Source organism: Oncorhynchus kisutch, unplaced genomic scaffold, assembly GCF_002021735.2.
Source record: "Oncorhynchus kisutch isolate 150728-3 unplaced genomic scaffold, Okis_V2 Okis03b-Okis08b_hom, whole genome shotgun sequence".
Classification (NCBI taxonomy): Eukaryota; Metazoa; Chordata; class Actinopteri; order Salmoniformes; family Salmonidae; genus Oncorhynchus; species Oncorhynchus kisutch.
In genome coordinates this window covers 13,068,195-13,130,694 of record NW_022261980.1, presented here as the reverse complement: position 1 = coordinate 13,130,694, position 62,500 = coordinate 13,068,195, and the positions used below count along the sequence as shown (strand labels likewise).

Here is a 62,500-nt window from a genome sequence, read left to right as displayed (position 1 = left end):
TCTATACAAAATAATGTCCCGTATATACAATCAATACAGGTTTTTCCTTCTTCAGTTTTGACCCCCGGCGCCACAATCGTTTTTATTACTGCACACTTTTGAGTCGAGCCAATTCTATATCAACAAGTCTAAAGCAGCAGTGTGGTTATGATTGGCTCACGGGGACACACCCCTGTTATTTACCAATGAGAAATGATTTCATTAAACAAAGACCTGAGAAGCCCTGAGAAGCTATAAAAAAAATAGACATCTTAAATTTAAAAAAATATTCCACAAATTCTCAAAAGTTCCTTACAGAAGAATAAACCTTTAAAGCTTAAAAAACCTGTTTTAATGATCATTAGATCTATTCCAGCAACAAAATTATCAAACGCTTATTTTAAAACACCAACTGTGTCTTTATCATTTAACAAATTAACTTTCAGTGTCACTTATCTACTTAACTTCCTGTATCACGATGATCCTTCTGTAGTTTATTACACAGCTTCCTGTATCACGATGACCCTTCTGTAGTTTATTACACAGCTTCCTGTATCACGATGACCCTTCTGTAGTTTATTACACAGCTTCCTGTATCACGATGACCCTTCTGTAGTTTATTACACAGCTTCCTGTATCACGATGACCCTTCTGTAGTTTATTACACAGCTTCCTGTATCACGATGACCCTTCTGTAGTTTATTACACAGCTTCCTGTATCACGATGACCCTTCTGTAGTTTATTACACAGCTTCCTGTATCACGATGACCCTTCTGTAGTTTATTACACAGCTTCCTGTATCATGATGACCCTTCTGTAGTTTATTACACAGCTTCCTGTATCACGATGACGCTTCTGTAGTTTATTACACAGCTTCCTGTATCACCAAGACCCTTCTGTAGTTTATTACACAGCTTCCTGTATCACGATGACCCTTCTGTAGTTTATTACACAGCTTCCTGTATCACAATGACCCTTCTGTAGTTTATTACACAGCTTCCTGTATCACGATGACCCTTCTGTAGTTTATTACACAGCTTCCTGTATCACGATGACCCTTCTGTAGTTTATTACACAGCTTCCTGTATCACGATGACCCTTCTGTAGTTTATTACACAGCTTCCTGTATCACGAAGACTCTTCTGTAGTTTATTGCATGAAGCACCTTTATCTTACAGTCCTTCATTCTTATCCATTCTGCACCATTGAAGACATTCATCATAAAGCAAACCATGTCCTATCATCATGTCCCATAAGGACCCATGTCCTATCATCATGCCCCATAAGGATCCATGTCCTATCATCATGTCCCAATGAGGACCCATGTCCTATCATCATGTCCCAATGAGGACCCATGTCCTATCATCATGTCCCAATGAGGAACCATGTCCTATCATCGTTTCCCATAAGGATCCATGTCCTATCATCATGTCCCTATGAGGACCCATGTCCTATCATCATGTCCCATAAGGACCCATGTCCTATCATCATGTCCCAATGAGGAACCATGTCCTATCATCATGTCCCATAAGGATCCATGTCCTATCATCATGTCCCATAAGGACCCATGTCCTATCATCATGTCCCATGAGGACCCATGTCCTATCATCATGTCCCATAAGGATCCATATCCTATCATCATGTCCCAATGAGGAACCATGTCCTATCATCATGTCCCATAAGGACCCATGTCCTATCATCATGTCCCATAAGGATCCATGTCCTATCATCATATCCCATTAGGACCCATGTCCTATCATCATGTCCCAATGAGTACACATGTCCTATCATCATGTCCCAATGAGTACACATGTCCTATCATCATGTCCCAATGAGGACCCATGTCCTATCATCATGTCCCAATGAGGACCCATGTCCTATCATCATGTCCCAATGAGGACACACGTCCTATCATCATGTCCCAATGAGGATCCATGTCCTATCATCATGTCCCAATGAGGACCCATGTCATATCATCATGTCCCAATGAGGACCCATGTCCTATCATCATGTCCCAATGAGGACCCATGTCCTATCATCATGTCCCAATGAGGACACATGTCCTATCATCATGTCCCAATGAGGACACATGTCCTATCATCATGTCCCAATGAGGACACATGTCCTATCATCATGTCCCAATGAGGACCCATGTCCTATCATCATGTCCCAATGAGGACCCATGTCCTATACATTCCATTTGCTATTTAAATATTTTTTCAACCAACCTGCAAACTGAAAGTGCTTTTCAAACCAACTGTTCTTGTGTTGTCATTTCCAGTCGGGCCTATGCATCCTTCTGCTGCCTTCTATTGAAGCCACACCTTCTCCCCCTGTATGTCCAACTTCTGCAGCTGTGCCCCTCCCATAGCTCCACTATAGAGGTATAAACACTAGAGGGAAAACTTCATATCTTTTCCACTGACTTTAAAAAATGTTGCATGCAGTCACAGTGTTAAGTTCAAAGTTAGAGTTCTCACTCGAGTCTGGTGTATTAGCTATTAGCTAGGCCCTGCCTCTAACTAGGCTCCACCTCTAACTAGGCTCCACCTCTAGCTAGGCTCCACCTCTAACTAGCCTCCACCTCTAGCTAGGCTCCACCTCTAACTAGGCTCCACCTCTAAATAGGCTCCACCTCTAACTAGCCTCCACATCTAGCTAGCCTCCACATCTAGCTAGCCTCCACATCTAGCTAGGCTCCACCTCTAACTAAGCCCCACCTCTAGCTAGGCTCCACCTCTAGCTAGCCTCCACATCTAGCTAGCCTCCACATCTAGCTAGCCTCCACATCTAACTAGGCTCCACCTCTAACTAGGCTCCACCTCTAGCTAGCCTCCAAATCTAGCTAGGCTCCGCCTCTAGCTAGGCCCTGCCTCTAACTAGGCTCAACCTCTAGCTAGGCTCCACCTCTAGCTAGGCTCCACCTCTCTCACAGCTACACTGCTCTGTCATCCAATGTCCTTCCGTCGCTTCAATCCAGGAATGTACAAGCCCTATTTATTACCCACTGTCATCAGACACTCTACTCCTAACCTCACCCGGGGTGAACACTCCAAGACTAAGACACGAGCAACGCTTAAAAAAATACATCTTTCTATGGAGCAAGAAAGATGTAAATGAGCCGTCTGCATGCATCCAACATCATTGTCTTAAAAGCTCATGATCATAGTTAAAAATCCTAGTTTAAACACCATATTGAAGTAAATATCCTGGCATAGCCTACTGCACTGCAGCCCTTGATTGGAAGCTTATTTAACATACAAATCTCTAGCTATATGATAACTGAAATCAATCTATTGAGGTTTATTCATCTACTTAATGAGAAGATTGAGCAGCAATATTCTGGTGTGTGTGGAGTTCAAAGTCAGACATCAGTTGTTCTTGAGGAACCGAATCCCCTGGCAGTTTTATTAAAGTCCTTCCCTTCCCCGTCCTGATTTTTGCGGTTAATCAGCCCCCTCTGGAACACAGCTGACATCTTCCCCAGCGGCTTCTCTGCAGCCTCTTTAATCTTTCTGGCATCAAAGCGCGGACTGTAGAGGAGAAGCGGCAGACGGCTGGCAAAAGAGGGGACGACCTCCATCTCATTCTCTTTCTGCTGATTCACTTTCCGTGTCTTATTGGTCTGCTCTCTCTGGTCTTTCTTCTTGTCGGAACCATCGGGAGCTTTGCTAGCTTTGATCTGCTGCATGATTGCTTCCTTGGTAGAGAACATGTGGAAGAGCATGGCATCCCACATTTTCATTGCTCTGGGCGCCTCTGTCTCCTTCAGCACTTCTTTGCCCTTCTCAGAGTGGTCTTTGACTTTTGCTGAAGAAGCTTGACTAGATTTGGCCTGGTCAGTGTTCTTACTGTAGATGGCGCCATCCCTGCGGACAGATTCGGGCTCTGGCTCCGGGAACTGAGGTTCCTCTGGTTCAACGACCATGTGTTTTTTGAGGCGCGACCAGCCACTGAACATGGTCTTCATACTTTTAGGTTTCAGTGCATTCAGTGCAGCGTTAGCAAGGCTAGGTTTAGCGGTTGGAGCTTGGGGCTTGTCTACTTTGTCTACATTGTCAACAGTCGAAGATGCAGTTGATATCGTAGACTTCGTACAGGGTGTCTCTTGACGTCTGGCTGCTTTCCCCTGTGCACCTGATGCACTGACTTCCACATCTTCCATTGTGTCTGTCTCTGTCTGTCCAGTCTTTGGCTGAGATGGCGATGACATTCCTCTGTTTGTGGGCAGGGATTTTATAGAGGCTGAGGCCTGAGGCAGAGAGGCAGGATTGGAAGAGTCAATCACTTTGAAAACGGCAGGTAGTTTTATCACAGTGTCTACGGCAGTGGTTGGGGTTGGGGACGATATACGTTCTATAGCAGGCTTTGTGGAAGTGGTGTTAGTCAATTTAGGCTCTGGTGTCGGTTTTAGGGAGGCAATAGCTTCAATGTCATGCTTCGTCAAGGGTTTAGCTTCAGTAGAAGGGTTTAACCAAGGTCTAGTGGGACTAAAGCAACTTCTTGATGCCATAACCTTTGCAGCAGGTCTAGCTTCAACAGTAGGGCTGAAGCAGGATCTACTTTCTATAGTAGGTGTTGTTGAAGGTTGTACATTTATGGTAGGCTTGTTAGCTGGTTTAGGTTCTGGTGCAGGTTTTGTGAAGTCTCTAGTTTCCGTATTATTCTGTGTAAAGGGTTTAGCTTCAATAAAAGGGCTTAAGGTGGTTTCTCTTTCTATGGGCTTTGGGGAAGGTGGTACATATACTGTAGGCTTGTTAGCTGGTTTAGGCTCTGGGGATGATTTAGCAAAGACTCTGGTTTCCATATTGTGCTGTATAATGGGTATAGCTTCAACAGTAGGGCTGAAGCAGGGTCTAGTTTCTCTAGTAGGTTCTGTTGAAGGTTGTACATATACTGTAGGCATGTTAACTGGTTTAGGCTCTGGGGATGATTTAGCAAAGACTCTAGTTTCCATATTGTGCTGTATAATGGGTATAGCTTCAACAGTAGGGCTGAAGCAGGGTCTAGTTTCTGTAGTAGGTTCTGTTGAAGGTTGGACATTTACGGTAGGCTTATTTGTTGCATGGTTAGGTTCTGTAACAGATTTAGGTTCCATAGGTGTTGTTGACCATGGTCTGTTATGTCTACGTGGCGGTGTAGAAGGTAGGACTTTTATGGTAGGTTTGTTAGGAAGCACTGACACCGGTTTTGGGGAGGCGTTAGCCTCTATGACTGGCTTCATAAAGGGTTTAGCTTCAATAGTAGGGCTAAAAGAGTCTGCGGTAGGTTTTGTTGAAGGTTGTACATTTATGGTAGTTATATTAGCCCAGACAGGTTCAAGGGATTTTGGTGAGGCTTTAGCTTCTGCAACAGATTTTGTAAAGGGTTTAGTTTCTAAAGCAGGGGTTGAGGGAGGTATGGACTCTATTATGGGAGGTGTGGGAGGTTGTACAATTATTATAGGCCTGTTAGTATGTGGGACAGGTTTTGGAGAGGAACAATTGTTGTAAACAGGCTTTGTAAAATGCTTAGCTTGTAAAGTAGGGCTTATTGGGGATCTAATTTCTGTGGATGGCTGTGCACTTATGATAGTTGAGTTAGTACGTGTAGGCTCTAGGGATGGTTTCAGCCAAGCTCCATTTGCTACAATAGGGTTTGTAAATTGTTTACCTTCGTTCGTAGAGCTGGCTGAGAATCTCGTTTCAGTAGTGGACTTGGTGGAAGGTTTTTCATCAATGGTAGATTTTGTAGATTGTCTGCATTCAATTGCTTTGTGGGAGTTGGTTTCTACAAAATGCTTCCTGGTATGGTTTGCATGGTACTGCATGGTACTGGGCAGAATATTTTCTGGAGTAGACTTGCCAGGTTGTACAGGTTCTATTAAATGCTCGTTGGGGAGTTGGGCTTCTATGCTAGGCGTGCTAGAGAGTTGGGCTACTATGCTAGGTGGGCTGGGAAGTTGGGCTTCTATGCTAGGCGTGCTAGAGAGTTGGGCTACTATGCTAGGTGGGCTGGGAAGTTGGGCTACTATGATAGGTGAGCTGGGAAGTTGGGCTACTATGATAGGTGGGCTGGGAAGTTGTGCTATTTTGGTAGGTGGGCTAGGAAGTTTAGTTCCAGTGATAGGTGTGCATGAATGTTGGTTTTCTATAGTAGGTTTGGTGAGGACTTGGGTTCCTGTTTCAATGGTAGGTGTTTCAATAGTAGGTGAATGAGAGAGTTGAGTTCTTATGGTTGGCACACTAGGCTTGCTAGGTAGTTTGGTGTCTATGGTAGGCTTGCCTGGTAGTATAGTTGCTGTGGTAGGTTTGCTGGGGAGTTGGCTTCCTATATCAGGGTTGTTGGGGACTCCTATGACAGGTTTTCTGGGTAGTTTAGTGTCTGTGCTAATATTAGCCTTGACAGAAAGATGCATGACTGTGGGATCTGCCTCTGACTTTCCACTGTGTCGGGGAATATTTGCTACAGTTGAATTTTGTGAAACTTCAGCATTTGGAATGCTGAAAGGAAACAGCGACTTTGACACAACATTCCTACCTATCGGGAATGAAGGAGTTTCATTTAGCTGAAATGGAGCTGGTCTGGTTGTGTGTACCACACCTGCTTTATGTGCCAGTCTTGGAACCTCAGAATGAGAGGCCATTGGTGTGGGGACTTCACTGGTGGCTGGTGGAAGAGTTAACTGTCCGAGGGCCAATAGAAGTTCAGGTTTTGTTATGTCCACAATAGGTGTTATATCAGGTTGTATTGCATAAGCAGGTGCTTCAGATTTGTTAACATCTGATGTATTGGGTTTAAATATGGCTGCCTTATCTGTCGGTGTCTGAGAACAGCCAGTTGCAGCTAAAGGTGTTGAAAGTGAAGGTGCTGGAACAGTAGAATGCTGCCCTTGCAAGGTAGGTTTCTGTTGTTCTCTGTTGGGTGTGTTTGATCCTAAGGGGGATGTTTCAGGTTTAGAGATTAAAGGAGGACGAGGCCCATTTGGTAATCCATTAGTCTGTGCTGTGGATGGTGATGGTGTTGATTCATTAGCTTTAGGTCCAGAAGGACCATAGTATGTCCGGATCCCACCATAGGCAACATACTCAGCCGGAGTCAGTCCGTAATATGTTGACCGTGTTTTAGGTTTTTTGGATGTAGGGGTCTTTTGATGCTCTATCAATGGTGCCAAAACTTTACGTAAGCCAATTATAGGAGAGTCTGGGTATCTAGGGGTCAATGGAGATTGAGGTGATGAAATCATTCGCGTTAGCACAGTGTTTGGAGGTGGTTGTGCTGAGATCATTGGCACAGTGGGTCTGTTTGGTGGAGCTGAAATCGTTGGCGCTTTGTATCCATTTGAAGCTGTCTTTGGTATCCTTTTGGGGGACAATGGGGTCTGTAGCTTTTGATACTCAGGTCGGGTTCCATATTCAGTTGTTTCATCCATTTTATCTTTCTGCATATGAGGTTCTGTAAACTTGACCCTTGGCTTGGAAACTGCACTGTCGCGTGCAGCCATCTTTGATTCTAGAATCTCATTGGGAGTTCTCTCAGCCATAGATCTTTCAGTGGTGGTTGTGCTTCCACTAGTCTGGTTTCTATCCCCACTGGTTGGACCTTGTGAAAGTTCCACTGAGCCGGCACAGGCAGATCCAGCTGATTTTGGTTGTTCACTGGCTGTGGAGCGAGTTTGGGCTGCACTTGTAACAGGCATTGATGGGGGTGATTTGACTGTACTGTTAACTGGCATTGATGGGGGTGAATTGACTCTGCTGGCAACAGGAATTGCTAGGGGAGTTTGGGCTGTACTGGGAACAGTCATCGCCGGGGGAGATTTAACTCTACACATAACAGGCATGGGTGACTTTTGTCTCTGTGTGTTTATGACTGAGGCATGTACGTCTTGATAGGAGCTGAAGGCAGGAGATATAGTAGTCATACATCTGAGCATAGTAGTTGTATCCTGTATCTCCTTGTATCTGTGTGTCTCTTTGTTTACAACCAAAGCATGTACATCTTGATAGGAGCTGAATGCAGAAGATATCGTAGCCATAGACCGTTCCATGTTGGTTGTTATTCCATTAGTCTGAGTTGTACTTCTTTCAACACTGGTCAGACCTTGTAAATGTTTGTCAGCGTTAGATCCTATTGGTTTTAGTGCTTCTGCTGCAGCTGAGGGAATATTGCTTGTAGTGGTAACAGGCATTGAAGGAGGAGATTTAACTCTACTGTTAACAGGTATTGCTGAGGGTGTTTGGGCTGTACTGGTTATATGTATTCCTGAGGGAGATTTAACTCTACTGTTAACAGGTATTGCTGAGGGTGTTTGGGCTGTACTGGTTATATGTATTCCTGAGGGAGATTTAACTCTACTGTTAACAGGTATTGCTGAGGGTGTTTGGGCTGTACTGGTTATATGTATTCCTGAGGGAGATTTAACTCTACTGTTAACAGGTATTGCTGAGGGTGTTTGGGCTGTACTGGTAATAGCCATTGGTGACTTGATTCTCTGTGTGACGTGTACATCCTGACAGGAGCTGAACATAGAAGATAAATTAGCCATAGATCCTCCCATGGTAGTTGTAATTCCATTATTCTGGAATATGTCTGTATCTGAACGAGATCCAATTGGTTTCAGTTGTTCGGTTGCTGCTGAGAGAGCACTGGTAACAGTCATTGGTGACTTGTATTTCTCTGTCTCTGTGTTTACGACCGAGGCGTGCACATCCCGAGAGGAGAAGAATATTGGACTTGCAGCGAACAGGAGTGGATTGGCTTTCGATATCTCAAAAACAGGTGTCAGTCTTCCCATTGTGGGATGGTGTGAGGGTGTTTTCGATCTTCCAGAAGGGGTCTTTGCCACGGAAACTTTATATGGGATAGCCGGCTCACTTTGATGACAAGTCAGTGGTGATTTCTCCCTGTGTATCGTGGATAACGATGCTCCTTGATACAATATATTCACTCCTGTTATGTCTGGAAGTGCAGGCTTGGAGATTTCGTAAAACGTTGCCTTGGATGTGTAAATCATTGTTTGTGGGATGATGTCAGACGGTTTGACTTTACAGGAATCAGCTTGATTTATTTGCATGCTGACCGTCTTAGAAGCCGCTTTGCTCATAATGTGATCTTCAGAACCAAGGTTATTAGTGACCAAAGCTGGTGTGTGCTTTGGAACATCATCCTTTGGCTTACTGGGTGTCGTCACCTGATGGGTTGAGGTCAGAGGTTGTGTCTGAAGGGTTGGCACTGACATCAGTACTGGAGCAGGAAGTGGGACTGGACCTTGGACCTGAGCGGGTAATGGTGCCAGACCCGGACCCAGGCTCGGACCACTAGGTACTGGTGGGGAAAGAGTCATAACATGAGTTGATATCTTAGGGGAACATGGAGTTGGGGGAGTTGACTGTGGTACACTGGGGACTGAGTCTGGAGCTACTGTTGCCGTGGCCACCGACCCAGACGAAGGCGGAGGCGGAGGCGGAGGCGAGGGTGGCATCATGCTTTCTGTGTCGTCATCGTCAAACATAAACGACGAGCACTCAAAGAGGGGCGCCACCTGGTTCTCTGATGTCTGCATGGGAGCGGTGTAGTCCAGGGGGGGAAAGACCCCTGTCTGGCTGTAAGGATTGTTACCATATGGACCACTGGGGGGGAACGAGAACGGAGAGGGGGGGTGTGGATCATACAGAGGCCTAATGGGGAAACTGAAGTCCGGTGACCGGGGAGGAGTCGAGTGTGTGTCGCTGTGCTCGAGGTCCGAAGCTTCGTGTACGGGGGACAGACAGGAGCGGAAGGGGATGGGAGTCTGGGAGGGTCGGGCTTTCTTCTTGGCACTCTTCTTGATGAGTTTCTGCAGCCGGGCATTGGCCTTGTCTGGTTTGGGCAGCAGGGGAGGGGGAGGCTGGGAGGGGTCGGGAAGGTCCGGCTGGAGTCCATTGCTGTACCTGACTGCCATCAGCGTTTCATTTCAACCCCCTGAAAAGACAAAACATCAAGCAGAAAGAATTAAATGACAAAATGATATATTTATTTGAAATAAATCTACCAAAACTTTAACCGGGGTGGCAGGGTAGTCTAGTGGTTAGAGCGTTGGACTAGCAACCGGAAGGTTGCAAGTTCAAACCCCCGAGCTGACAAGGTACAAATCTGTCGTTCTGCCCCTGAACAGGCAGTTAACCCACTGTTCCTAGGCCGTCACTGAAATTAAGAATTTGTTCTTAACTGACTTGCCTAGTTAAAAAAAAAAATCCACGTCTTTACTTTTTTTGTGAGCTTCTATTAAGAGAAAATTCATTACAAACTGACAACATTTGAAACCAACAGAAGATGCCACGTACTAGTGTGTTACTGTAATGAATAGAAATGAATCATTGACATCCCTCTTCTCTTCCTGGTTTGTTTTTCAGCTGGACAATGCCTTGAGGAATTGTGAAGAACAGACGTTGGACTGTGATTATTTCGACGATCACTTCACATCATATTTATCATTCATTTCATTTAGCCGACATTTGTCTCTTAAAAACTATGTTTAGATCAACATGTCTGAAGCATATGCAGTATGTTATGTGTACCAGTTGATTTTCTCTATAGCAACACACTGCCAACCTGGTATAAAATGATTCACAAACGGTCAAAAATATACAATTATGCAAAAATATTCATGTTTGTACTCGTTTATTTTGGACAATCTTATCCATGATGTATTTTAGTGAATAATGTGTTTTCGTTTTACTATTTGTTAACTTTAATTTTTAAAAAATGTAATAAAGTAAATGAATGAGGTAAATGTGCCATTGTGTGATATAACGTATGAACAGTATTTAAACAGTCAAGTCCTATTTCTGTGGTTCTATCAATTATTACTGATCCTGTGGCATGTTGTTTCCATTAGTAGGTGAGGTCATGGTATTACTGATCCTGTGGCATGTTGTTTCCATTAATAGGTGAGGTCATGGTATTACTGATCCTGTGGCATGTTGTTTCCATTAGTAGGTGAGGTCATGGTATTACTGATCCTGTGGCATGTTGTTTCCATTAGTAGGTGAGGCCATGGTATTACTGATCCTGTGGCATGTTGTTTCCATTAGTAGGTGAGGTCATGGTATTACTGATCCTGTGGCATGTTGTTTCAGTAATGTGGGCCAGCTGTCCTGCTCCTTATTTAACCACTGCTAACGGCTCTATGAAAACTGCTTTAGATAGATTTGGTATCCCATGACAACCGGCTCGTTTAAAAATACGTTCTTAAAGGGCTTCGGTATCCCTGGGGGGGTACTGGGTAACATTATAAAACCTCAATAGTTGAAATAGACAATAGAAGTCCCTTTGGTGTCTACTTTAAAAGGATCGTAATATGTGAGGCAAGTATAAACATGTCTCCATATGAAGTTATACACTGCTCAAAAAAATAAAGGGAACACAAGATAAAGACCTAGGGGTGTAATATATTCACATATATGTTAGACTGATGATAAAGACATGTAATACACTGCTCAAAAAAATAAAGGGAACACTATAATAACACATCCTAGATCAAATACCTTTTTTCTCTATATAGTTGAATGTGCTGACAACAAAATCACACAAAAATTATCAATGGAAATCAAATGTATCAACCCATGGAGGTCTGGATTTGGAGTCACACTCAAAATTAAAGTGGAAAACCACACTACAGGCTGATCCAACTTTGATGTAATGTCCTTAAAACAAGTCAAAATGAGGCTCAGTAGTGTGTGTGTGGCCTCCACATGCCTGTATGACCTCCCTACAATGCCTGGGCATGCTCCTGATGAGGTGGCGGATGGTCTCCTGAGGGATCTCCTCCCAGACCTGGACTAAAGCATCCGCCAACTTCTGGACAGTCTGTGGTGCAACGTGGCGTTGGTGGATGGAGCGAGACATGATGTCCCAGATGTGCTCAATTGGATTCAGGTCTGGGGAACGAGCGGGCCAGTTCATAGCATCAATGCCTTCCTCTTGCAGGAACTGCTGACACACTCCAGCCACATGAGGTCTAGCATTGTCTTGCATTAGGAGGAACCCAGGGCCAACCACCCCAGCATATGGTCTCACAAGGGGTCTGAGGATCTAATCTCGGTACCTAATTGCAGTCAGGCTACCTCTGGCGAGCACATGGAGGGCTGTGCAGGCCCCCCAAAGAAATGCCACCCCACACCATGACTGACCCACCGCCAAACCGGTCATGCTGGAGGATGTTGCAGGCAGCAGAACGTTCTCCACGGCGTCTCCAGACTCTGTCACGTCTGTCACATGTGCTCAGTGCGAACCTGCTTTCATCTGTGAAGAGCACAGGGCGCCAGTGGCGAATTTGCCAATCTTGGTGTTCTCTGGCAAATGCCAAACGTCCTGCACGGTGTTGGGCTGTAAGCACAACCCCCACATGTGGACGTCGGGCCCTCATACCACCCTCATGGAGTCTGTTTCTGACCGTTTGAGCAGACACATGCACATTTGTGGCCTGCTGGAGGTCATTTTGCAGGGCTCTGGCAGTGCTCCTCCTGCTCCACCTTGCACAAAGGTGGAGGTAGCGGTCCTGCTGCTGGGTTGTTGCCCTCCTACGGCCTCCTCCACGTCTCCTGATGTACTGGCCTGTCTCCTGGTAGCGCCTCCATGCTCTGGACACTACGCTGACAGACATAGTAAACCTTCTTGTCACAGCTCGCATTGATGTGCCATCCTGGATGAGCTGCACTACCTGAGCCACTTGTGTGGGTTGTAGACTCCGTCTCATGCTACCACTAGAGTGAAAGCACCGCCAGCATTCAAAAGTGACCAAAACATCAGCCAGGAAGCATAGGAACTGAGAAGTGGTCTGTGGTCACCACCTGCAGAACCACTCCTTTATTGGGGGTGTCTTGCTAATTGCCTATAATTTCCACCTGTTGTCTATTCCATTTGCACAACAGCATGTGAAATTCATTGTCAATCAGTGTTGCTTCCTAAGTGGACAGTTTGATTTCACAGAAGTGTGATTGACTTGGAGTTACATTGTGTTGTTTAAGTGTTCCCTTTATTTTTTTTGAGCAGTGTATATCTAGGTAAAAACCTTGGCAGGTGTTCTAAGGGGATATTGTTACCTAATACAGCTTGTTTGTTGGTTTCTTACTGGTTAAACATAATCATATTACATAACGGAAATGATAACATCCGATCTTCATTTTAAAATCAAGGTTTTGGTGGTTCAATCGATTTTGGAACAACACTTGATTGTGATTGTACCCTTCACACTGGATCAACCAAGGAAATCTGGATCATGCACACTAATCTGGATCAACCACACTAATCTGGATCAACCACGCTAATCTGGATCAACCACACTAATATGGATCAACCACACTAATCTGGATCAACCACGCTAATCTGGATCAACCACACTAATATGGATCAACCACGCTAATCTGGATCAACCACAGTAATATGGATCAACCACGCTAATCTGGATCAACCACACTAATCTGGATCAACCACACTAATCTGGATCAACCACGCTAATCCGGACCACCACTCTAATCTGGATCAACCACGCTAATCTGGATCAACCATGCTAATCTGGAACAACCACTCTAATCCGGATCACCACTCTAATCCGGATTAAACACGCTAATCTGGATCAACCACGCTAATTTGGATCAACCATGCTAATCTGGATCAGGCACGGGCACAGATAGAGTCCTAGTGGTGCTGTAGCACCAGCCCTTTTGCCCTACTATGAACAAACAGCCTGGCCTCAGAGTGAGACGAAATACACTTGACCTATTTCTGAGCACCTCCAAGACGTATGATACCTACTAATGGTGTAGTTACTTGAGACAGAAACAAATGTTGGGAGGTTGGTCGGGGAGGATGGGTTGATGTTCTCCGCGACAGTCTAGCAATCCAAATGCACGTTTTGAGTTACGTCGGCGTAAAATCAGATTATATATCTAACTAGCTGATTAATCTAGACTACATTAGAGATGATCAGATTATATATCTAACTAGCTGATTAATCTAGACTACATTAGAGATGATCAGATTATATATCTAACTACCTGATTCATCTAGACTACATTAGAGATGATCAGATTATATATCTAACTACCTGATTCATCTAGACTACATTAGAGATGATCAGATTATATATCTAACTAGCTGATTCATCTAGACTACATTAGAGATGATCAGGTGATATAACTAACTAGCTGATTCATCTAGCCTACATTGGAGATGATCAGGTGATTTAACTAACTAGCTGATTCATCTAGCCTACATTAGAGATGATCAGGTGATTTAACTAACTAGCTGATTCATCTAGCCTACATTAGAGATGATCAGATGATATATCTAACTAGCTGATTCATCTAGGCTACATAAGAGATGATCAGATGATATAACCAACTAGTTGATTCATCTAGCCTACATTACAGATGATCAGATGGTATAACTAACTAGCTGATTTATATAGCCTACATTAGAGATGATCAGGTGATATAACTAACTAGCTGATTCATCTAGCCTACATAAGAGATGATCAGATGATATAACCAACTAGTTGATTCATCTAGACTACATTACAGATGATCAGATGGTATAACTAACTAGCTGATTCATTTAGCCTACATTACAGATGATCAGATGGTATATCTAACTAGCTGATTCATTTAGCCTACATTACAGATGATCAGGTGACATTAACATACCCAACCCAGGAGGGGTTGTAGCAAAGAGGTAATTTTTATGACTCCCTTTCATTTGTTGTTTTAGCTAGCTTAGTCTTTTTTTTGTGGTTGAATTCACTTAGATCACTTGCCCTGTCAACGGTCTGTGCAACCTGTGTCCTGCAGTGGAGGATCCTTAGGGGAGGACCATCCTACTCAGTGTATTTCAGATTATAATATGTTGAAGTATCCTTTTTAGATAAAACTGTACTACATACAGTGTCTTCAGAAAGTATTCATACCCCCTTGACTTATTTCACATTTTGTTTCTGTTAAAGCCTGAATTCAAAATGGATTACATTTATTTTTCTCTCACCCATCTACACACAACATCCCATAATGACAAATTGAAAACATATATAAAATATACATATACATATACACAATATATATATATATTGAAAATTAAATACAGAAATATCTCATTTACATAAGTATTCACATCTCTTTGTTATGACGCTACAAATTGATCTCAGGATAAATTAAATTGGACATGATTTAGAAAGGAACACACCTGTCTATACAAGGTCCCACTGTTGTCAGATCCCAAACTATAGCATGAAGTCCAATAAACTGCCAGTAGATCTCTGAGAGAGAGAACTGTGATGAGGTATATATATCTGGGGAAGGGTATTAAACTATTTCTACAGTGTTGACAGTTTCCAAGAGCACAGTGGTCTCCATCATTGGGAAACGGAAACACTATGGAACTACCCAGACTATGTTGTGTTTGTGTCTGAATTTAAAATGGATTCAATTGAGATCGTGTGTCACTGATCTACCACAATATGCCATAATGTGAAAGTGGAATATTGTTTGGAGAACATTGTTTGTCGAACATTTTTTAAATGAATTAAAAATGAAAAGCTGAAATGTCTTTAGTCAATAAGTATTCAACCCCTTCGTTATGGAAAGCCTAAATAAGTTCAGAAGGAAACATGTGGTTCATAAAATGTCTAATAAATTGCATGGACTCATTCCGTGTTCAGTAACAGTGGTTAACATTCTTTATTAATGACTACCCCATATCTGTACCCCAGATATACAATCCTTTTTAAGTTCCCTCAATTGAGTAGCGAATTTGAAGCACAGACTCAACCTCAAAGACCAGGGAAGTTTTCAATGCCTCGCAAAGAAGGGCAACAACACTTCCAGCTTGGTGAATGATCAATTAGGCTTCGGATGGTGCATCAATACACCCAGTCACTACAAAGATACAGGCATCTTTCCTAACTCAGTTGCCGGAGAGGAAGGAAACTGCTCAGGCATTTCAACATGAGGCCAATGGTGACTTTAATACAGTTAGACTTTAATGTATTTACTTGTATTTACTTTGCCATCATGGCCTTTTTTGCCTTTACCTCCCTTCTCACCTCATTTGCTCACATTGTATATAGACTTGTTTATACTGCATTATTGACTGTATGTTTGTTTTTACTTCATGTGTAACTCTGTGTCGTTTTATCTGTCGAACTGCTTTGCTTTATCTTGGCCAGGTCGCAATTGTAAATGAGAACTTGTTCTCAACTTGCCTACCTGGTTAAATAAAGGTAAATAAATAAATAAATGGTTGTGATATGAGAAAACTGAGGATGGATCAACAACATTGTAGTTACTCCACAATACTAACCGGAGGCAGGGTAGCCTAGTGGTTAGAGTGGAGTGGCGGCAGGTAGCCTAGTGGTTAGAGTGGAGGGGCAGCAGGGTAGCCTAGTGGTTAGAGTGGAGGGGTGGAGGGGCGGCAGGTAGCCTAGTGGTTAGAGTGGAGTGGCGGCAGGTAGCCTAGTGGTTAGAGTGGAGGGGCAGCAGGGTAGCCTAGTGGTTAGAGTGGAGGGGTGGAGGGGCGGCAGGTAGCCTAGTGGTTAGAGTGGAGGGGTGGCAGGGTAGCCTAGTGGTTAGAGTGGAGTGGCAGCAGGGTAGCCTAGTGGTTAGAGTGGAGGGGCGGCAGGGTAGCCTAGTGGTTAGAGTGGAGTGGCGGCAGGGTAGCCTAGTGGTTAGAGTGGAGGGGCGGCAGGGTAGCCTAGTGGTTAGAGTGGAGTGGCGGCAGGTAGCCTAGTGGTTAGAGTGGAGGGGCGGCAGGGTAGCCTAGTGGTTAGAGTGGTGGGGCGGCAGGTAGCCTAGAGGTTAGAGTGGAGGGGCGGCAGGTAGCCTAGTGGTTAGAGTGGAGTGGCGGCAGGGTAGCCTAGTGGTTAGAGTGGTGGGGCGGCAGGTAGCCTAGAGGTTAGAGTGGAGGGGCGGCAGGGTAGCCTAGTGGTTAGAGTGGAGGGGCGGCAGGGTAGCCTAGTGGTTAGAGTGGAGGGGCGGCAGGGTAGCCTAGTGGTTAGAGTGGAGGGGCGGCAGGGTAGCCTAGTGGTTAGAGTGGAGGGGCGGTAGGTAGCCTAGTGGTTAGAGTGGAGGGGCAGCAGGGTAGCCTAGTGGTTAGAGTGGAGGGGCGGCAGGGTAGCCAAGTGGTTAGAGTGGAGTGGCGGCAGGGTAGCCTAGTGGTTAGAGTGGAGTGGCGGCAGGGTAGCCTAGTGGTTAGAGTGGAGTGGCGGCAGGGTAGCCTAGTGGTTAGAGTGGAGTGGCGGCAGGGTAGCCTAGTGGTTAGAGTGGAGTGGCGCCAGGGTAGCCTAGTGGCTAGAGCGTTGGACTAGTAACCGAAAGGTTGCAAGTTCATATCCCCGAGCTGACAAGGTACAAATCTGTCGTTCTGCCCCTGAACAGGTAGTTAACCCACTGTTCCTAGGCCGTCATTGAAAATAAGAATTTGTTCTTAACTGACTTGCCTAGTTAAATAAAGGTCAAATACAATAAATACTTTTACTTTGTTAAGGAGTGTCTTAGGATAAAAATAAACAGAATACAGCTAAGCACAGCTAATATCTCAGAGGAAAACCTGGTTTAGTCTGCTTTCCAACAGACACTGGGGAATGAATTAATCTTTCAGCAGGGTCAATAACCTAAAATACAAGGCCAAATCTACACTTGAAATTGCTTACCAAGATGACATTGAAGCTCCTGAGTAGCCAGGTTACAGTTTTGACTCAAATTGGCTTGAATATCTATGGTAAGACTTGAAAATGGCAATGATTAACCATCAACTTGACAGAGCTTGAAGAACTTTAAAAATAACTAATATTGTTCATGGGGGAAGAAAAAGTCGATGCTCATAAAATAAATAGTTTGTATTTGTCTGAAATAAAGCCTGTCCTCCATTTGCAACAGACATGTTCCGTAAGATACAGAAGCACGTTATGCTTGTTAGAGCGGAAAAGGAAGGGGTTTTGTTTCCTAAACACCCGGGGCTCTAATATAGGTCTGGCTGCCTCTTGGGACACTGGGAAAAGGTCCAGGGCCTAATTTTAGTCTGAGGTAAGAGAGGGGGAAGGTATCGTGAGACACCAGACACCTGCTCTCTGCAGTTATCTGTCCTACAGGCAGTGAATCAATCCCCCTGTGCTCTGTGAACCAATGGGTACGTTTCAGGTCGTCTTTTATTCAGTCACACTGTATAGATGATAAGATCTCACAACGTCAGGAGATGTCTTAAATGTCCCAGGAACCAAATTAATATGATTTGTCAGGCTTCTGAGCACGACTGCAATAAAGCTGACCTGGAACGCAGCCATTACTAGGCCACAGCTTCTGTAGGCCACAGCCAGGCCACCGCATGGGAAGACCTCAATTGCATACTCAATTGTCTACTCCTCACGTCCTCTCTCCTCGTCGAGTTACCATTGGATTTGAAAGTCAGAGGTTCCTCTCCTCCAACCTTCTCCAATGGGTTTTGAGAAAGAGGTGAGGAGAGAGGACGAGAGGAGGTGAGGAGAGAGGACGTGAGGAGTATACAATTGTGATTCTCCCCATGACAACATGATCTACCAAACGGGACCACAGACCCTACATCCCCTACACCCCCTACAGCCCCTACAGCCCCTACAGCTCCTACAGCTCCTACAGCCCCTACAGCCCCTCTACAGCCCCTACAGCTCCTACAGCCCCTACACCCCCTACATCCCCTACAGCCCCTACACCTCTTACAGCCCCTACAGCCCCTACAGCTCCTACAGCCCCTACAGCCCCTACATCCCCTACAGCCCCTACACCCCCTACAGACCCTACATCCCCTACAGCCCCTACACCCCCTACAGCCCCTACAGCTCCTACAGCCCCTACAGCTCCTACAGCCCCTACAGCCCCTACAGCTCCTACAGCCCCTACAGCCCCTACAGCCCCTACACCCCCTACATCCCCTACAGCCCCTACAGCTCCTACAGCCCCTACAGCTCCTACAGCTCCTACACCCCCTACAGCTCCTACATCCCCTACAGCCCCTACAGCTCCTACAGCCCCTACAGCTCCTACATCCCCTACACCCCCTACAGCCCCTACACCCCCTACATCCCCTACAGCCCCTACAGCTCCTACAGCTCCTACAGCTCCTACATCCCCTACACCCCCTACAGCCCCTACACCCCCTACAGCTCCTACAGCCCCTACAGCTCCTACAGCCCCTCTACAGCTCCTACAGCCCCTACAGCCCCTACAGCTCCTACACCCCCTACAGCTCCTACAGCTCCTACAGCCCCTACAGCTCCTACACCCCTACAGCTCCTACACCCCCTACAGCTCCTACAGCTCCTACAGCTCCTACACCCCCTACAGCTCCTACAGCTCCTACACCCCCTACATCCCCTACAGCCCCTACAGCTCCTACAGCCCCTACAGCTCCTACACCCCCTACACCACCCTACAGCTCCTACAGCCCCTACACCCCCTACACCCTCTACAGCCCCTACAGCCCCTACACCCCCTACACCCCCTACAGCTCCTACAGCCCCTACAGCTCCTACAGCCCCTACAGCCCCTACATCCCCTACACCCCCTACAGCTCCTACAGCTCCTACATCCCCTACACCCCCTACACCCCCTACATCCCCTACAGCCCCTACAGCTCCTACAGCTCCTACAGCTCCTACATCCCCTACACCCCCTACAGCCCCTACACCCCCTACAGCTCCTACACCCCCTACAGCTCCTACAGCCCCTACAGCTCCTACAGCCCCTCTACAGCTCCTACAGCCCCTACAGCCCCTACAGCTCCTACACCCCCTACAGCTCCTACAGCTCCTACAGCCCCTACAGCTCCTACACCCCTACAGCTCCTACACCCCCTACAGCTCCTACAGCTCCTACAGCTCCTACACCCCCTACAGCTCCTACAGCTCCTACACCCCCTACATCCCCTACAGCCCCTACAGCTCCTACAGCCCCTACAGCTCCTACACCCCCTACACCACCCTACAGCTCCTACAGCCCCTACACCCCCTACACCCTCTACAGCCCCTACAGCCCCTACACCCCCTACACCCCCTACAGCTCCTACAGCCCCTACAGCTCCTACAGCCCCTACAGCCCCTACATCCCCTACAGCCCCTACACCCCCTACAGCCCCTACAGCTCCTACAGCCCCTACAGCTCCTACAGCCCCTACAGCCCCTACAGCTCCTACAGCCCCTACAGCCCCTACAGCCCCTACACCCCCTACATCCCCTACAGCCCCTACAGCTCCTACAGCCCCTACAGCTCCTACAGCTCCTACAGCTCCTACAGCCCCTACAGCCCCTACATCCCCTACACCCCCTACACCCCCTACAGCCCCTACATCCCCTACAGCCCCTACACCCCCTACAGCCCCTACAGCTCCTACAGCCCCTACAGCTCCTACAGCCCCTACAGCCCCTACAGCTCCTACAGCCCCTACAGCCCCTACAGCCCCTACACCCCCTACATCCCCTACAGCCCCTACAGCTCCTACAGCCCCTACAGCTCCTACAGCTCCTACACCCCCTACAGCTCCTACAGCTCCTACACCCCCTACAGCTCCTACAGCCCCTACAGCTCCTACAGCCCCTCTACAGCCCCTACAGCTCCTACAGCCCCTACAGCTCCTACACCCCCTACAGCTCCTACAGCTCCTACAGCCCCTACAGCTCCTACACCCCTACAGCTCCTACACCCCCTACAGCTCCTACAGCTCCTACACCCCCTACAGCTCCTACAGCTCCTACACCCCCTACATCCCCTACAGCCCCCACAGCTCCTACAGCCCCTACAGCTCCTACACCCCTACACCCCCTACAGCTCCTACAGCCCCTACACCCCCTACACCCTCTACAGCCCCTACAGCCCCTACACCCCCTACACCCCCTACACCCACTACAGCTCATACAGCCCCTACAGCTCCTACAGCCCCTACAGCCCCTACACCCCCTACAGCTCCTACAGCTCCTACATCCCCTACACCCCCTACACCCCCTACATCCCCTACAGCCCCTACAGCTCCTACAGCTCCTACAGCTCCTACATCCCCTACACCCCCTACAGCCCCTACACCCCCTACAGCTCCTACACCCCCTACAGCTCCTACAGCCCCTACAGCTCCTACAGCCCCTCTACAGCTCCTACAGCCCCTACAGCCCCTACAGCTCCTACACCCCCTACAGCTCCTACAGCTCCTACAGCCCCTACAGCTCCTACACCCCTACAGCTCCTACACCCCCTACAGCTCCTACAGCTCCTACAGCTCCTACACCCCCTACAGCTCCTACAGCTCCTACACCCCCTACATCCCCTACAGCCCCTACAGCTCCTACAGCCCCTACAGCTCCTACACCCCCTACACCACCCTACAGCTCCTACAGCCCCTACACCCCCTACACCCTCTACAGCCCCTACAGCCCCTACACCCCCTACACCCCCTACAGCTCCTACAGCCCCTACAGCCCCTACACCCCCTACAGCTCCTACAGCTCCTACATCCCCTACACCCCCTACACCCCCTACATCCCCTACAGCCCCTACAGCTCCTACAGCTCCTACAGCTCCTACATCCCCTACACCCCCTACAGCCCCTACACCCCCTACATCCCCTACAGCCCCTACACCCCCTACAGCTCCTACAGCTCCGACATCCCCTACACCCCCTACAGCTCCTACACCCCCTACATCCCCTACAGCCCCTACAGCTCCTACAGCCCCTACAGCCCCTACAGCCCCTACAGCTCCTACAGCCCCTACAGCTCCTACAGCCCCTACAGCTCCTACAGCCCCTACAGCTCCTACAGCCCCTACAGCTCCTACACCCCCTACACCCCCTACATCCCCTACAGCCCCTACAGCTCCTACAGCTCCTACAGCTCCTACACCCCCTACAGCCCCTACAGCCCCTACAGCTCCTACAGCCCCTACAGCGCCTACACCCCCTACACCCCCTACATCCCCTACAGCCCCTACAGCTCCTACAGCTCCTAAAGCTCCTACAGCTCCTACACCCCCTACAGCCCCTACAGCTCCTACAGCTCCTACAGCTCCTACAGCCCCTACAGCCCCTACACCCCCTACAGCTCCTACAGCTCCGACATCCCCTACACCCCCTACAGCTCCTACACCCCCTACATCCCCTACAGCCCCTACAGCTCCTACATCCCCTACATCCCCTACAGCCCCTACAGCCCCTACAGCTCCTACAGCCCCTACAGCTCCTACAGCCCCAGACCTTAAACCCAGTGCTCGATACATGAGAAGAGGTCACCCTTTTTAAAGCCTGGGGGGTTCGACTGGGAGGCCTCCGAATCACAGGCTCCAGAGAGGAAAGTGTAAGATTAACTTCGCACTGTCCTCTGACCTCAAGTTAAACTCCTTTACTTTAGAACAGTGAAAATGAATCAACCACAAGTAAAAACAGACGATAAACGATGCCAAATGACGATCGGAAAACAAAGTTGTGTTACGTCGGTATGTCTATGTCCACAATCACACTGTTTTTTTTGTTGACACAATTAAGTTTAGTCAAATTTGCCGCCAGTTTATTAATGTAGCAGTTTACTATTTTTGGCTTGTTACACTGTCAAACGAAGAATAATTCCCTTTTACAGGCAAATACTGACACTGTACACAGAAAACATATCCAAATATCACAACGCTCATTAGAATCTGTCTTTATTTCTTCAGAAGTACATTTTCAAGTCCAGTGATATAACAGAGATTGTGTTGCTACGCAGATACCATTCATCTGTTCATTACTGATGCAAAACGTGCAACATGTGTAAGTGTAGGTCTACAAATACAAACTTTTTTTTGTTTAACTGATCATATTCATGGCTTTTTGAGAGGTTCAAATGCATTTCCCGGGGAGCAAATCCCCAACAGATGTAGTTGGCCTACTCCTCGTCCATGCAAATCAACACATAACAGGACAGTAACATGATCTAGCCAATCACACGGACAGACACTGAATTATATTGTGTTTACCTTAGGGATTCCTAGTTAGGGGCAAACTCTCTGGCTGGCCTTGGCTGCTATAATCCCAGACTGGAGTGTAACCTCACAGAGGCAGGGTCATCTTGGACTGAGTGAGCTGAAACCTGTCTACCATAGCGGGGCAACGATCTCCCGTCGGCAACCACTCCAAAAATAAAACCCTGATGCACCCAGTACCTGTTCCACTGTGACAGCAGAACTGCAGCCAGCGCAGCACCGTGGCAGGACCATGACAGCTACAGATCTATCTGTACCGAGGCAGGACCATGACAGCTACAGAGCTACCTGTACCGAGGCAGGACCATGACAGCTACAGAGCTACCTTTACCGAGGAAGGACCATGACAGCTACAGAGCTACCTGTACCGAGGCAGGACCATGACAGCTACAGAGCTACCTGTACCGAGGCAGGACCATGACAGCTACATAGCTACCTGTACCGAGGCAGGACCATGACAGCTACAGAGCTACCTGTACCGAGGCAGGACCATGACAGCTGCAGAGCTACCTGTACCGAGGCAGGACCATGACAGCTACAGAGCTACCTGTACCGAGGCAGGACCATGACAGCTACAGAGCTACCTGTACCGAGGCAGGACCATGACAGCTTCAGAGCTACCTGTACCAAGGCAGGACCATGACAGCTACAGAGCTACCTGTACCGAGGCAGGACCATGACAGCTACAGAGCTACCTGTACCGAGGAAGACAGGGTGTTTCCACAACCACAGAGCTGTCTGTACTCAGGGAGGCAGGGGGTTTCCACAACCACAGAGCTACCTGTACCCAGGGAGGCAGGGAGTTTCCACAACCACAGAGCTGTCTGTACCCAGGGAGGCAGGGAGTTTCCACAACCACAGAGCTGTCTGTACCCAGGGAGGCAGGGAGTTTCCACAACCACAGAGCTGTCTGTACCCAGGGAGGCAGGGGGTTTCCACAACCACAGAGCTGTCTGTACCCAGGGAGGCAGGGGGTTTCCACAACCACCTGAGATATATTACCAGGCCACGCCCTGCAGAAAGAACCTGCTGATCTACTCTGAGTATGACCTGATCTGGACTGTTCCTGCTCCTGCTCCTGCTCCTGTTCCTGTTCCTGCTCATATTCCTGTTCCTGTTCCTGCTCATATTCCTGTTCCTGTTCCTGTTCCTGCTCCTGCTCCTGCTCCTGCTCCTGCTCCTGATCCTGCTACTGTTCCTGTTCCTGTTCCTGCTCCTGCTCCTGTTCCTGCTCCTTCTCCTGCTCCTGCTCTGCTGCTCCTGTTCCTTCTCCTGCTCCTGTTCTGCTGCTCCTGTTCCTGTCCCTGTTCCTGTTCCTGTTCCTGCTCCTGCTCCTGCTCCTGCTCCTGCTCCTGCTCCTGCTCCTGCTCCTGCTCCTGCTCCTGCTCCTGTTCCTGTTCCTGTTCCTGCTCCCGCTCCCGTTCCCGTTCCCGTTCCCGCTCCCGCTCCCGCTCCCGTTCCCGTTCCCGCTCCCTCTCCTGCTCCTGCTCCTGCTCCTGTTCCTGTTCCTGTTCCTGCTCCTGCTCCTGCTCCTGCTCCTGCTCCTGCTCCTGCTCCTGCTCCTGCTCCTGCTCCTGCTCCTGCTCCTGCTCCTGTTCTTTCTCCTGTTCCTGTTCCTGCTCCTGTTCCTGCTCCTGCTCCTGTTCCTGTTCCTGTTCCTGTTCCTGCTCCTGCTCCTGTTCCTGTTCCTGCTCCTGTTCCTGTTCCTGTTCCTGTTCCTGCTCCTGCTCCTGTTCCTGTTCCTGTTCCTGTTCCTTCTCCTGCTCCTGTTCTTGCTCCTGTTCCTGTTCCTGTTCCTGTTCCTGTTCCTGTTCCTTCCCCTGCTCCTGCTCTGCTGCTCCTGTTCCTGCTCCTGTTCTGCTGCTCCTACACAACAACCCCTAGAGGCAGACATAGGATAGGCCGGCATGTCGGTGGGTGTGGTGTTGTGTAGAGAGGAAGGAGGGAGTTTCATATAATAGGCCGGCATGTCGGTGGGTGTGGTGTTGTGTAGAGAGGAAGGAGGGAGTTCCATATGATAGGCCGGCATGTCAGTGGGTGTGTCCTCTTCTCTCTGAGGCCGTGATCAACTTAGTGAAAGGGTGCAGCAGCATAGTTGAGTACTATGCAGGTGCCCTGTCATGTAAACAGGTAAACAAATACAAATGAATATGAAAAAACACATCACATGAACATGAATATGTAAATTATGTAACATGAATATGTATACATATGCAAATCGGGGTTACCAACATACAGGTACAAATTAATAAGAAAATATATACACAATTTTTTTAACCATGCATGTAGACACAGTATAAATATATAAAATATGTCAGAAGATAAGTTACACAGAAATGAATAAAGTTGTCAAAGCACACATAATTTCATCACAATGCCTCCCAAAACATCCAATACCTGATATTATAGCGTCTGGAAGACATGAAGTACACAGAACACTACAGGTACAGTATATCCAATACCTGATATTATAGCGTCTGGAAGACATGAAGTACACAGAATACTACAGGTACAGTATATCTAATACCTGATATTATAACGTCTGGAAGACATGAAGTACACAGAATACTACAGATACAGTATATCCAATACCTGATATTATAACGTCTGGAAGACATGAAGTACACAGAATACTACAGGTACAGTATATCTAATACCTTGATCAAAATACTAGAAGATGTAACATAATAACTGACTGGTTTGTAGTCTGTAAAGTACACCGTCCTCTCCTCTGCCATCCCATGACTGGACTCAGTAATGACTGACTGACTGACTGACTGACTGACTGGCAGACTGACTGGCTGACTGACAGACTGACTGACTGATTGGCTGACTGACTGGCAGACTGACTGACTGGCAGACTGACTGACTGGCAGACTGACTGGCAGACTGACTGACTGACTGACAGACTGACTGACTGATTGGCTGACTGACTGATTGGCTGACTGACTGACTGACTGGCAGACTGACTGACTGACTGGCAGACTGACTGACTGGCAGACTGACTGACTGACTGACTGACTGACAGACTGACTGACTGACTGATTGGCTGACACACTGACTGACTGGCAGACTGACTGACTGACTGGCAGACTGACTGACTGAGACTGACTGGCAGACTGACTGACTGACTGACTGACAGACTGACTGACTGACTGATTGGCTGACTGACTGGCAGACTGACTGACTGGCAGACTGACTGACTGGCAGACTGACTGACTGGCAGACTGACTGACTGACAGACTGACTGACTGATTGGCTGACTGACTGATTGGCTGACTGACTGACTGACTGACTGACTGGCAGACTGACTGACTGACTGACTGGCAGACTGACTGACTGACTGGCAGACTGACTGACTGACTGACTGACAGACTGACTGACTGACTGATTGGCTGACACACTGACTGACTGGCAGACTGACTGACTGACTGACTGGCAGACTGACTGACTGAGACTGACTGGCAGACTGACTGACTGGCAGACTGACTGACAGACAGACTGACAGACAGACTGACAGAATGACTGACTAACTGACAGAATGACTGACTGACAGTGTGTATTCTTGCTGGTAGAACACACAGGGGGACATTGTCCGCGTTCCAAGCCACTGATGTATAACCCTCCAGACTCCAGCAGGTTCTGCCCACTGGGATCCCCATTACTCACTCTATCAGTTCTGCTGCTGCTCACGACAAATATAGATATACATATAGCATCTCAGCTGCTTCTTTTCCACAACCAGAACCCCACTCCTTCTCTTATCCCTCCTTACCCCCCCCCCCCAACTCCCCACCTTCGTCCATCTCCTTATTGAGGGTGTTAAGATGCCGCAGGCCCCCCTCGACTCCCCTACCTCACACTGTCAGACCCCAGCCAATGAGCAGCTTGACAAGATCAAATATCACTATAACACAAGGACTTATTTGATGAGAAGAGTTACAGCCAGTCTCCCCATCCGTCGCCAAGGAGTCTCACTTCTTTCAACTTTTCTGAGGTAAGAAAGAAAGATAGATAGAAAGACAAAGGGTTGGAGAAACACAACATTTAACCGTTTAAGAGTGATTGTTTCCTGTGTTTATTATAGAGGGTTTGTTAATATTCCTGGGCAGGTACGTGCCACTGAGACAGACAGAGATGGATAAAGACACAGTGATTTACGAGTCCAGGAAGAAGAAGCGGTCTCTCCTACTGTCACAGTAGATTTACCATAGGAGAATCTATAGCCTACTAACATATAGAACTGGAGTCTAGGAAGAAGAAGCGGTCTCTCCTACTGTCACAGTAGATTTACCATAGGAGAATCTATAGCCTACTAATGTATAGAACTGGAGTCTAGGAAGAGGAAGTGGTCTCTCCTACTGTCACAGTAGATTTACCATAGGAGAATCTATAGCCTACTAATGTATAGAACTGGAGTCTAGGAAGAGGAAGTGGTCTCTCCTACTGTCACAGTAGATTTACCATAGGAGAATCTATAGCCTACTAACGTATAGACCTGGAGTCTAGGAATAGGAAGTGGTCTCTCCTACTGTCACAGTAGATTTACCATAGGAGAATCTATAGACTACTAACGTATGGAACCGGTACTAACTGCTGGTTGTAATCTAAGCTGCTCCAGCCAGACTGCTGGGGGCATCTGAGCCCGGATGTTGGACTGTGGGACACGTCTCACAATTGCAAAACATTTGAAACATCTCTAAGTTTACTCTCTAAGTTTACGTGCACCACTGTAAACAGTCTGAAACACTGAAATAGTTCAGTTTCTTCTGTTTGGAGTTTGGTAGCATATCATTTTTAAGACAACAATTTTCATTAGACAACTTTAAATGGTTTAAATTGACCGAAAGAGAAAATAGATAATTTCAGCCTCCTGAGGGGGAAGAGGCGTTGTCGTGTCCTCTTAACGACTGTGTTGGTCTGTGGGGTCCATGATGCTTAGTGACGTGGACACAGAGGAACTTGTAGCTTTCAACCCGTTCCACTACATTCCCGTCGATGTGTATGAGGGCGTGGCTCGGCCCTAAGTTTCCCATAGTCCACGATCAGCTCCTTTGCCTTGCTGACGTAGAGGGAGAGGCTGTTGTCCTGAAACACTACCAGGTCACTCACCTCCTCCCTAAAGGTTGTCTCATCGTCGTCGGTGATCAGGCCTACCACCGTTGTGTCGTCATCAAACTTAACGATGGTGTTGGAGTCGTGTGCAGCCACGCAGTTGTGGGTGAACAGGGAGTACAGGAGGGGACTAAGCACGCATCCCTGATGGGTTCCCAAGTTGAGGGTGGGGGGGGGGGCGGGGGGGGGGGGGGGTGTCAAGAAGTGGGTCCTTAGCTTAGTGTGATGAGCTTGGAGGACACTACAGTGTTGAACGTTGATCTGCAGTCAATGAACAGCGTTATCACATATGTGTTCCTCTTGTTCAGATGGAAGAAGGCAGTGTGGAGGGCAATAGAGATCGAGTCGTCTGTGGATCTGTTTGGGGGGGGCGGTATGCGAATTGGAGTGGGTCCAAGGGTGTCTGGGATGATGATGATGTTGACGTGAGCCAAGCAAAAAGCCTTTTTCAAAGCATTTCATGATTCCAGATGTGAGTGCTACGGGGCGATAGTCCGTTTAGACAGGTCACCATTGCTACAGAGCAGTACAGTGTTTTCTATCAGGTTCAAACAGCTGCTCTGAGTGTTCTAGACTGAGGGTTATGGATCAAAGGTTACATCCCTTGGGGCCTCCCGGGTGGCGTAGTGGTCTAAGGCTGTGCCGCCAGAGACTCTGGGTTCGAGCCCAGGCTCTGTCACAGCCGGCCTTGACCGGGAGGTCCATGGGGCGCAAACCCAAGGAAATCTTCAAATGGGCACACACACACACACACATATACACACACACACACACACACACACACACACACACACACACACACACACACACACACACACACTCACACACACACACACACACACACACACACACACACACACATATACACACACACACACACACACACACACACACACACACACACACACACACACACACACATTAGATTTTCAACCAAATGTTTTTATATAGTTTAAGTGTTAGTCTGGTGGAGGCTCGTCGTCATCGTCAACCAGTCTTTAATATCACAACCAAACGAACCACAAAGGGTCAACCGAATGGTCTTGTCAAACCCAAGCAATCAGGAAGGATCCTCAGACTTCTCCTTACCATCATCACTTATTCCTTCTTTGTTGTGATGAATGACTACGATGCCCAGATATGGAGAAGAGGAGAGGGTGGATTTGGGAGCTATGTGGACAGAGAAGGTCTCAGCTGAGTCTGGGTAATAAGATCCTAAAGGACTAAGCCTGAAGGACATCTGCAGCTGTCTTGGACCACTAGGTGTGAAAGAACCCTCTTAGGACACTTTATATATATCCGAAGGATTAGAAATGAGAGTTCTTCCACGTCCTGTACAGCCGAGGGCTTCAAAGACATGAATGAGGATGAGGAGAAGTGTTAGCTAGTTGTGTGTACTACATGACACTAAGATGTCCTTTCAGTGCACCTTAGGAAAGTTTTAACCTACAAATGATGTCAAAAGATGTTGGAAGGATGTGAATGAAGAGGATATAATTTACCTCAGCAGTGTGTCGGTTAAGGCAGCCCCCCCTCCCTGCACCTCTCTGATTCAGAGGGGTTGGGTTAAATGTGGAAGACACATTTCAGTTGAATACATTCAGTTGGACAACTGACTAGGTATCCCCCTTTCCAACTGACCAGGTATCCCCCTTTCCAACTGACTAGGTATCCCCCTTTCCAACTGACTAGGTATCCCCCTTTCCAACTGACTAGGTATCCCCCCTTTCCAACTGACTAGGTATCCCCCTTTCCAACTGACTAGGTATCCCCCTTTCCCTTGTATTACCCAGGTATCCCCCTTTCCCTTGTATTACCCAGGTATCCCCCTTTCCCTTGTATTACCCAGGTATCCCCCCCTTTCCTTGTATTACCCAGGTATCCCCCCCTTTCCAACTGACTAGGTATCCCCCTTTCCAACTGACTAGGTATCCCCCCCTTTCCAACTGACTAGGTATCCCCCCCTTTCCAACTGACTAGGTATCCCCCTTTCCAACTGACTAGGTATCCCCCCCTTTCCAACTGACTAGGTATCCCCCTTTCCAACTGACTAGGTATCCCCCCCTTTCCAACTGACTAGGTATCCCCCCCTTTCCAACTGACTAGGTATCCCCCTTTCCAACTGACTAGGTATCCCCCCCTTTCCAACTGACTAGGTATCCCCCTTTCCAACTGACTAGGTATCCCCCTTTCCAACTGACTAGGTACCCCCCTTTCCAACTGACTAGGTATCCCCCTTTCCAACTGACTAGGTATCCCCCTTTCCAACTGACTAGGTATCCCCCCCTTTCCAACTGACTAGGTATCCCCCTTTCCCTTATATTACCCAGGTATCCCCCTTTCCCTTATATTACCCAGGTATCCCCCTTTCCCTTGTATTACCCAGGTATCCCCCTTTCCCTTGTATTATCCAGGTATCCCCCTTTCCCTTGTATTACCCAGGTATCCCCCTTTCCAACTGACTAGGTATCCCCCTTTCCCTTGTATTACCCAGGTATCCCCCTTTCCCTTGTATTACCCAGGTATCCCCCTTTCCAACTGACTAGGTATCCCCCTTTCCCTTATATTACCCAGGTATCCCCCTTTCCCTTGTATTACCCAGGTATCCCCCTTTCCAACTGACTAGGTATCCCCCTTTCCCTTGTATTACCCAGGTATCCCCCTTTCCCTTGTATTACCCAGGTATCCCCCTTTCCCTTGTATTACCCAGGTATCCCCCTTTCCCTTATATTACCCAGGTATCCCCCTTTCCAACTGACTAGGTATCCCCCTTTCCCTTGTATTACCCAGGTATCCCCCTTTCCCTTATATTACCCAGGTATCCCCCTTTCCAACTGACTAGGTATCCCCCTTTCCCTTGTATTACCCAGGTATCCCCCTTTCCCTTGTATTACCCAGGTATCCCCCTTTCCCTTGTATTACCCAGGTATCCCCCTTTCCCTTGTATTACCCAGGTATCCCCCTTTCCCTTGTATTACCCAGGTATCCCCCTTTCCCTTGTATTACCCAGGTATCCCCCTTCCCTTGTATTACCCAGGTATCCCCCTTTCCCTTGTATTACCCAGGTATCCCCCTTTCCCTTGTATTACCCAGGTATCCCCCTTTCCCTTGTATTACCCAGGTATCCCCCTTTCCCTTATATTACCCAGGTATCCCCCTTTCCCTTGTATTACCCAGGTATCCCCCTTCCCTTGTATTACCCAGGTATCCCCCTTCCCTTGTATTACCCAGGTATCCCCCTTCCCTTGTATTACCCAGGTATCCCCCTTTCCCTTGTATTACCCAGGTATCCCCCTTCCCTTATATTACCCAGGTATCCCCCTTCCCTTGTATTACCCAGGTATCCCCCTTCCCTTTTATTACTCAGGTATCCCCCTTCCCTTGTATTACTCAGGTATCCCCCTTCCCTTGTATTACCCAGGTATCCCCCTTCCCTTGTATTACCCAGGTATCCCCCTTCCCTTATATTACCCAGGTATCCCCCTTCCCTTGTATTACCCAGGTATCCCCCTTCCCTTGTATTACCCAGGTATCCCCCTTTCCCTTGTATTACCCAGGTATCCCCCTTCCCTTTTATTACCCAGGTATCCCCCTTCCCTTTTATTACCCAGGTATCCCCCTTCCCTTGTATTACCCAGGTATCCCCCTTCCCTTGTATTACCCAGGTATCCCCTTTCCCTTGTATTACCCAGGTATCCCCTTTCCCTTGTATTACCCAGGTATCCCCCTTCCCCTGTATTACCCAGGTATCCCCCTTCCCTTGTATTACCCAGGTATCCCCCTTCCCTTGTATTACCCAGGTATCCCCCTTCCCTTGTATTACCCAGGTATCCCCCTTCCCTTGTATTACCCAGGTATCCCCCTTCCCTTGTATTACCCAGGTATCCCCCTTCCCTTGTATTACCCAGGTATCCCCCTTCCCTTGTATTACCCAGGTATCCCCCTTCCCTTGTATTACCCAGGTATCCCCCTTCCCTTGTATTACCCAGGTATCCCCTTTCCCTTGTATTACCCAGGTATCCCCCTTCCCTTGTATTACCCAGGTATCCCCCTTCCCTTCTATTACCCAGGTATCCCCCTTTCCCTTGTATTACCCAGGTATCCCCCTTTCCCTTGTATTACCCAGGTATTCTCCTTCCCTTGTATTACCCAGGTATCCCCCTTCCCTTGTATTACCCAGGTATCCCCCTTCCCTTGTATTACCCAGGTATCCCCCCTTCCCTTGTATTACCCAGGTATTCTCCTTCCCTTGTATTACCCAGGTATTCTCCTTCCCTTGTATTACCCAGGTATCCCCCTTCCCTTGTATTACCCAGGTATCCCCCCTTCCCTTGTATTACCCAGGTATTCTCCTTCCCTTGTATTACCCAGGTATTCTCCTTCCCTTGTATTACCCAGGTATTCTCCTTCCCTTGTATTACCCAGGTATCCCCCCCTTCCCTTGTATTACCCAGGTATCCCCCTTCCCTTGTATTACCCAGGTATCCCCCTTCCCTTGTATTACCCAGGTATCCTCCTTCAGATGAAAGGGGGGGGAAACATCCTACAATAAAACAACACATTTAAATAAAGAAACCTCCTTTTCTTCCAGGTGTAAATCCACTGTCACCATGTCTGACACTGAGGAAGTGTAAGTATTCCCATTTTATCATTCATTTTATTCCTTTCATTTTAATTTAGTTTCATTTATTTTATGATTGAGGATTTAATTTCCTTGTTAGGTTCATTAGCTACCAAATAGTTTACAACTAACTAAATGTATTACGTTTTGGTGCTATCAGTGGGACTGAGACATTTACAACCTGACCACTGAGTATCTTGTTAGTAAATCACTGCAGTTGGAGTGAAACAGGATACGCATGAGGTTTATTGGTGGTGACATTAAAGTTTTAGTTAATTAATGCAGGTAGGAATGGCGATTTCTATTACTGAAGAGAGCAGTTGGACTTATAACACTACGTTAAATGAGCCTATTGATGTTAACTGTATACTGTTGTTATTTTTCAGTGATCAGATCGAGGGTAAGTGAAAAATTAACAATATTACTTTGAAATCAAATCAAATCAAATGTATTTATATAGCCCTTCGTACATCAGCTGATATCTCAAAGTGCTGTACAGAAACCCAGCCTAAAACCCCAAACAGCAAGCAATGCAGGTGTAGAAGCACGGTGGCTAGGAAAAACTCCCTAGAAAGGCCAAAACCTAGGAAGAAACCTAGAGAGGAACCAGGCTATGTGGGGTGGCCAGTCCTCTTCTGGCTGTGCCGGGTGGAGATTATAACAGAACATGTCCAAGATGTTCAAATGTTCATAAATGAAAGACTCTACTCTTTACTTTAATGATCAGTGATACGTATCTTCACATGTAATGAAACAAGGTGGAGTTGAGGCCTTCTGTACAACAGCATCCTCTATTCTTAGAGCTGTGTCTCCCCCAACTGGGTTCCCGAAGAACAGACAGATGGTGTCCATTCTCCACCCGTCTGTCCTCAACTCTGTGTTTACTTTATAATCAATAAATACCGTCGTTAATTAAGCCTGAACTCTTTTACACTGTGTATCAGCAGTTGTGATAATAATTCAATGTTTCTTCTAACCTTCTAAAAGGGTTGAAGTCTGTCTATTTCTGCACAGGTTTGGCTTCACTCAGTGAAAGATAATGTTAATATCAAAGATGATATCATTAGATTTGAGTTTTAGGTACATATTGTCAGGCAATGGGGTCCGCAATACAGGCCCATTCATTCTGGCAAATTGTCTTTTACCTTTGAAGGCCCATTGAGCTCAGCATTTATTTCTGACAATTATCTTTTGCCATTTTGTCATTAATCCTGAAAGTATGTCAAAATCATGTGCTGTGTTCCGTCCTCCTAGACTGGACCCAGCCCTAGATGATGGTATACTGTCCTCCTAGACAGGATACAGCCCTAGATGACGGTATACTGTCCTCCTAGACAGGACACAGCCCTAGATGATGGTATACTGTCCTCCTAGACAGGACACAGCCCTAGATGTTGGTATACTGTCCTCCTAGACTGGACACAGCCCTAGATGATGGTATACTGTCCTCCTAGACTGGACCCAGCCCTAGATGATGGTATACTGTCCTGTCCTCCTAGACTGGATACAGCCCTAGTAGATGGTATACTGTCCTCCTAGACTGGACCCAGCCCTAGATGATGGTATACTGTCCTGTCCTCCTAGACTGGATACAGCCCTAGTAGATGGTATCCTGTCCTCCTAGACTGGACCCAGGCCTAGTAGATGGTATACTGTCCTCCTAGACTGGACACAGGCCTAGATGATGGTATACTGTCCTCCTAGACAGGACACAGCCCTAGATGATGGTATACTGTCCTCCTAGACAGGACACAGCCCTAGTAGATGGTATACTGTCCTCCTAGACTGGACCCAGCCCTAGATGATGGTATACTGTCCTGTCCTCCTAGACTGGACACAGCCCTAGATGATGGTATACTGTCCTGTCCTCCTAGACAGGACACAGCCCTAGATGATGGGATACTGTCCTCCTAGACTGGATACAGCCCTAGATGATGGTATACTGTCCTGTCCTCCTAGACAGGACACAGCCCTAGATGATGGTATACTGTCCTCCTAGACAGGACACAGCCCTAGATGATGGTATACTGTCCTGTCCTCCTAGACTGGACACAGCCCTAGTAGATGGTATACTGTCCTCCTAGACTGGATACAACCCTAGATGATGGTATACTGTCCTCCTAGACTGGATACAGCCCTAGATGATGGTATACTATCCTGTCCTCCTAGACTGGACACAGCCCTAGATGATGGTATACTGTCCTCCTAGACAGGACACAGCCCTAGATGATGGTATACTGTCCTCCTAGACTGGACCCAGGCCTAGTAGATGGTATACTGTCCTCCTAGACTGGACAGCCCTAGATGATGGAATACAGTCCTCCTAGACTGGATACAGCCCTAGATGATGGTATACTGTCCTCCTAGACTGGACACAGCCCTAGATGTTGGTATACTGTTGTGTCCTCCTAGACTGGACACAACCCTAGATGATGGGATACTGTCCTGTCCTCCTAGACTGGATACAGCCCTAGATGATGGGATACTGTCCTGTCCTCCTAGACTGGATACAACCCTAGATGAGCCTTCAAGTGATGATGTGTTATTATTCAGAGAATGCAAATTATATACGCATGGGTTTGAATAAATGTTTTTTGTCAAACTCACAAATAGAGTGTAATTTATGCAGTCATGGAGGATATTATATAGTATGTATTATCAGCATGATTCTGACTTGACCTGGGACAAGGCTATAGACTCCTATAGAGCCATGTCTCAAGTCAAGGATTGGACCAATTTATGAACTAAGAAATGTCTCCTATAGAGCAATGTCTCAGGGCAAGGATTGGACCAATTTATGAACTAAGAAATGTCTCCTATAGAGCAATGTCTCAGGGCAAGGATTGGACCAATTTATGAACTAAGAAATGTCTCCTATAGAGCAATGTCTCAGGGCAAGGATTGGACCAATTTATGAACTAAGAAATGTCTCCTATAGAGCCATGTCTCAGGTCAAGGATTGGACCGATTTATGATCTGATAAATGTCTCCTATAGAGCAATGTCTCAGGTCAAGGATTGGACCAATTTATGGACTAAGAAATGTCTCCTATAGAGCCACGTCTCAGGTCAAGGATTGGACCAATTTATGATCTGATAAATGTCTCCTATAGAGCCACGTCTCAGGTCAAGGATTGGACCAATTTATGATCTGATAAATGTCTCCTATAGAGCAATGTCTCAGGTCAAGGATTGGACCAATTTATGGACTAAGAAATGTCTCCTATAGAGCCACGTCTCAGGTCAACGATTGGACCAATTTATGATCTGATAAATGTCTCCTATAGAGCCACGTCTCAGGTCAAGGATTGGACCAATTTATGATCTGATAAATGACATGTGTTTTTTGTTTCACCATATTTCTTTTGCGGAAACTGAAGACGAGGAAGGTAAAAAAAACAACAACAACAACAGACAATTCGGTTTCCATGGCGTTTCCACTCTTACTAATTTGTCGACTCTTACCCTTAATCTGAAATGTGTTTGACAACGCCTGCTTTGCGAGTCTTTTTAACAGATTATTTGTGTGACTGGATATTTTATGACTAATTAACATCCGCTTTGGCTTCCCTTCATATATCTGTAATGTGGAGCTCAGAAACATCTGCACTGGAAAGCTTTGTATGAAGTCAGATTCACACAACATTACTCATCTCATATGCATATACTGTATTTTATACCATCTATTGCATCTTGCCTATGCCGCACAGCCATCACTCTTCCATATACATATATATATATATCTGTATATATGTCATTCACCCCTTTAGATTTGTGTGTATTAGGTAGTTGTTGGGGAATTGTTAGATGACTTGTTAGATATTACTGCACTGTCGGAACTAGAAGCACAAGCATTTCGCTACACTCGCATTAACATCTGCTAACCATGTGTATGTGACCAATAACATCTGCTAAGCATGTGTATGTGACCAATAACATCTGCTAAGCATGTGTATGTGACCAATAACATCTGCTAACCATGTGTATGTGACCATTAACATCTACTAACCATGTGTATGTGACCAATAACATTTGATTTGATTCGTGTCTGTTTTCACACAACGAAGCAAAGATTGAACATGGACTCAGACCTTCAGTGGTGCGCTCTGCTTCTCTTTCGTAACTTAGCAACCACAATGACATGACAGTATGCAGCCACACATAATGATACCCGTACAGCCTTCCCTGTGTACCAGTTCATCAGGTGGAATTGAAATACTTATTGCTTTGTTTGTCTGGTGATCAACTGAATTCCCTAGATAATAAAGTCTGTCATTGTTGATCAAGCGTTTGTAAAAAAATATATAATTTTTAAAAAAACTCACAAAATCCCTGCTTGCTTATCATTTATCATCATTACGTTTGTTTTATCTGCGCTTAATCACGTTTGATTTATCAAACGGCTTGTCAAACACTTCTTAAGGGTGACTGTTTTAACTTTGTGACTTTTTAGTGATTAGAGAAAACGTAAAAAATTATGAAAAATGTTTTTTTTGGGTCATGTGACACGTTTTCAAACTCAGGTATCTCCGGTATGCAGAAAACCATCAATCATTCATAACGTATCATTTCACTTCATCTTATTAACGCCATCTACCCATCTTTTTCCATTCCTCTTTCCACTCTTCTCTCATTCCTCTTTCCTCTCTTCTCTCATTCCTCTCTTTCTGTTCTTCTCAGCAACACTGCTCACTGCACACACTCCAGCAGGACAGTACTGTCCTCTCCTCTCTTCTCTCATCCCTCCTTCTTAAAACTGAAGTAATCTCATTTCATCCTACAACCCTAACCAGATTCTCTCTCCTCCTCCTCCTTATACGCGTTCATCAACAAATATCTAACCTCTCTCCGAAACCCTTCCTCCCCCTGGTTTCCCACTGCATGCTGGGTGCTCTGCTGCGTGTCCCAAGAAGAGGTAGTAGAAGTAGAGGTAGCCCCCGAGGCAGCCCCAGAGGAGGAGGTAGAGGAAGAGGAGGTAGAGGAGGAGGCAGAACCCGAGCCTGAGCCTGAGCCTGAGGTTGTAGAGGAGGAAGGTATGTGGCGTAGCTTATTCATTCATCCTTCCCTCGTGCAACCACACCTGTCCCCCAGGTAGACATAGATGAGACCTACTAATATAGTATATAGTCCCTCCTGATAGTGTCCCCCCCCCCCCCATCTCCACCTCAAACCCCTGAGGCACTAATGTTAACTGTTGAGCTACTGGAGGTGCCTCCTCTTCATAACTGCCCTCCATGAAGAAAGCATACTTCTATCGTCTACATCAGGGGTGTCAAACATACTGGATCCCCTGTGAGCTGATTCATGGGAGTGGTTTGAGTACTGGGGGGGGGGGGGGGGTACTGAACATGGCCCACAGGGCAAAATTAGTTTGACACCCCTGGTCTACGTACTGTATATGCATAGTCTACTATGTACTGTATATTAGTACTGTATATCAATAGTCTACTATGTACTGTATATTAGTACTGTATATCCATAGTCTACTATGTACTGTATATTAGTACTGTATATCAATAGTCTACTATGTACTGTATATTAGTACTGTATATCCATAGTCTACTATGTACTGTATATTAGTACTGTATATCCATAGTATACTATGTGTATTAGTACTGTGTATCCATAGTATACTATGTATATTAGTACTGTATATCCATAGTCTACTATGTACTGTATATTAGTACTGTATATCCATAGTCTACTATGTGTATCAGTACTGTATATCCATAGTCTACTATGTGTATCAGTACTGTATATCCATAGTCTACTATGTGTATCAGTACTGTATATCCATAGTCTACTATGTGTATCAGTACTGTATATCCATAGTCTACTATGTACTGTATATTAGTACTGTATATCCATAGTATACTATGTGTATTAGTATTGTGTATCCATAGTGCGGTATGCATATTGGTACTGTATACCTATAGTCTAGTATGTGTATTTGTTATAGCTACAGTACTTTCTCAAGCACGCCACTGCCTCACTGAATGGCTTCAGCTGCTTCCTCTCAAACTGCTTCTTTAATATCACCGATCATGATCAATCCCAAATCCACCAATCTGAGATGTGCCTAGACGGTAGTAGGAGCTAGGGGTTAATGAGGATGAAATCTGAAATGTGCCTAGATGGTGGTAGGAGCTAGAGGTTTTGAGGATGAGATCTGAAACATGCCTAGACAGTGGTAGCAGCTAGGGGTTAATGAGGATGAGATCTGATATGTGCCTAGACGGTGGTAGGAGCTAGGGGTTAATAAGGATGAGATCTGAAATGTGCCTAGATGGTGGTAGGAGCTAGAGGTTTTGAGGATGAGATCTGAAACATGCCTAGACAGTGGTAGCAGCTAGTGGTTAATGAGGATGAGATCTGATATGTGCCTAGATGGTGGTAGGAGCTAGGGGTTAATGAGGATGAGATCTGAGATGTGCCTAGACAGGTGGTAGGAGCTAGGGGTTAATGATGAATGTGGTGTTAGATGTGCCTAGACAGGTGGTAGGAGCTAGGGGTTAATCAGGAATGTGGTGTTAGATGTGCCTAGACAGTGGTAGGAGCTAGGGGTTAATGAGGAATGTGGTGTTAGATGCTGCAGATGCATTGGGCTTGTGGATTAATATATACAGTGCCTTGCGAAAGTATTCGGCCCCCTTGAACTTTGCGACCTTTTGCCACATTTCAGGTTTCAAACAAAAAGATATAAAACTGTATTTTTTTGTGAAGAATCAACAACAAGTGGGACACAATCATGAAGTGGAACAACATTTATTGGATATTTCAAAAAAAAATTACAAATCAAAAACTGAAAAATTGGGTGTGCAAAATTATTCAGCCCCTTTACTTTCAGTGCAGCAAACTCTCTCCAGAAGTTCAGTGAGGATCTCTGAATGATCCAATGTTGACCTAAATGACTAATGATGATAAATACAATCCACCTGTGTGTAATCAAGTCTCCGTATAAATGCACCTGCACTGTGATAGTCTCAGAGGTCCGTTAAAAGCGCAGAGAGCATCATGAAGAAGAAGGAACACACCAGGCAGGTCCGAGATACTGTTGTGAAGAAGTTTAAAGCCGGATTTGGATACAAAAAGATTTCCCAAGCTTTTAACATCCCAAGGAGCACTGTGCAAGCGATAATATTGAAATGGAAGGAGTATTAGACCACTGCAAATCTACCAAGACCTGGCCGTCCCTCTAAACTTTCAGCTCATACAAGGAGAAGACTGATCAGAGATGCAGCCAAGAGGCCCATGATCACTCTGGATGAACTGCAGAGATCTACAGCTGAGGTGGTAGACTCTGTCCATAGGACAACAATCAGTCGTATATTGCACAAATCTGGCCTTTATGGAAGAGTGGCAAGAAGAAAGCCATTTCTTAAAGATATCCATAAAAAGTGTCGTTTAAAGTTTGCCACAAGCCACCTGGGAGACACACCAAACATGTGGAAGAAGGTGCTCTGGTCAGATGAAACCAAAATTGAACTTTTTGGCAACAATGCAAAATGTTATGTTTGGCGTAAAATCAACACAGCTCATCACCCTGAACACACATCCCCACTGTCAAACATGGTGGTGGCAGCATCATGGTTTTGTCTTGCTTTTCTTCAGCAGGGACAGGGAAGATGGTTAAAATTGATGGGACTATGGATGGAGCCAAATACAGGACCATTCTGGAAGAAAACCTGATGGAGTCTGCAAAAGACCTGAGACTGGGACTGAGATTTGTCTTCCAACAAGACAATGATCCAAAACATAAAGCAAAATCTACAATGGAATGGTTCAAAAATAAACATATCCAGGTGTTAGAATGGCCAAGTCAAAGTCCAGACCTGAATCTAATCGAGAATCTGTGGAAAGAACTGAAAACTGCTGTTCACAAATGCTCTCCATCCAACCTCACTGAGCTCGAGCTGTTTTGCAAGGAGGAATGGGAAAAAATTTCAGTCTCTCGATGTGCAAAGCTGATAGAGACATACCCCAAGCGACTTACAGCTGTAATCGCAGCAAAAGGTGGCGCTTTGAAATATCCAATAAATGTCGTTCCACCTCATGATTGTGTCCCACTTGTTGTTGATTCTTCACAAAAAAATACAGTTTTATATATTTTTGTTTGAAGCCTGAAATGTGGCAAAAGGTTGAAAAGTTCAAGGGGGCCGAATACTTTCACAAGGCACTGTACTATAGCCCTACCTGGGAATATTTACTAAACTAGTAAGGGTGCTAGAAACTAAAGCTAAACCAACGACTGCTATCTTCCATTCTTACTATAACACCTCATCGGGAGCTGCTTCTCCCAGAATGCAACTGGAGAAAAGATAATGAGCCCTTGATTTTGTAGTGCTCTAAACTTTCTGTATATGATGGGAATGTATTCGAACCTGGAAGTTGCTTTCTAGAAATGTTTTGAATATGGCAAAAGGATGAAAATGCTCAATGGAAGAAAGGAAGGTTCCATCATAAGTACCTGATTATTATATTTTAATCCTGCTCCACTGTAACGGGATTATTATCTTTCAATCCTGCTCCAAAATAACCTGATTATTATATTTTAATCCTGCTCCAAAATAACCGGATTATTATATTTTAATCCTGCTCCAAAATAACCAGATTATTATATTTTAATCCTGCTCCACTGTAACGGGATTATTATCTTTCAATCCTGCTCCAAAATAACCTGATTATTATATTTTAATCCTGCTCCAAAATAACCGGATTATTATATTTTAATCCTGCTCCAAAATAACCAGATTATTATATTTTAATCCTGCTCCACTGTAACGGGATTATTATATTTCAATCCTGCTCCAAAATAACCGGATTATTATATTTTAATCCTGCTCCAAAATAACCTGATTATTATATTTTAATCCTGCTCCACTGTAACGGGATTATTATATTTAAATCCTGCTCCAAAATAACCTGATTGTTATATTTAAATCCTGCTCCAAAATAACCTGATTGTTATATTTAAATCCTGCTCCAAAATAACCTGATTGTTATATTTAAATCCTGCTCTAAAATAACCTGATTGTTATATTTAAATCCTGCTCCAAAATAACCTGATTGTTATATTTAAATCCTGCTCCAAAATAACCTGATTGTTATATTTAAATCCTGCTCCAAAATAACCTGATTGTTATATTTTAATCCTGCTCCAAAATAACCTGATTGTTATATTTAAATCCTGCTCCAAAATAACCTGATTGTTATATTTAAATCCTGCTCCAAAATAACCTGATTGTTATATTTTAATCCTGCTCCAAAATAACCTGATTATTATATTTAAATCCTGCTCCAAAATAACCTGATTATTATATTTAAATCCTGCTCCAAAATAACCTGATTGCTATATTTAAATCCTGCTCCAAAATAACCTGATTGTTATATTTTAATCCTGCTCCAAAATAACCGGATTATTATATTTAAATCCTGCTCCAAAATAACCTGATTATTATATTTAAATCCTGCTCCAAAATAACCTGATTATTATATTTAATCCTGCTCCAAAATAACCTGATTATTATATTTAAATCCTGCTCCAAAATAACCTGATTATTATATTTAAATCCTGCTCCAAAATAACCTGATTGTTATATTTAAATCCTGCTCCAAAATAACCTGATTGTTATATTTAAATCCTGCTCCAAAATAACCTGATTGTTATATTTTAATCCTGCTCCAAAATAACCTGATTGTTATATTTAAATCCTGCTCCAAAATAACCAGATTGTTATATTTTAATCCTGCTCCAAAATAACCTGATTGTTATATTTTAATCCTGCTCCAAAATAACCTGATTGTTATATTTTAATCCTGCTCCAAAATAACCTGATTGTTATATTTTAATCCTGCTCCAAAATAACCGGATTATTATATTTAAATCCTGCTCCAAAATAACCTGATTGTTATATTTTAATCCTGCTCCAAAATAACCTGATTGTTATATTTAAATCCTGCTCCAAAATAACCAGATTGTTATATTTTAATCCTGCTCCAAAATAACCTGATTGTTATATTTTAATCCTGCTCCAAAATAACCTGATTGTTATATTTTAATCCTGCTCCAAAATAACCTGATTGTTATATTTTAATCCTGCTCCAAAATAACCGGATTATTATATTTAAATCCTGCTCCAAAATAACCTGATTGTTATATTTAAATCCTGCTCCAAAATAACCGGATTATTCTATTTTAATCCTGCTCCAAAATAACCTGATTGTTATATTTTAATCCTGCTCCAAAATAACCTGATTGTTATATTTAAACCCTGCTCCAAAAGAACCTGATTGTTATATTTTAATCCTGCTCCAAAATAACCTGATTATTATATTTTAATCCTGCTCCAAAATAACCTGATTATTATATTTAATCCTGCTCCAAAATAACCTGATTGTTATATTTTAATCCTGCTCCAAAATAACCTGATTATTGTATTTAAATCCTGCTCCAAAATAACCTGATTGTTATATTTAAATCCTGCTCCAAAATAACCTGATTGTTATATTTTTATCCTGCTCCAAAATAACCTGATTATTATATTTTAATCCTGCTCCAAAATAACCTGATTGTTATATTTAAATCCTGCTCCAAAATAACCTGATTGTTATATTTAAATCCTGCTCCAAAATAACCTGATTGTTATATTTAAATCCTGCTCCAAAATAACCTGATTGTTATATTTAAATCCTGCTCCAAAATAGCCTTTATGTGGATTAAGGTCTTTTTTTCATCCATGCCCACCTCTGTTACTCTTCCTCAATGGTCCTAATTTCACCATTACAGAGATGATGTTGAGGAAGGTGGTCCCTGATTCATTGAACCTGGTTTATACCTGTGTTTTCATTACCGTAACGGTACGGATGAAGGATGACGTTTCCTCATATCAAGGATCTTTCTATGCCCCGTATAAAGGAATGACCGTTAACAACTTGTTTATCTCTCACATTGGGGTGTTATTTAATATAATACTGTATATCAATTATTTATTGTTATAGTTCATATTCATATTTACCTGTTTTCTTGAAGTGTACTTCTGGCCACATTTACTGTAATGTATGGTGTATAAACAGCTGGTTATAAACACCTCAATTTGGGTGAGTGAATGTTCTGCAGAGCTGTGCCTAGTCAACTGAATGTGTACTGAATGTGCTAGCAGGCACCAGGGTTGTAAACTTCTGGGAACTTCTGGGAATTTCCAGTTTTCTTCTTCAGAAATCCCATTGGAAGATTTCTGGAACTTTCCAGGAACTTTGCAACCCTAGCAGGCACCGACAGCTTGTCCTGAGCTTATGTACAGTATATATCACTAATCATGATATCTATTCTGCTCTTGCTTTGGATGTTTGCTGCATGCAGAGGCCTATGAAGAGGAAGGTATGTGTATTCAAGTTCTTAAAGTTGTATGTGTACTTCTGATTGGACAGACTGCACTGGGTCTCCTCTCCCAGTTCAGGAGGTTAACGCTATCGCAAGCCTGGAGAAAGAGACCCTGTCCATGAGTCCACGTGCTCCAGTAGCAAAACACTGCCCAAATTTAAGTCTCCTGCTAAATATCTTTTCCCCTATACTCGCAACAAATTAATGAAAGTTAAAGGCCTGAGTAAATCTCGGGAACCAAGAACCAAATCTCACGTGAATAGTTTGTCACGCGAAACTACGGCCTGAGTGGCCTGTATGAGAAATGACAGCAAACAGACCTGTTGTGACAGCGTGAGAAAGGGTGACGGAATATGAAATGCTGCAGTGACTCCTATGTTCATGTCTGCTCTGTCTGCTTCTCTTCCTGCATGACATTCTGCCAAACCAGTCGAGGAAGGAGAACAAGATGGTACTTTGTATTTCTCTTGACTGCTAGAGTGTTGCTGTTGCTTTTTGCTTGTGGTTTCTACCTGTTTGAGTGTGAAAGTCAAGCCAAAATCTAATCACAATGGCAACGATGTTTTCGGTACTTATTGACAATTCATTGTAATTTCCGATTTTAATCAATATTTCTATCACCAACTTGACTTTTGGAATAGAATTAGCATGTATTATCCAAGTACAGAATTCAGTCTTGGATTGTAGAAAGAGTCTAATTCTGACAATTAAGTAGTTCTAATGAAGAAGAATAAAAGAGAATGGAATGTAGAAAGAGTCTAATTCTGACAATGAAGTAGTTCTAATGAAGAAGAATAAAAGAGAATGGAATGTAGAAAGAGTCTAATTCTGACAATGAAGTAGTTCTAATGAAGAAGAATAAAAGAGAATGGAATGTAGAAAGAGTCTAATTCTGACAATGAAGTAGTTCTAATGAAGAAGAATAAAAGAGAATGGAAGTCATAAATAGCATAGAGATCCTACAGAGTGAATAGTAAAGTATTACTCTTGTCTTACTCATCCTTTACAAGCACCGACACTGTACATATCTGTTATTATACATGTTAAACAGCTGTTTTTCACTAACACCAAATTAATATCGTGAAATTGAAAGTAAAACCTACAAACGGTTTACTTTTCCTATTATAATATTAATGAGTTATTATTTTTTCTAAGTTAATTAAAGTAGCCTGAAACTGCGGCCCAGAGATGTAACACGAAGTGTGTCCCACACGGATATGTCCCCTTGATTAACTGAACCTCCATTTTGGGTCTGTTGGGTCTTGAGATCTTTGTCACTGGTTTGTGATACCTCTAACACTGTAATATATTCTTCCCCCACGTTTACCATGTTCTTACCGAACAGAGGAGAAGCCCAAGTTCAAGTGAGTACAACTTCTATCCAACATTCATGTCAAACCAACCAATTCAAGCTGTGTATGTGTGTTCATCAGGGTTGGTATCAAGTCAATCCATTCAGGAAGTAAACTGAAATTACAATTACAATTGTCCTAATTGGAAGAAAAAAAACAAGTGAAGGAGGAATTGAACGAATTGGAATTCGCTAGAATTTCAGTTTACTTGGTGAATTGACTGAATTGAAACTGATTTTTAACCGGAAGTCCAGAACCCTGACTTCCACATGTTTGTAACCCTGTAGCTTGTATGCTAAATGTTTTATAAGGGCAGAACCAACAGTGGCAGCTCCAGAACCAGGTGAATTTTGCTGAGTTGTCCTAAAAGCATTAGATATAACTTACGTGGCACCTTTTGACATTCCATAGAGTCCCTAAGGTCCCTGATGGCGAGAAGGTGGACTTTGACGTAAGTACACTATAAATCGTTTATCCTAAATCCTGTTTCCTGAACTAAAACATCCTTGGCCAAAAGAAAGCAACCGTTTAGGTCTGGTACAGTGATACATCACTTGAGGTCATCTCTCTCTAACTTTTGTTGTTTTAACAGGACCTCCATAAGAAGCGTCAGAACAAAGACCTGATTGAGCTGCAGGGGCTGATCGACGTCCATTTTGAGAACAGGAAGAAGGAGGAGGAGGAGCTTATCGCCCTCAAGTCCAGAATTGTGAGCTGTTATTACCTCTCCTTTACAACTGTAAACACAGGTGTACATACCAGGGTCTGGGAGTCAAATCCATTTCAATTGCGGACCATTCAGGAAGTACTCTGCAATTACAACTACAATTATTCTTCTACTCTTTTCAATTGGGAACATTTGGAATTGGAGTTGTAATTTGGTTAACGTTCTGAATTGCCTGGAATTGAAATGGCATTGACCTTAACCCTGGTAGAACCAGGTATAAATTCAGGAGTAGAAACTATGCTTGACTTGCGGAATGGAGCCCAAACTGATACATAGGTCGATGTTGACCTTCTGGGAATTTTGGGCTTCTGTCTTGAAGAACTTCTAGAACTTAATTCCAATCCTTTAGCCCAAGTAACAAGGCTACAGTAAACCATGTGTTCTGGTGGCCTAACAACCTATCTCTTAGCCCAAGTAACAAGGCTACAGTCAACCATGTGTTCTGGTGGCCTAACGACCTATCTCTTAGCCCAAGTAACAAGGCTACAGTAAACCATGTGTTCTGGTGGCCTAACAACCTATCTCTTAGCCCAAGTAACAAGGCTACAGTCAACCATGTGTTCTGGTGGCCTAACAACCTATCTCTTAGCCCAAGTAACAAGGCTACAGTCAACCATGTGTTCTGGTGTCAGACCGGTAAACAACTGTGTCTGTGGTTCTATTCCTCTCAGGAGAAACGCAGGTCAGAGAGGGCTGAGATCCAGAGGGTACGCACTGAGAAGGACAAGGAACGCCAGGCCAGACGTGAGGTCTGTATAGCCTAAACTCTGCAGGCAAACACATGAATTCAACATGTACTTTAAGTTGTTGTTGTTTTTTACCAACATGTGGTTGCTTAACGTGGGTGTTGTGGTTGCTTAACGTGGGTGTTGTGGTTGCTTAACGTGGGTGTTGTGGTTGCTTAACGTGGGTGTTGTTGTTGCTTAACGTGGGTGTTGTTGTTGCTTAACGTGGGTGTTGTGGTTGCTTAACGTGGGTGTTGTTGTTGCTTAACGTGGGTGTTGTGGTTGCTTAACGTGGGTGTTGTTGTTGCTTAACGTGGGTGTTGTTGTTGCTTAACGTGGGTGTTGTTGTTGCTTAACGTGGGTGTTGTGGTTGCTTAACGTGGGTGTTGTTGTTGCTTAATGTGGGTGTTGTTGCTTCACGTGGGTGTTGTGGTTGCTTAACGTGGGTGTTGTTGTTGCTTAACGTGGGTGTTGTGGTTACTTAACGTGGGTGTTGTGGTTACTTAACGTGGGTGTTGTGGTTACTTAACATGGCTGTTGTGGTTGCTTGTACAGGAGGAGAGACTGAAGAAGGAGGAGATGGATCAAAGGAGAAAGGCTGATGATGACGCTAAGAAGAAGTCAGCTCTGACCAACATGGGCTCCAGCTATAGCAGCTCACTGCAGAAGGTCAGGTGACCTCCACACACACCACGCTAAACACAAATCCAGGGCCTCTCAAAATGCTCCTCGTTTCCTACTTATTATTTGATTTAACAAGTCAGTTAATTAAGAGCAAATTCTTATTTACAATGATTGCCCACCCAGGCCAAACCATAACCCGGATGACACTGGAGCCTATTGTACGCCGCCCTATGGGACTTCCAATCACGGCCAGTTCTGAAACAGCCTGGAATTGAACCAGGGTCTGTAGTGATGGCTGAGATGCAGTGCCTTAGACCGCTGCGCCATTCGGGAGTCCACTACCTTGTTCCCTACATATAGAGTGTACCACCTCGTTCCCTACATATAGAGTGTACTTCTTTGGAAAACATAGACCTATCTTCATCACAGCCAACCTGGTCTTCTGGAAACATGTTTTAAGGTTTAATTAGTGGATGCTTCAGTCCTAGTTGGTTCCATGAAACGACACGCATCATATAACAACGTAACAGGATTGGAAGATAATGAGAGAGAGAGATGTCACATGATTGATGTTACAGATTGTTTGTCATTAAGAACTGTAGCTATGAACCTCTTGTTCAACACAGACCTAGACAAAATCTGAAATGGCCCCACCCTTATTTCCCATTGCCTGACGACTCATCCTGAATTTAATTACGTTGTTCTATCGATCGCCCCATTCACCTGTCTGAACCTGCCGTACTAGAAGTCGTTTGTGCTGACGTCAAACATGACGCGATTCATTTATCCGTGTAGGCCAGCTCTGTCCTAACCCATCGGTTTCTGGGACCAATCAGAACGGGTCAGAATGTGTTCGCTTTCTCAAAGAGATCCAGAAGAAACATTAGTGGCCGTGGCGTTGGGCCTATGTGATGTGGATGGGCAGCCAGGGTATATTCCCTATGTGTGTGTGTCTCTGAACCTGTTGCCGTTGCTCTGTCACCACCCCAGGCCGACACTAAGAGAGGAGGTAAGAAGCAGACTGAGAGAGAGAAGAAGAAGAAGATCCTAGCGGAGCGACGCAAACCTCTCAACATCGACCATCTGAACGAGGACAAGCTAAAGTAAAATATGACTTTTGGTGGGAGCGTGGATATATTTGTTTCTGTGTTAGTCAAAAGAGGCAGAGTCCTGAACCTGAGCCCTTTGACATAGTCGTAGAGGAACTAGAATATTCCTTGTAGACATCTCTAAACTATGACAATACTACCTTTCGCTGTTGTCATTTTCAGATCACAGAAATGTGCAGTTTTTGAGCCAACCTCCTGAATATGTTGTCCTTTGCAGGGACAAGGCCAAGGATCTATGGGAGTGGATGCACCTACTGGAGTCTGAGAAGTATGAGCACATTGAGAAACTCAAGAGGCAGAAGTATGAGGTGAGTGATTTTAAACATTTACATTTTTTATGTGCTTCTTCCATAGAGATACTATTCAAAATGACCATTATTATACATTAGGGTTGGAGTCAATTCACTTTTCAATTAAGTATTTTTTTAATACAATAAAAAACTATATATATATAGTATATATACACATAATTTGAAGGGGCAATCTGTAGTAGATACATAAACTACGTGGCCAAAAGTATGTGGACACCTGCTCGTCGAACATCTCATTCCAAAATCATGGGCTCCAAAATATGGAGTTGGTCCCTGCCCTTTGATGCTATAGCAGCCTCCACTCTTCTGGGAAGGCTTTCCACTAAATGTTGGAACATTGCTGCGGGGACTTGCTTACATTCAGTCACAAGAGCATTAGTGAGGTCGGGCACTGATGTTGGGCGATTAGGCCTGGCCCACAGTCAGCGTTTTAATTAATCCCCAAAGGTGTTCGATGGGGTTGAGGTCAGGGCTCTGTGCAGGCCAGTCAAGTTCTTCCACACCGAGTGGAGTACACTTTGTTATTGTCATAATAATTAGAATAATTATAGTCTAAATGGTTATAGTCTAAATGTACTTTTGAATTCAGACAATTCAGGAAGTAAATTGAAATAAAAGTGGCAATCAGCAATTGAAACAATAACAAAGTGCCGCTCCCGCCCCTGTTTTGGTAAAAACCTGTGCTATTGTGCTCTTATATATTTTATTGACTACTGATTTATAGTCAGAGGGTAAGCGTTTTCTCTCATTCTGTAAGGAAGGACTTGCCGGTTGTCGTTCAGACAGAAGGCAACTGGTTTATAATCAGAGGGTAAGCGTTTTCTCTCATTCTGTAAGGAAGGACTTGCCGGTTGTCGTTCAGACAGAAGGCAACTGGTTTATAATCAGAGGGTAAGCGTTTTCTCTCATTCTGTAAGGAAGGACTTGCCGGTTGTCGTTCAGACAGAAGGCAACTGGTTTATAATCAGAGGTTAAATGTTTTCTCTCATTCTGTAAGGAAGGACCTGACAGTTGTCTTTCAGACAGAGGGCAATGCTGAAAACCATGTTTCAGGCAAAAAAACGAGTTATTATTACAATGATCAACTTTGTGCACACACAGGCTAATTATACATTTAGGGTCAGTTTCCCAGACAAGTGTAACTGAAGATTCTCAATTGATCTGGATTTTTATACCAGGACTGGGCTTAATTTGTGTCTGGTAAACCAGCCCTTACTGTTACATCAGTGGTAGGTAGATTCACCAGATGGTGAGACAAAGGGGTTTTCTTACTGTTACATCAGTGGTAGGTAGATTCACCAGATGTTGAGACAAAGGGGTTTCCTTACTGTTACATCAGTGGTAGGTAGATTCACCAGATGTTGAGACAAAGGGGTTTCCTTACTGTTACATCAGTGGTAGGTAGATTCACCAGATGTTGAGACAAAGGGGTTTCCTTACTGTTACATCAGTGGTAGGTAGATTCACCAGATGTTGAGACAAAGGGGTTTTAAGCCATTTGTTTAAACTTTATTTGACTCGGCAGGTCAGTTAAGAACAAATTCTTATTTTCAATGACGACCTAGAAACAGTGGGTTAACTGCCTTGTTCAGGGGCAGAACGGCTGATTTTTACCTTGTCAGCTCGGGGATTTGATCTTGCAACCTTTCGGTTACTGGTCCAACACTTTAATTGGGGAGGAAATTGTGGTAATTGCTGGAGTAGGATGGTTGGATTGGAATCAAATACATTGATCACACGTGTTTGATGCCATTTCATTCGCTCCTTTCCGGTCATTATTAGTGTGAGCCGTCCTCCCCTCCTGTGATTTAATGACATCAGATCAACTACAAACCCTTGTGAAGATATTGACTGTGCCGATCCAGACACTAGTCCACTAGTGCTGTAGTGGGTATGTGTGTCGGTGAGAGTAGTCTTGGTTTCGCACCTCAGCCCAACAGGTCGTTCCAACAGGACTGCTGCTGTCTCTTTAAAGGCGACGCTAATGACCCAGAGGTCATGGGTCAAATGTAACGCCCACTGGCAACCTCCCTGCTGCTTCTGATTGGTTTAAACACGCTCATGTGTCGTTTTCAGGTCATCTCTCTCAGAAATCGTATTGATGAGCTTCAGAAACAGTAAGTACTGCCTCCCACTCCCTCAGAATTCCTTCCTCTCCCAGTCATTGTCTGCCTCCCTGTTGGAACCCTATTCCGAATATAGTGCACTAATTTTGACCAGGCCCCATAGGGTTCTAGAAAGTAGTGCACTATGTAGTGAATAGGGTGCCATTTTGGGACAAAACCCACTCTCTTCACTCCTCAGAGACAGTATGATACTCTGATCTGATGCATGTCCTAATAATGACAGGCATTGTCATAACACTTTAATTCTGGTCAGAGTTATTTTTTTATATTTTTTTAAACCTTTATTTAACTAGGCAAGTCAGTTAAGAACAAATTCTTATTTTCAATGACGGCCTAGAAACAGTGGGTTAACTGCCTTGTTCAGGGGCAGCCCAATGCTACTAGCCCAATGCTCTAACCACTAGGCTACCTGCTGGTTACTAGCCCAACGCTCTAACCACTAGGCTACCTGCTGGTTACTAGTCCAACGCTCTAACCACTAGGCTACCTGCTGGTTACTAGTCCAACACTCTAACCACTAGGCTACCTGCTGGTTACTAGCCCAACGCTCTAACCACTAGGCTACCTGCTGGTTACTAGTCCAACGCTCTAACCACTAGGCTACCTGCTGGTTACTAGTCCAACGCTCTAACCACTAGGCTACCTGCTGGTTACTAGCCCAACGCTCTAACCACTAGGCTACCTGCTGGTTACTAGTCCAACGCTCTAACCACTAGGCTACCTGCTGGTTACTAGTCCAACGCTCTAACCACTAGGCTACCTGCTGGTTACTAGTCCAACGCTCTAACCACTAGGCTACCTGCTGGTTACTAGCCCAACGCTCTAACCACTAGGCTACCTGCTGGTTACTAGTCCAACGCTCTAACCACTAGGCTACCTGCTGGTTACTAGTCCAACGCTCTAACCACTAGGCTACCTGCTGGTTACTAGCCCAACGCTCTAACCACTAGGCTACCTGCTGGTTACTAGTCCAACGCTCTAACCACTAGGCTACCTGCTGGTTACTAGTCCAACACTCTAACCACTAGGCTACCTGCTGGTTACTAGTCCAACACTCTAACCACTAGGCTACCTGCTGGTTACTAGTCCAACACTCTAACCACTAGTCTACCTGCTGGTTACTAGTCCAACGCTCTAACCACTAGTCTACCTGCTGGTTACTAGTCCAACACTCTAACCACTAGGCTACCTGCTGGTTACTAGTCCAACACTCTAACCACTAGGCTACCTGCTGGTTACTAGTCCAACACTCTAACCACTAGTCTACCTGCTGGTTACTAGTCCAACGCTCTAACCACTAGGCTACCTGCTGGTTACTAGCCCAACACTCTAACCACTAGGCTACCTGCTGGTTACTAGTCCAACGCTCTAACCACTAGGCTACCTGCTGGTTACTAGTCCAACACTCTAACCACTAGTCTACCTGCTGGTTACTAGTCCAACGCTCTAACCACTAGGCTACCTGCTGGTTACTAGTCCAACGCTCTAACCACTCTACCCTGCCGCCCCGTATAACGAGGGCTTGACAAAGAGTTGTGTTGGTCAACTATATACGGCTCACTTCTGCAACACTAAGGCACGACCGTTGTACTAAGAAGCACACAAAATGTCCCTGGAACAGGTTTACAAGGCGGACATTTTGTTTTTGCAAAAAAATGGTAGGCCATTGCAAAACACGGAAGTGTCGTGCGTAGTAAAAACAATAAAATAATTCCATTGCTGAACCCCTGAAACACCATCCACCTTACGAGACTAGCCAATAATGAGTGACTTGTCTCGACCGTACCACAGGAGAGGTTTTCAACAACATTTCTCTCCGGCCGTTCCATCAAATGATCATCATCATGTGATACAACAGTGAGAAGCACTGTAACGTCCACATCAGAACCCTAGTTCTATAGAGTATGGCTCTGTGTTGTTGTCCATGTACTGTAAGGGCTGCTTCAGAGGCAAAGGAAGTGAGGTCAACGCTATAATATGTCAATAGGAAGTGAGGTCAACGCTATAATATGTCAATAGGAAGTGAGGTCAACACTATAATATGTCAATAGGAAGTGAGGTCAACGCTATAATATGTCAACAGGAAGTGAGGTCAATGCTATAATATGTCAATAGGAAGTGAGGTCAACGCTATAATATGTCAATAGGAAGTGAGTCTCAACGCCATAATATGTCAATAGGAAGTGAGTCTCAACACTATAATATGTCAATAGGAAGTGAGTCTCAACACTATAATATGTCAATAGGAAGTGAGTCTCAACGCTATAATATGTCAATAGGAAGTGAGTCTCAACACTATAATATGTCAATAGGAAGTGAGTCTCAACACTATAATATGTCAATAGGAAGTGAGGTCAACGCTATAATATGTCAATAGGAAGTGAGTCTCAACGCCATAATATGTCAATAGGAAGTGAGTCTCAACACTATAATATGTCAATAGGAAGTGAGTCTCAACACTATAATATGTCAATAGGAAGTGAGTCTCAACACTATAATATGTCAATAGGAAGTGAGTCTCAACACTATAATATGTCAACAGGAAGTGAGTCTCAAAACCATAATATGTCAATAGGAAGTGAGTCTCAACACTATAATATGTCAATAGGAAGTGAGTCTCAACGCTATAATATGTCAATAGGAAGTGAGTCTCAACGCTATAATATGTCAATAGGAAGTGAGGTCAACGCTATAATATGTCAATAGGAAGTGTGTCTCAACGCCATAATATGTCAATAGGAAGTGAGATCAACACTATAATATGTCAATAGGAAGTGAGTCTCAACACTATAATATGTCAATAGGAAGTGAGGTCAACGCTATAATATGTCAATAGGAAGTGAGATCAACACCATAATATGTCAAGAGGAAGTGAGTCTCAACACTATAATATGTCAATAGGAAGTGAGTCTCAACACTATAATATGTCAATAGGAAGTGAGTCTCAACACTATAATATGTCAACAGGAAGTGAGTCTCAACACCATAATATGTCAACAGGAAGTACTTTAACCACACCATCCCCAGCTACTGGATGTACTCGTGAAGTGTTGAACATTTCACCACTTGCTCTTTAATTGGTCCAAGTATTCTTCAAGATTGATCAAAAGGGAACAAATTGCTCTTAACATTGGCCTACCAAACATTGTAGCCCACATTCATTTATTGTCTTAACTTCTTTGCTATCTGTCTGTCTGAGTCTGTGTGGATGAGTCTTTCTGTCTGAGTCTGGGTGGATGAGTCTTTCTGTCTGAGTCTGGGTGGATGAGTCTTTCTGTCTGAGTCTGTGTGGATGAGTCTTTCTGTCTGAGTCTGGGTGGATGAGTCTTTCTGTCTGAGTCTGGGTGGATGAGTCTTTCTGTCTGAGTCTGGGTGGATGAGTCTTTCTGTCTGAGTCTGGGTGGATGAGTCTTTCTGTCTGAGTCTGTGTGGATGAGTCTTTCTGTCTGAGTCTGTGTGGATGAGTCTTTCTGTCTGAGTCTGGGTGGATGAGTCTTTCTGTCTGAGTCTGTGTGGATGAGTCTTTCTGTCTGAGTCTGGGTGGATGAGTCTTTCTGTCTGAGTCTGTGTGGATGAGTCTTTCTGTCTGAGTCTGGGTGGATGAGTATTTCTGTCTGAGTCTGGGTGGATGAGTCTTTCTGTCTGAGTCTGGGTGGATGAGTCTTTCTGTCTGAGTCTGGGTGGATGAGTCTTTCTGTCTGAGTCTGGGTGGATGAGTCTTTCTGTCTGAGTCTGGGTGGATGAGTCTTTCTGTCTGAGTCTGTGTGGATGAGTCTTTCTGTCTGAGTCTGTGTGGATGAGTCTTTCTGTCTGAGTCTGGGTGGATGAGTCTTTCTGTCTGAGTCTGTGTGGATGAGTCTTTCTGTCTGAGTCTGGGTGGATGAGTCTTTCTGTCTGAGTCTGTGTGGATGAGTCTTTCTGTCTGAGTCTGGGTGGATGAGTATTTCTGTCTGAGTCTGGGTGGATGAGTCTTTCTGTCTGAGTCTGGGTGGATGAGTCTTTCTGTCTGAGTCTGGGTGGATGAGTCTTTCTGTCTGAGTCTGGGTGGATGAGTCTTTCTGTCTGAGTCTGGGTGGATGAGTCATTCTGTCTGAGTCTGGGTGGATGAGTCTTTCTGTCTGAGTCTGGGTGGATGAGTCACATGTGGAGAACTTTCATTCTTCAAGGATGACAAATAATTTACTTCTAGTATTACTGTATATGGTTCTCTCCCTGAGCTGGTTTGTCTCGATGGGACACTTTAAATATCTATAGTTTGCCATCTGATATAACAGAGGTAAGTATGGCATTAGCTTGACATTGTATTGCAGCATGGTCAGGCAACTACATCTAAATGTGTGAGTGTGACTAAAACTAGCTAACACTGGTCAAAATGACATCCTACTGTGTTTTACAATAGCAAACTGAACACGACATCTACTGTGTTTTACAATAGCAAACTGAACACGACATCTACTGTGTTTTACAATAGCAAACTGAACACGACATCTACTGTGTTTTACAATAGCAAACTGAACACGACATCTACTGTGTTTTACAATAGTAAACTGAACACGACATCTACTGTGTTTTACAATAGCAAACTGAACACGACATCTACTGTGTTTTACAATAACAAACTGAACACGACATCTACTGTGTTTTACAATAGTATACTGAACACAACATCTACTGTGTTTTACAATAGCAAACTGAACACGACATCTACTGTGTTTTACAATAGTAAACTGAACACGACATCTACTGTGTTTAACAATAGCAAACTGAACACGACATCTACTGTGTTTAACAATAGTATACTGAACACAACATCTACTGTGTTTAACAATAGCAAACTGAACACGACATCTACTGTGTTTTACAATAGCAAACTGAACACGACATCTACTGTGTTTAACAATAGCAAACTGAACATGACATCTACTGTGTTTAACAATAGTAAACTGAACATAACATCTACTGTGTTTAACAATAGCAAACTGAACATAACATCTACTGTGTTTAACAATAGTATACTGAACACGACATCTACTGTGTTTTACAATAGCAAACTGAACACGACATCTACTGTGTTTTACAATAACAAACTGAACACGACATCTACTGTGTTTAACAATAGCAAACTGAACACGACATCTACTGTGTTTTACAATAGTAAACTGAACACGACATCTACTGTGTTTAACAATAGCAAACTGAACACGACATCTACTGTGTTTAACAATAGTATACTGAACACAACATCTACTGTGTTTTACAATAGCAAACTGAACACGACATCTACTGTGTTTTACAATAGCAAACTGAACACGACATCTACTGTGTTTTACAATAGCAAACTGAACACGACATCTACTGTGTTTAACAATAGCAAACTGAACACGACATCTACTGTGTTTTACAATAGTAAACTGAACACGACATCTACTGTGTTTTACAATAGTAAACTGAACACGACATCTACTGTGTTTAACAATAGTATACTGAACACAACATCTACTGTGTTTAACAATAGCAAACTGAACACGACATCTACTGTGTTTAACAATAGCAAACTGAACACGACATCTACTGTGTTTAACAATAGCAAACTGAACACGACATCTACTGTGTTTTACAATAGCAAACTGAACACGACATCTACTGTGTTTAACAATAGCAAACTGAACACGACATCTACTGTGTTTAACAATAGCAAACTGAACACGACATCTACTGTGTTTAACAATAGCAAACTGAACACGACATCTCCTGTGTTTAATAATAGCAAACTGAACACGACATCTACTGTGTTTAACAATAGCAAACTGAACATAACATCTACTGTGTTTAACAATAACAAACTGAACATAACATCTACTGTGTTTTACAATAACAAACTGAACATAACATCTACTGTGTTTTACAATAACAAACTGAACATAACACTCTTTCTGGGATAGCTTAAAGATAGTCCAACATTTTGAACCAATAATCAAATCAAACAGAACTTTTCCCCCCCTTGTATGATAGAGGCTTCTTTTAAAATACGATTTACTCTCACGGTAGTAATAACGTTGTAAAAAACAGTGCCTCCTGACCTCAGAATTAATGTTGGGCCCATAGACTATTTTGGATATTGTTATTTACACGTGGTATGTTATCCTAAACATGTACATAAATCATGCATTATAACTATGGTTCACCAACGGGACTATGTCATTGGCTGCTGTTTAAAGCCAATGCTTGACACTAGAGGGCATTACCTACATAACAGAACAGGACGACCCCTGACGTGTGTTTGCACTGTTGACGCATTGCAGCAGCAAGAAGGGAGCCGCAGCCCGCCGCAGAAAGTAAACTGCGCCGAACTCAGAGGCCGCAGCACCGGCGTGCGTCCGCCATGCTGCCCACTTCTGTACCGGCAGGGACAACTGCCTCTGCCTCTGCCTCTGCCCGCAACAGCCATCCAGACCCCGGCTAGACCCACGTCATGGAACCGACAAGATGCACTGGATGTCCTACGGTCTGCTTTCGTGTTATGTGAATTATGTTGTCACAGTCGCATTCTTCTCATGTCCTGTCCTCTCACAGCGGACTGTTAGGTTCTCATGTCCTGTCCTCTCACAGCGGACTGTTAGGTTCTCATGTCCTGTCCTCTCACAGCGGACTGTTAGGTTCTCATGTCAGCAGTCTCACAGCGGACTGTTAGGTTCTCACCGTATTTTTTTTGTAAATAAAAAAGAGTGACGCTTCATGTGTATGTGTTGCTGTTGTGTGTTAACTGTTTTCTCAGCACAATAAAACACATTTTATTTACTTTAACATCGCGCAATACAGTTTGGCTGGACCTACTCTTGTGAGGCGACAGTAGCCTAACTCTGGTGGGTTTACAAGTCTTCCATAATTTCAAATAATACATATTTTTTCTAGAATCCAGATATCCAAAATCAATATGTAGCCTATTGATAATTTCTCTATGAGAATTTGTAAGATCCCTCACTGTAGGCTATCTGTAAAATCATAAACCTAGATTTAATTACACCGGAAATTGTAAAAATACGAATGTTTTTTTAAAAAGTAGACTTATTCGATAGACCTAACAGCGAAACATGTCAAAGAGAAAATACACTTTAGCTAAATGTCATCATGTATTCCATAAAAACGAATAAAATTTTTGAATCTATCCAACTTCTGAAAATCCCCCAAAATGTGATAGCTTTCGTTTAATGTAACATTAAACATTTAAATAATTTAGCAGAAGCTCATTTCGGAGTTTGAATGTCGGAGTTTGAACCAGCTGTCTTTCAGTTACTGGTCCAACGCTCTTAACCCTCCTGTTGTGTTCGTTTCATGTTAATTCATTCTGTGTTCCGGGTTGAAAATGACCGCCCCATTATAGCTGATTATAAATCCATAATAATCGATATTTTATCACCTAATGTTGTGTTAGATCTTTTTATCAACTTAAGTTCTTGTGAACATTACACGTTTTGGACTTCTATTTGCTATTTATGGCCTGTAGGCCTCATTGACCTGAGCTCATACAACTCGTTTGTGAGTAAAACAAGCATAATATATGGATAATTTTGACTATAACAAATACACAGATTAAATATATTGTGCTATTTATCACAGACTAATATGTGTCAAAGTTTAACCAGTGCCATGATCCAAGACGTGATCAAGAGCTTCACATACAGCATATCGTTTGGTCATTGTGCCGCCACAGAATGAATTGTGAGCAAGGCCTCAAAAAAGCTTTATATACCAGAGCTGCGAGAAAAGCTCTATATATTATTGAAATAATGTTGCGATTGTTTGTGAGAATGCCAACAGGTGTGGTTCCCGTGGAGGAAAGATTCTATTGGAGAAAGGTTCCCGTGGGGGTTGCCATGGAAGCCAAAAAGGGGTGTGAGGTGTGTGTGTGTGTGTGTGTGTGTGTGTGTGTGTGTGTGTGTGTGTGTGTGTGTGTGTGTGTGTGTGTGTGTGTGTGTGTGTGTGTGTGTGTGTGTGTGTGTGTGTGTGTGTGTGTGTGTGTGTGTGTGTGTGTGTGTGTGTGTGTGCGCTCAAACACTCATGCATGTGGGGGTCTGGGAGAGGAAGTGTGTCCATCTGATGAATGGGCATGTGCCTGAACTCAGGTTTATACACTAATTGTAGTCTCACCCATTCATTTCTAATGGGAACCGGGAACACCGGGAACACCGCAGGTGTCCAAAAGTTAAATAAAACTCCCAAAACGTAATGAAAATCATCCACATGTATGTTGTGTGTTCAGATGCCTTGTGAGGACAAAGTCCTGGAACGTTATGACAATCAGATTAAATTAACTACATTTTCAGAGAGAAAACGTGTGTATTGGTCCAAATCGACCGGAACACAGCAGGATGGTTAACCGCCAGGCTACCTCTTGCTGATCAATGCGTTGTTTTTTCGTGAACAATATTACTGATAATGTGGTGTTCAAATACCGTTATTTCGGTATCAGAAGGATGGAGCGTATAATTACGAGGCTGAATCAATCATTTTATAAATAGTACGCCTAATATCACGTGCACAGTGGTATGTAATTTCGAAAATTAGTTAATGAAAAAATAATGATAGAAAATGCAATCTCTATATAAATATATATTTATTTAAATGTAATTCACTCCGTTCTTGATATTATAAATATAAAGTTAAAAATCTACCACAACAATCCAAGAGCAACATTAAATATGATTACAAACACTTCCTGTGTGTTGTTCGTTTTTGTTCTTTTTTTTTAGCAAAGCAGCTCTTATTTACACATATACAAAATGGTCCTCACTTTCCGGATTCATTTATCTCCGGCGTTTCCGCCTTGCCAACTGGAAATGTTCATGTCACAGATAATCCATTGAATTAAATGATGTCGATCACAAATAGAATGCTATCCGTTTATATGAATTCAGACTTGTACTATCTTAGAATAGCATAGGCTTACTACAATATAAATACATTCACACACACACACACACACACACACACACACACACACACACACACACACACACACACACACACACACACACACACACACACACACACACACACACACACACACACACACACACACACACACATTATCCAATGTAGACCAAGGGTTCTTTAAGAAATTAGACACCCGTCATTTTTTTATGTCTTTCAAAGCCGGCATCGGATCTTCTTTGGTGTGTAGCCTTGTAGCGACCTTAGGCACGTCTTTGGCATTTTCTCTCCCCATAAGGAATAAGTTGTGTTTTGAAGAATGTACAATTACTGTATGCAGTCCACCGACCCGACTTCACAACACCTGGTAGATGGTGTTTGGGTCATGGAAGGCTGGGACGCAGTTGATCGGGGACGGGACGGGGGCTCCGTTCTCACTCGCTATGGAACCATCCCCGGGAGAACAGGGGCTGCTACCCTCGGAACCGTCCTGAACAGCGGGACAGGCAGAGGTATCCGTGGTGATGCGCTCCACGATGTTTGACAGGCAGTCCAAACTGGAAATAACAGAGTTCTTCTTGTGTCTGGAATCTGGAAATAAAATATGAGAATTAATTTGACGTTTTTATTACAAGTAGCAGGTTTTACTATTAGTTTGCACATTATGACAATCACATCTAATCAAATGAAGTCAGATAAAGTGGCCACATCATAGCAAAACGAAAATGTTGTTTATTCATAATTAAAGAGTTTTATATACTGGGTCAAATATACTCAACATTGACCGTGTGGTTGTGTTCCATTTCAGACTCCGGAATTATGACAAATTGGTCGTCGTAACCTGTAGCTCTGAAGCTGTTGTTTATGAGTGTTGATTACTTGGAAATAACACTTACCATTTGGTGCTTCGTTGAAGTAGGTGCTTTCATACTTGTTTCTCCGTCTTGGTGGACAAGACTGACCATTGAAATCCATCTAAAAGAGAGCAATGATATCGGTAAGTAAACTGAAAACAGCTAATGTTTGTGTCAACCAAACACTCGTATATGATCAAAAATATTCATGCGTAATTCTTGCGTAATTCTTGACAGTTCAGTTTCTCACCATTCCGTCTGAGCAGTTGGAGCGGGGACTGGACGCATCCGAGTCCCCGCTATAGTGATCCATCACCGGGTAATAGTTGCCCTCCTGACCGGCCCCACGAAGCAGGCCTTGGAGAGACTCAATATAGCTGATGGCATTCCGCAGGATATCCACTTTGGGCAGCCTCTGGTTTGGGTTAGTAGACGTACATCTCTTCAGTGTCTCGAAGGCGTCGTTCACCTTGCTCAGTCGCCTTCTTTCCCGCATGGTAGCCGCTTTCCTGCGATCAGCATTGGTGGTCTTCCTCTTGCAGGCTTTGCAGGCCCACAGGAGGCACCTGCCAGCCTGGTGGTGCCCACTCGGTGCCCGGATGTGCTCGTCCTCTTTGTGATGGTGGTCGTCCGGCTTGAGGAGACCCACATGAACGAGTCTCGGGTCCAGGTCCTCAAAGAAATGCATGTCGCTGGTGTTGAAGCAAGGGTCGTCGTAGAAGTCATCTGGAGAGGTTATAGGGAAAGGAATATCCGGCAACTCCATGGTGACTCTTCTGTTCTGTTCTGCCAAAATCCCAAGAGATTAGGCGGAGATCACTTCAGCTGTCTTCTATTTACTAATATTTGTAGTGCGCACGTTTTGATCCAACACTCCGAATAAACGTGTTCCACCGTAAAGCGCAGCGACACTGTAAAGGGGCGCAGTGTAGTTTTAGCAGCTGAAGTCTGAGGTTGCCCTTGGCGGCGTGATCGTAACCAGGACTCTGGGCTGCATATAAAGAGGCCTGATGCTCCAGTGGGCGTGTCTTTACCCGGACTGTTATCTGAGATGACCAATGAGCGAAGGCCTGAAGGGAGTGTCAGGAGATTTACCATGCCTGTCAGAAAGTTCAAGAAAACTCTTTGTTAAAACATTCGAACAATTTAAAATCAACGTATATTTTTATTCTGTTATGACATCAATATAGTTACTATGTGCAAAACATTATGAAATAGTCATATTTTTCTGTTGTTGGATGAAGTAGCCTAGTTGATAAATGTTGAACGAGGCCTAATCATTGTGAAATATACATGTTTTTCTGTTGTTGGATGAAGTAGCCTAGTTGATAAATGTTGAACGAGGCCTAATCATTGTGAAATATACATGTTTTTCTGTTGTTGGATGAAGTAGCCTAGTTGATAAATGTTGAACGAGGCCTAATCATTATGAAATATACATGTTTTTCTGTTGTTGGATGAAGTAGCCTAGTTGATAAATGTTGAACGAGGCCTAATCATTGTGAAATATACATGTTTTTCTGTTGTTGGATGAAGTAGCCTAGTTGATAAATGTTGAACGAGGCCTAATCATTATGAAATATACATGTTTTTCTGTTGTTGGATGAAGTAGCCTAGTTGATAAATGTTGAACGAGGCCTAATCATTATGAAATATACATGTTT

The 62,500-nt window shown here is 44.4% G+C and overlaps 3 protein-coding genes across 17 annotated transcripts in view; 2 read left to right on the top strand and 1 right to left on the bottom strand.

Annotated features, from left to right (window-relative positions):
* The window catches only part of LOC116359648 (non-muscle caldesmon-like), an 85,887-nt gene extending 75,154 nt beyond the window's left edge, over positions 1–10,733 (top strand). For all 4 annotated transcript variants that reach the window (XM_031812784.1, XM_031812782.1, XM_031812781.1 and 1 more), the window contains one exon: positions 10,354–10,733. In XM_031812784.1, the coding sequence (XP_031668644.1) occupies positions 10,354–10,379 (26 nt within the window). In that variant the 3' untranslated portion in view covers positions 10,380–10,733. The remainder of the gene's footprint in view (positions 1–10,353) is intronic.
* Positions 10,734–26,774: 16,041 nt separating this feature from the next.
* On the top strand, positions 26,775–57,791 carry LOC109876387 (troponin T, fast skeletal muscle isoforms-like). Of its 12 annotated transcripts, none has more exons than XM_031812789.1 (16): positions 26,775–26,959; positions 32,669–32,707; positions 33,085–33,098; positions 36,078–36,086; positions 37,611–37,730; positions 44,057–44,074; positions 44,508–44,528; positions 45,423–45,441; positions 45,841–45,880; positions 46,022–46,138; positions 46,828–46,905; positions 47,437–47,550; positions 48,496–48,608; positions 48,832–48,922; positions 51,002–51,042; positions 57,354–57,791. In XM_031812789.1, exons 1-16 carry the CDS (start codon positions 26,790–26,792, stop codon positions 57,388–57,390), a joined length of 1,041 nt encoding a protein of 346 aa, XP_031668649.1. In that variant the 5' UTR covers positions 26,775–26,789; the 3' UTR covers positions 57,391–57,791. The 12 variants fall into 12 exon arrangements, with proteins under 12 accessions (XP_031668649.1, XP_031668648.1, XP_031668651.1 ...); XM_031812788.1 differs by having other exon boundaries at positions 37,608–37,730; XM_031812791.1 differs by lacking the exon at positions 36,078–36,086.
* A 1,857-nt stretch (positions 57,792–59,648) lies between these two features.
* On the bottom strand, positions 59,649–61,806 carry LOC109876388 (myoblast determination protein 1 homolog 1). Its single transcript, XM_020468808.2, has 3 exons — positions 61,087–61,806; positions 60,879–60,957; positions 59,649–60,573 (listed from the first exon to the last, which is right to left on the bottom strand). Exons 1-3 carry the CDS (start codon positions 61,600–61,602, stop codon positions 60,338–60,340), a joined length of 831 nt encoding a protein of 276 aa, XP_020324397.1. The 5' UTR covers positions 61,603–61,806; the 3' UTR covers positions 59,649–60,337.
* Between the last annotated feature and the right edge of the window lie 694 nt (positions 61,807–62,500).

Bases quoted from the DNA above. Each gene is read 5' to 3' on its own strand.
- LOC109876388 (XM_020468808.2), bottom strand. From the start codon at position 61,602: ATGGAGTTGCCGGATATTCCTTTCCCTATAACCTCTCCAGATGACTTC. The intron at 60,958-61,086 runs GTGAGAAACTGA...GCTCTCTTTTAG, and splicing joins CCAACTGCTCAGACGGAATG to ATGGATTTCAATGGTCAGTC. The intron at 60,574-60,878 runs GTAAGTGTTATT...TTTTATTTCCAG, and splicing joins CTTCAACGAAGCACCAAATG to ATTCCAGACACAAGAAGAAC.
- LOC109876387 (XM_031812788.1), top strand. From the start codon at position 26,790: ATGCCGCAGGCCCCCCTCGACTCCCCTACCTCACACTGTCAGACCCCA. The intron at 46,139-46,827 runs GTGAGCTGTTAT...TATTCCTCTCAG, and splicing joins TCGCCCTCAAGTCCAGAATT to GAGAAACGCAGGTCAGAGAG. The intron at 48,923-51,001 runs GTGAGTGATTTT...TGTCGTTTTCAG, and splicing joins TCAAGAGGCAGAAGTATGAG to GTCATCTCTCTCAGAAATCG.